Raw genomic sequence first — 72,089 nt, forward strand, 5'->3', positions numbered from 1 at the left:
GTGGACTCTTTCAGTCTCCTTTAGTCCACTCACAAACAAACATACACACCTATAAGACAGACGTAGAGCCTCAATACTCTTATAGGGTGTCTATCCAACAAAATCTTACAACCCTCTTACATCTTTTTCTTATACCTAAGCCTATAGATACTTCACCTATTTATAACCATACAAACTTACCAATTAAGAATCCTTCTCCTCTTAGAATTCTTCTCCTGTAAATCAAACTTACCTATTAAGAATCTCTTTCCTTTTAGAATTCTTCTCTTGCAAGTCAAACTTACCTATTAATAATTTTTTTTCTCTTAGAATTCTTCTTTTACAAGTCTTCTTGTCCATCAAGCAATATCTGATAAATTTCAAACAAATCTTTAACAAATCCTAAACAAATCTCTTATGAAATTTGAGTCATTATTTTCAACAGTACTTGCACATCCTGTTTATATTTTCTTGCTTGTTGAAAGTTTTCTTTCATGTTTTCTATTGCAATTTGAATCTTCATTGAGTTTTTTAAACAGAATTTTAAATTACAATACAAATTCAATTCAATTTGTTCATTTTAGCTCTTCAAATTGTGAGTCAAACTATATTTCTAGATTTGGTAGTTTGCAGTTTTCAACTTTTGTTTCCACATTCTTGTACGATTTTCTTTACTTTTGCTTTTGGATCTAGTTTTTCATGATGTTCTTTGTTAGTTCTCTTAAAAGTCAGTTGGTTTTCATTTGATTAATGTTCATTTTATAAGTCAAAATAGTAGCATACATTCATAAGTTTAATGTGCAAGTTAGTGATAGTTCAATTTTATCTTTTAGCTTTTGAATATTTTTGCTTTTCAAATATGTTTTTAAGCTAGTTTTCTAGGTGAATTTGCATTTTTAAGTTTTAGATCATTTACCTTGTCATTTGAAGTTCATTTTGGCATTGTAAGTATGTTTTAGCTAGATTAGCCTTGCATTTTCGATTTTTCATAGTTTACATGTTTAGTAATAGTTTGCATTTTCATCACTTTATTTTCTATTCATGATTGCTTTACTTTGATTTAACCACTATATTTTACATTTTTTAACATGCATTTTACCTATTGTTCTTGCTCATTCGTTCATTTACTTACTATTACATTTTTCATGTTTTATTTCCTTTTATTTTCATAGTTAGATTTTATATTCATTTGGTGATTTGAGCCAACTATAGAAACCTATATGGTGATAATAAATACTTAGCCTAGGAGTTTCTTTATCTAATCTTTGTAGAATGATATCTTGACCAAAAAATCATTATTATTACTTGTACGGCTTGTGCACTTATCATTTTACCTAAATCACCCCAAACTAGGCAACAAGACAATTTTGCCAAGTAACAAACCTTTTTCATAAGCTTTTTTGGGAGGCTTAACTGAAACCTTACCTTCGACCTTATATGGAGGGAAAAAATGAAGAGATTGTTTTAATTGAAGAGGTCCAAATGGAGAACGCTAATGCACACCATTTTGCCATAAAACTTTAGTGTCTACCTCAGCAAGATTAAATTGCTCAACTTGTTTTCCTTCATACGCCCTTGATGAAGTTGAAAGTCAAGGGAACTAGGCATTATCTTTAATCAATTTCTGAACATTTTCTTGAAATTTATCAAGAAAATCCAATGATCGATCCTGAAGAGAATACAAACCAATGGATGACAATGGATTTGATTCCATTAAAGCTTCAGGTGAGGGAAACCCATGAGAGGGAGAAGTCAAAATTCTTACAAATCTAGCCATGATGGGGAAATTTCCAAATCAAAAAAAAAAAAAAAGAAAATGGTGAAAGGAAATTGAAGAAATTAAAGGAAATATAAAAAAGCATTTGTTAGCTCGTAAATTGCATGTTTCTATTTTCCACATTCTTTTGAATGTGAATGTGAATGTGTTACATGAGAGAAAGAGAAGGCAGACAAACTGAAGAAAGAAGTTAGTGAGATGGAATAAAATGTAGAGGTTAATGGACATAGAGTAGCTTTGGTTTCAAATAAAGTTTAACAGGGCATTTGATTAGTGGAAAGATTTTTCTTTGAAATCTTGTTTTTTATAATTTGATTCTCACGTTTGGCTCACGGTATCTAATTCTTGAGAATATTCTAAAATTTCCAACAATGTTAAGATATCTCAAAATTAGAAATTTACATTTTCCCGTAAATTTTTAAAATTTTGAGAAAAAAATTAATTTTATCTCACATTTAACCTCAATAATAATTTTTTATGATCTATTTTACCATTGAAAATCAATGTAATTGCTTGATAAATGGAAACCCATTCTAACATCGAAATAAGCCTTCATAGCCACACAATTAGGCAAAGGTGTAATCTTAACCACAAGATTGGACACTTGACACACGATTGGACACGTAATATATTATATATAATAAAATAATATTTTTTAAAAATAAATGTAGTAGATAACTATGATTTTATGTTTTTGAATTTTTTATTTTAGAAAGCATTATATTATTTATATATGAAACGTAGTAGATCAATTAAAATAATAATAAAAAAATAAAATTTTTCATATCAATGATGTTTGTTATATTTGTAAACATATTAATTGATATAATATTATAAAATAATATTGTATCATACTTTTAACTATATTTTTAATGACAAAAATGTAATATTTACTAACAAAAATCACGTTTTTTATTTTGAAAACATGATTGATAATCTATTAAAAACAAAATTTTTTGTTTCAAAATGTAAACTTGATTAATAATAAATAAATAATAACATAATTGATTGAATATTTTAATTATATTTTTTATGTTAAAAATATAATATTTAATATTATTAACTACGATTTTTACATAAGAACCGTATTCTTTGAAAAATATAAACACCACGTTTCTTTGCTTTATAAACCAATGAAGATTGGAAAAATGTGCTTCGCTGGTCCATGTTCCTTTGAAGCCCAACATGCTATAATGCAATGATAATAAAGACTACATTTCTTCACCGGTATTCTAGTATAATGCAATCATAATAAACACCACGTTTATAAAAAGCAAGGACTGCATTTGAACTTTTATAAACGTAGTGCTTTTATAATTTTTTATCAATCAGGTCTCTGTATAATAATATTTTTAATTTAAAAAACGTAGCGTTTGTACAATATTTTTACTTTCAATTAAAAATCATGTTTTTATTTTTAAAAATATAATTATTATACAATAATTTTTTTAATTAAAGATTATGTTTTCACTTTAAAAAATGTAATCTTTATAAAAATAAATCAATTTATTTTTAACATTATAAAAAATTTTTTTTTTTTATTTTTAATAATTGTCACAAGTTTAATTCTAATAACATAATAGACAATTGAAATATCGATCATATATAATTCACATATAACGAAGGTTATTATAGTAAAAAAATTTTGTTACGTAAATTTAATTTTTTTCTAATCAAACATAAAAATTTAATATTTTTATAACATAAAAAATTATCTATTGTCAAAAATTTACATTTAGTCAAAAATTACTTTCCCTAACAAAATCTAAAATCTCATGAATCAAACGTCCTCAAAATATTTCTGATAAAGAAAATAAAATTAAAAGTACCATCCACTAAGAAAAAATCTTAACCACACTTGGGGTTCAAATTTTCTCACACAAATTCCCTCCCTTCACGCGCATGATCACACACTCCAACTTATTTCTCCTTTGGATTTTTTTTTTTTTTTTGTTTATAAATAAATTACTCCAACTAATAATAGTAATGGATTGATCCATGATAGTAGAAAGAGATACAGATGGGAGCCTCATTCTCTTGTTATATATAAAAGTAGTCCTTCAATTAGAATAATATTTTAAGCTAATTAAAGGCATCATTGAATGATATTTGCCATTCAATTAGGCTTTATCTCATTTTTTTCTTTGGTATTTGCTTTGGTTTTTTTTTTTTTTTTTATTTGTCTTGATTTTTTTAAATACAAAAAAAAAACTCAATGAAAAACAAAGAAAATTTGGATTTTTTTCAGAAATCTTTCTAAAATATATCAATTTAATATTTTTATTAAGTTAAATTAAATAATTAAAGATATTTATTTACAAAAAAAAAATACTAAAATGAATGTTGTAATTTACAATTTTTTATATTTTCATACACAAAGAAAAATATATACGCTTAAATTCACATAATTGACATTATTTTAAAATAAAAAGACTTATCCAACGCAGAATCAGGTAATTTTTCTAGTAAATATAAAATGTCTCTCCATTTATTGTTAATAGATTTTAATTTGAATATCATCTTAAAATTTGACATGATCATAGAGCATTAGTTGCACCTAGACTTGTCGATTGCGCGCGTTGAACTAATTTGGTTCCAATCATTTCGAGTCTTAAAAAAAATTGGATCAAATTTGGGTTGAATAATTTCGATTTTAGGTTATTTTGGGTTTGAATTACTTTGAGTTTGGGCCATTTCTAGTTCAGGTCATTTCCGATTTTGGTAATTTCATTCAAGCATTTCAGGTTTGATACTTAGATTATTTGGGTTCAGGTCATATCAAGTTTAATTTATTAATTTTTATAATCAAATTAACTTAAATTTAAACAGATTATTTGATCAAGTTTGAGTAAAATTTTATTATAATTTTATTAAAAGATAAAAAGCAAAAATATAATATTTTAAAAATAAATACAAATATTGTAATTTGTATATTTTAAATTAAAGTTAATTTTTATATTAATGAAAAAATATATGTTTTATTAGACTTAACAAATTTAAACAAAATATGATAACAATATCAAAACAATATATATAAAAAAAAACTATATGGGTTTAAATAAAACGTGTTCCGTGTTTAATCGTGTCGATATAAATTTTGATATATATATATATATAAGACATAAAAAAATCATTTAATTAAATTGTGTCATACTAGTACATGTATTTAACACAATAAATATATTTATCATATTTGATTGATGTTTAATAGTTTATTTATATTTATTTTAATTTAATATAAATATATAAAAACTATTTTAAACTTTTAATTATAATACATAATTAGATATTTAATATAATCATATAAAAATTATTTTAAATATTTATTTATGATGCACATTTAATATACAATTATTTTTTACAGTAATTATATAACTACAATATAAATAATCATTTTAGTGTAATTATAATTCATTATTTAATAGCTTATTATTTTGGATTTTAGTATAATTATAGCTCATTATATAATTTATTCTAAATTACATGATTAAAAATTAATAATATAATTATAACATAAACATAACATATATACACAAATTAATGTCTTGTTTTATATATTTTATTCTATATTACATAGTAGTTATACCATAATTGTTAATTTCGTTTTAGTACCGGTTGTATCGATCGATACACTCCAATTATATCAAAATATGATATATCTAAATATGATTTTTCATACTAAATTTGGTATCGAATAATACTGGTTGTTTTTATTAGTTTCGACCTATTTCAGTGAATTTTGGTGGAATAATATATTTCAGATTGTATATGAATGTAAAATATATTTTGTAATTTTTAATTTGTCTTTTGTTATTTAACTATTTTTAACTTAATAAAAATAAAATTAATTAATAAAATAACCCTTAAAAGTTGAGTTTCTTTATTTTTTTTTGCTTTAACATTTTTTAATTTTTTTTTAAACCAAAGTTTATAAATATTTCAATTTTTTTCAAGAAAATAATTATACTCTTTTTATAAAATTTAACAATCACTAAGCGTTAGTTAATTGTTTTCATCTCTTTATTTTTATCTTAATATTTATATGAAAAAAATACTTATTTAAATATCATATGATCAGATTAAGTATTTAAAAAAGATCATGAAAAATTTATGATATTATTTCTTATGCTTTTAAGTTTATTTATTTGATTTTTGAATGTATGACATTTATTTTGTAGATTATTAATAATATTATAATGTACAAGTTCATGCATGTTTATAAATATATTTATATTAAGTCAAAAAATCTGAAATAATATGCTGAAATAATTGACATCGATAAATATCATATTTTAAAAAAAAAAATCGAAACGTCATCCGATACGAACAATTTTGGTTGATACCCATTTATAATTATAAGATATTATATAATTTATTCTAAATGACACATTGATATATATATATATATGATAATTAAAAATATATAAGTTGTTTTAAATCATATTATAAATTATAAGAAATTTTATAAGTGACAAAACATGTATATAATTTATACTAATATAATATTAAAAATATATATTAATTTGATATTTTAAATCATTTTTAATAAGTTATCATTTGTGTTATATTCATTATTTTTATTTGTTTTATATTTATTATTTTTATTAAATCAATATTTTTAAATAAAATTATGCTTAATTTAATTTTAAATATTTTATATTAAATTTTCAAATTATTTTAAGTTGGAATTAACTTGAGTTCAGATTGTTTTCGATTCAGAATTGTGATCTTGCTCCTCTCCATTTGAGTATTGAAATGGAGAGAACCAGCTGATGGATGGATATAAATACAAAACATTATATTTGAAATCTACTGTTTAATACATGCCACGTCACCGATTCACGGTTTGACCATCGAAAAGGTACGAAAAGAAAAAAGGAAGAAAGGGTTTTAACGGCATGAAATTATAAGGGATTTATCTTACTTTTTATATTCATGACGTGGTAGATGTTAGATCCATTGATTTTAATTTCAATAATAAAGTGGCATTTCATGTAACCATGAAATGGACTGTCCATTTCAGAAGCCAAATGGAGAGGAGTGGACTCCGTTTTGGACTAGACAGCTTTGAGGTGTTGATTTTTTATAATCGGAATTAAATTTTGATTTAAATGAGTTAAATAAAATTTTCGAGTTGGAACTAAATTTGAAATTATCCCGACTCAACTGAAACATTATTTTTTCATCTTCATGGGTTTTATAACTCTGTTTTCTTCAGGAACATAACATTTAAACATTGCAAGTGAGGGAAAGTGCATGCAAGAGTCGATATAGAACAAGTTTAGCCCAAAGCAATCAGAACGTAGAGAGAAAGAGAAGATGACATAAAAATAGGATAACATCATTTATATATAAAAGTATGATTTTCAAAAATATTAATAGTGATTGACTTAAATATTTTTGTAAATTTTTAAATTAATAATACTGAGTATTTTTTTTAATTGTTGTAAAAACAATTTTATATGTAATTTATGTTGATAAATAAATTTATTAAAAACAATCATAATTCAAATTTTAATTCCAAAAGTATTACAAGTGTTTGACTAAAATATCCTTAATAAATGTTTTCATAAATTTTAATTTAAATGAATTTTTTAATTATTAAATTTTTTTAATGATTAGACTAAAAAGTGTTAAAAGTAATTAACTAAAATATTCTTAATAAAATTTTAATTTCAAAAATATTAAGAGTGATTGAATAAAATACCATTAATAATTTTTTTATAAATTTTAATTTAGATAATTTTTTTTTTTTGTTATTAGACTCTTTTTTATAAGTAAAATGAGTTTTCACATCAAATAAAAATACAAATAGAATGAGATCAAAGTTAGTTTGCATAAGAATAAAATAATTATATGGAATTTATTTCTTTAGTTGTTGTAAAAACAACTGTATATATAGTTTGCATTGATAAATAAATTCATTAAAAATAATCATAATTAAGTCAATAAAGCATATTTTTTTTTTTTTCTATTTTTTTGTTAATTTTTTTGTTTTAATATATTTACTATATGTGTATGTTAATGATTTTATTATTTATTTATGAGTTGATCATTTGATCATTGATAGTATAATTAAATCTCTTTTGTCCTTTTAAATGATTCTTTAATATATTATTTTTATAGTTTAATCAAATCTCTATAATTGATTTCTCTTTGTATTTTTTCCTAGAATTTTATAATTGTTATTCCCATGAATAAAAATTAATATCAAATCAAATGCAAAATAGTTGCACCTTCTCCACCAACAATTAGCATTGTGTGATTCATTGAACATTTTAATTAGACTTTTCGCCTTTATAATTAGATGATTCTAGAGGTGAAGAAACTATAAAGAGCTCAGGATTAGGTCCCATAAAATTATCATAAAAATTGTCTGCTTTGATTGAAATGATAATTGATTTAATTTTCTTTCAATTTTTATCTGAATGTGCATATATATGATTAATTTATATCTCAAGATTATTTAATAATTCTCAATTGTATTAAGTTGCTCACTTTTTTTGGTCATTCAAGTGGTTGAATGACTTAATGTGAATTATTCTAAATAAAAAAAAATGAAATGAACTAAAATTAATTGTTTTTAGTGAATTCTTTTAACGTATGACAAAATTCGTTGAAACTACTTTTGAATGTGTTTATGACAAAGTTATATTCATTCATAAAAATTTATATTATTAATGCTAAAAATAAAATCATTATAATTTTTATAAGTATTACACAACAAGTTTATTATTATTTGAATTGAAATTTTCCTAAAAACACATTAAAAGTACCAAGGTTAGAATTTTATTTAATTTAATTTTTTAAAAATAAGTATTTTAATATTTTATATAATAAAATTTGTATAATAAAAAATTTTACATAATAGAAAAATTAAGCTCTTAATTGATAGAACATACAATTATATTCAATTTATGGAAGCACCAATGAAAATTTATTTTAAGCAAAAAAATGAGATAAAAAGATTGATTGGTTATGTATAAATTTATTTTCTTCATATGACAAAGAAAGTTAATGCTATATGATGTTTCAATGAAAAATATACAAATATATTGATTTCAAATTTCTTTAGGATTAACATGAAACTCTTTTATTAGGAGAAATATTATATACTCCTTCCTTTTTTGCATTGTATTAGTTGAAGAATGTTTAATATTGTATCAAAATTTTTAAAGTTGTCATATTATATAATATTTGTTCAAAAGAATTGAAATTCATCAAATTAATTATCACTATTATATTTCATATTAAAATATTATTATAAACTATAATTTGACTAAACTTAAAAGTGATTTAAGAGCATTCATTAGCAAAATTTATTTGATAAATCTTTATTTAATTGTGTATTTAACATTTTCAATCATTTTGGATTTTAACTTTTTATAATTTCAAGTTAGATTTTAGACTTAGAATCAGTAACTAATTAGTTTGAGTTAAGTTTTATTATCTATTTCTATTCATAATGTACTCAATTATTCATTTTTGTATCTGAGCAAATTTGACTTAATAATTAGTGCATACTTTTTTTTATTTAGAAAGCTAAATTCAAATTGTCCTAAGTCCAAATAAAAAGAAGTACACTCAATTACTTGTAAATGCAATTTCATGTTAGAAATACTCTTAAAATTAACTAAGTCAACCACAAAGACAATAAAAATAAGACATTGAAGATGAAGCGAAAAAAGTTTAAATAAGAAAATTTTAAATTGTTACAAAAGATGAATAAGAAATGTTAGATTTTGATTGGGTTATTATTTCAAATTAGATTTTGATTATGTCAATCATTTCAGATTTTAAATAGCTATTAAGTTTTTTACTTTTTAAATTCAATTGAAATCGAGTCAAATTAGTTCATTTTTATAATTATGTGTAATATATTATTTTAGTTAAATTAAAATTTAGAATGAGTAAAAAATTTATTTCTACTCAATATGAGTTTTTAATTATTTCAAATTTGAGTTGATTAATCCATGTTATTTTCACTATACTTTTATGATATTGTAATAAATTTCAAAATAGAATGAGAACAAATCATAATGGAAACTTAAGTATAAAAGTAATAGAGATACTAATGATAATTTTAAAAGAAAATCTTTATTCTCAAGTTTTACAGAGATTAAATGATATATCTTTTTTTGAGGATTTAAAATTTATACTGCAAAAATATTAATCTATATCAATAAGTTTATAATTATTTATTTGTTGATCAAATTGCTATTATATAAGTTGAGAAAAACAATTCAAACATTTCATATGAAAAAGATATCATAGTTCATACTAATTAAGGAAGATAACATAGAATTAAATATTATTTTGGTTGTAATAATAATTTAAAAAGTTGTTTACTCTTTCTAAATGTAAAAGTTGATTGGTATCAAAATATATATATATATATTATATATAAATTATTTTGAATGATGGTAATGGGAATGAAGCAACAATTAAAAATATAACATTTTTTCATTTAGTAAAAATTTTTTTTATAGAGAATGTAAAGGTAATTATTGTGAATTTAATAGTTTTAAAATTATTATCTATTTAATTTTTATATTTTATTTAATAAGTTTGTTCTCATCACTATTATCACATATATAATAATATTTTTACAAAAAATTATATACTTAAAGCTAGACACATAAAGCAATAAGTTTGTTCTCATCACTATTATCATATATATAATAATATTTTTACAAAAAATTATATACTTAAAGCTAAACACATAAAGCAAAGTTTATTACTTACATTAATGACAGAACATTTTAAAGTTTTTAATTTTTGTATGCAATTGTACTTCATTAACAGGTATAAAATTACATACACTAATAATTTAATTAAATTATCAATAAAATTTATCTTAATTTGTACAAATTTACCATGAATTAAAAAATTTGAAGAATATCTTAGAAATACTAGCTTAATATATTGTATATATTATTTAATTTAGTTTTAATATTTGTTTTAATATAAAAAATTATAATTTTTACTTATTATTATGTGTTAAACTATGAATAGTAAATTAAAAATATTTACTTATTTTTTAAAGTTATTTACATTTGAATTTTTCTTCTTTCTTCTTTATCATACAAATCATATCATCTAGCATACATCACAGTTACTTTCATTTTAGATATACACAAATCAATGATAATATAATAGTGGATAATTAATAACTTAATAATTAAATAATGAAAACTTAAATGTAATCAATATAATTTAGTAGTAATAATCGATAACTTAATAATGAATTAGTGATAATTTAAAAGTAAATGAATGATAAGTTAGTAGCAACTAATTGATGATTTTTTAGTAAATTAATAATAATATAATAATAAAATACATAATACCTTAACGGTGAATCAATTATAATATAGTTGTAAATGCATTATAATATTACTAAATGTAGGATAACTTTTAAAAAGTGATAATTTAGTAATTAATTATTAATAATTTAGTAATAAATTAATGATAATTTAATAGTAAATCTGTTTCAATTTAATTGCAATTAATTGATTGTCGTAAATCATAAATAACTTAGTAGTAAATAAATCAATGATAAATTAATAGTAAATAATTGGTAATTTAGTAATTAATAATTAAAAATTTAAAAGTAAATAAATATAACTTAATAGTAAATTATCAATTATATAATAATTAGTCAGTAATAATTTTATAGTAAATCATGTATAATTTAATTAAATAACAATAACTTTGTAATAAATTATAGATAATTTAACGATAAATAAGTGATAATTTTATAGTAAATAATCGAAAATTAAATAGTAAAGCAATAATAATATAATAGTTAATATATAAAAATATAATGATAAATTATTGATAATTTAATAATAAATTGATAACTTAGTGATTAATGATAATTTTGTAGTAAATTAGTTAATTATTAATAAAATTTTTGTTAATTATCAATAAATTAGTAACAAATTAGTTATAACTTTATAATAAATCATCAATAACTTGATAGTAAATTACCAATAATGTAATATATATATATTTTATAACTTAATGGTAAATAATTCATAACTAATGACAAGTTATTCATAAATTAGTAAAAAAATATTGATAATTTAGTAGTAAAACATTGATAGTTTAATAGTAAATAATTGATAACTTAATTGTCAATCATTGATAATTTTTTATGCTTAAAGTTGTCCGGGATTGAACACTAATTACTAGCAGAAGCGAAATCGAAACTTTTATTTTTGGGGTTAGGATAATTCTAACATGAACATATTCAATAAAAAAAATTAATGAAAAATTCTAAACTTGAATAAAATAATAATGTTATTATATAAAATAAAAATTAAAACTTGAATAAAATAATATTATTATTATATAAAATAAAAATTATCTCATATATTATTAGTGGACTTTTTAAATTTCATGTTTTATAATTGTAAATGTATAATTTATTAGTAAATCAATAATAGGTTAACAAAAAATAAAAGATAATTTAGTAATTAATTATTAATAATTTAATAATAATCAATAATAATTTAATTGTATATCAGTTTTAGTTTAACAATAATTAACTGATGAACTTAATAGTAAATTATAAATAATTTAATAGTAAATTAATGATAATTTAGTAGTTAATTATTCAAAACTTAAAGGTAAATCAATATAACTTAATAGTAATTAATCATCAATAATTTAATAGTTAATTAATTATAACTTAATAATAAATCATGAATAATTTAATATAAATAAGTGATATCTTGACAAATGAATCACAATTAATTTAATAATAAATTTATGATTATTTTGTAATATATAATAAAAATTAAGTAATAAATCAATGATAACATATATAATAGTAAATGTATAACATAATTGTAAATCATTAATAATTTAAATATAGATTATTGATAATTTAATAACAAATTACTAATAAGTTAGTTGTAAAATAATGATAAATTAATAGTAAATTAATTAACCATTTATAATTTTATAATAAATTATTGATAAATTAATAGTAAATAATTAAATTTTATAACAAATTATCAATAACTTAATAACAAATCATCAACAATTTAATAATAAATTCTTCATAAATTAATAATAAATCAATATTAATTTAGTAGTAAATTATAATAATTTAACAATAATATATTATTAAAAATTTAATAATAAATTATTAATAATATAAAAATAAATTAATGATAACTTAATTATCAATCATTAATAAATTTTTTTAATACTTAAAATTATCACAAATTAAATTTTGATTACTAAAAAAAATTTAACAAAAAAATTTTAAATTTAAATAAAATAATATTATTTTATATAAAAAAATTATTTTGTAATAATAAATTATTAGACTAAAGTCAAAAGTAATCAAAATTTTATAAAATATTATCAAAATTTTAATCATATAAGTATTAAATTTTACTTATACCAAAATAAAAATTAACTATTAATATTTATCAATATTATCAAAACATAAAAAAATTATTTATTGGAATAAAGTTTTAAAGATTACAAATACACATGGGCGTGTCAAAAACTAATACTACTTAGATCCTGCAAAACTGCAAAACCATGGACCACAAATTATTTACTCACTCCATCACTCTTCCATGTACGCTATAAAACTCTTTCAAAAAAAAAAAAAAAAACACCATCTTCATCCATGGATTAATTCGGCCGTTCCTTAAGCATCCATGCGAATCATGCATCTCAGACCCTCGCCTGCGAGCATGTACTCAAATGCCTTGTTGATCTCGGAGAAAGGGACAGAGTGAGTGATGAACTTATCCAGTTCAAGCTCCTGCAACATCAAGGATGACAATGTTAGTTTTTATTGGTATTGGTAGAGGAGAAAAGAGGTAGACATGTCTCGACTAAGATATTCATTAAACAAGAAATGTAAACTCACCTTGTTCATGTATCTCTCAACAACAGCAGGAATATCAGACCGAGGCTTGTAGTTGCCAAAGAAAGTACCCTTGAGAGTCCTCTCATTCAGTAGATTAATTGGATGAGTTTTGAATGCGTCATCTTTGTTTGGGACACCAACAAGCACACAAACACCCCAACCCTGAAAACAAGCGATTTCAGCTAAAAATGACAATGTAAACAGATATAATCTCTCATCTCTGAAGAAGAGGTTGTGGAGCTAATTACATCATGGACACATTCAAATGCAGAAATCATGGCCTGGATGCTCCCTGTGCATTCAACACTGCGATCAACTCCTCCACCAGTCATCTCAGCAATCACCTACTTATTAGAAGCACAATGTTAAACCCCATAAAACAAATAGTCACTAGTACATTTCTAGTATTAATACATCCATAATCCACTAGCCAATAGCTAGCTACAAGGATGTGCTTCACAAATCAGGATCTCAAACAAGTAGATTATATAAATGCAGGTTTTATGTAGGGTGATCCCCGCAACTGTATGGTCATGTCAGAATCGTAAATGAATTTTCAAGTTGAAGGATCAGGAATGTTAACCATCTGTGATACAATTTGAAACTAAAAGAACCATATACTAAATTAAATTTTCAAGCAGGAACCAACCTCTTGAACAGGTTTGTTGTGATCTTTTGGATTCACAAACTCTGTAACACCAAATTTCTTGGCTGCAAGAAGTAATAAGGGAAACATGATCAATTTTGTAACTTTGCTTAACCATGAATATAACAATCTTCGAATGACTTAAGTAAATAACAATTAAATTAATGCTACCTTCTTCAAATCTGTTGGGGTTCAAATCAACACCAATAATCCTAGAAGCCCCAGAAACTCTTGCTCCTTCAGCAGCCTAAATTTCACAAAAGAGAATTAAGGATAAAACAGTCCAACACTTTCCTAGTTGCCAAGGGGGAAAAAACATAAAAGCAATAAGAATAACTCACAGCAAGACCAACAGCACCCAGTCCAAAAATTGCAACGGACTGACCCTTTTTGGGTTTAGCAACATTAACAGTGGCACCAAAACCTACAGGCACAAGCAAAATAAGTTGTGAGACAAGAAATTCCTCCTTGTCATTAGCATTATTTATATATACAGAAAAATGAGAAAAAACGAAGTTCTCCGCAAGTCCCAAACCTGTGGACATTCCGCAACTTAGAACACACACTTTATCAAGTGGAGCATCTGGATTGATCTTGGCAACCTGGCCAACATGGACAACGGTGTATTGGCTAAAAGTTGAGGTGCCAAGAAAGTGGTAAATAGGCTTCCCATTGATGGAAAATCTAGATTTCCCATCATGAAGCATTTCACCCCTATCAGTGTTGATTCTGAGGAGATCACACATGTTACTTTCTTCTGACAAGCAGTGGCGACACTCCTTGCATTCTCCAGTGAAGACAGGGAGGACATGATCACCTGGTTGGAGATCAGTCACGCCCTCGCCTACACTCTCCACAATCCTAAAGACCAGAAAGTTCAAAGAAACTGGTTATACATGAGAATTTGGTCAATTAGTTGCAGTCTTCAGAAACTAATAGGACATCCAATCCGGTTAATTTAAATTCACCAAAAAAAAAAAAAAAAACTGTTACACATCTCATTTAAACAGTTTTAATGCAATTTCAAGGTTATATCTGTCTAAAATCTGGAAACTCTCTCAAGCATTTTAGACATATACATACCCTCCAGCTTCATGACCAAGTATGCGAGGAAACAGAGGATTTTGTCCCTACAAAAAGAGAAAAAAGTTGTCAATGTCAATCCGAGAGATGGGAATCAGAGTCTTATATCTAAGACTATAACTTAAGCAAATGTATAGCTTTAGATGAAGGAATCGAAAGAAATTAATCACTGGCCAAAGCCAATGTAGAGGATAAGCAATTTGGCTTAAAACTAGACCAGACCCCAACATAAATGCAATGCCAATATTCTCCAAATAATCAGTAATTTAACAGATTGTTTCCAGATCACTCAATAACATTGTGCTTGGTCAAAACTTTTCTCATGGAAATTCTTTTTCCAAAACAAAAGCTAAATGGTTTTACTTCTTCAACAAATATATAGAACCAATCACCCAAAAAATAATTAAGTCTAAGGAGAAGTGTAACCTTAGCCTCCCAAAAGTAGACGTCGGTGTGACATAACGAAGTGAAGAGTATCTTAATACGGACTTCATTTTTCTGTGGTGGTGCCACTTCCACTTCTTCCATCGACAGTGGCTTCCCAGCCTCCCATGCCACCGCGGCTGCAAAACCACGACCACTGAATTAGCAAAACAATCGCGAAACAACCGATTATTAAGAACTACTTAGATGAATTGCCTAAGATTCAAAGAAGAATTTCCATCAAACTGGAAAAAGCTAAAGCTAAATCTAAGTATATAGTAGCTTTGTTTACACACAAAACGAATCCATTTTTTAGATTGTCTTTTCTGACAAAAAAAAAATCTCTAGAGGTCAAATAAAGAGAAACGGTTTAACAATAAATCCCGAGCATCGATCAAGACCTCAAAACCAACAGGCAAAACCACTCCCATACAGATAAGATGAAATCCAACAAAGGACAGTGATCATATAACCAGAAATAATTGAAACAAAAGTATAAAGCAGACAGCTGATCACCTTTGCATCGGATGACCTGACCAACAGTACTCATGGCTGTTTAATTTTGTCTGAGACAAAACTAGAGAATTTTTTTAATCTGATTACTTTACTCCTCTAATATTTTTGTTCTATTGTGAATTTGAGTATGAAAAAAAACCATTAACTGAGTTCTATTTATAGCAGAAATAGTAGAAAGAAATCAAATGTACCATGATACCCATTTGATTTTATTAGATTTGCAAGCTTTCCAATGATTTTGATTTGTCAATGTCGGTTTTCTAGCGATTCTGTGTCTGGTTTTTGTGTTACTAGTGTCGTGGTTTTGGTTTTGGTTTTGGTACAAGTTATAAGCGGCTGTGTTGAAACATTCGGGATAACCATGGGCGCCTACAGGAACGGACACGTAGCCTTGGTTGAGCAGTTTTGGATTTGGGTTGTTTTAGATTTCTGGTTTCGCTTTTCTGGGAATGATCAGGTCAACGTGGGGTTCAAGTTGAGCTTTTAAAAGGCCGATGAATTTGGACAGTAAAGCGCTACGTGCCACTCAAGCCATTGTTCACAACGATTTCCTTCATCCAATTTTTAAGCTCATTGTTTTGTTTCCTTTTTTTTTTTTTAAATCAAATAAACACCAAGATTTTAATTTGTTTTAGCTTAAAAATAATTTGTACGTATTCAAATATTTATCGGTTTATCATAAACTCACAAGGAGATTGACACGGTCTATTAAAAATTAATTTATGTGTAACTTGATTGTATCAATCTAATATTATTATTTAATGTATAATATCAATATGATCTACAAAAATTAAAAATATGATCTGATATGATAATATTTATAATTTTTATGGATCATGCTATGTCTAATAGAATATTATTTTGTGTCACATTAAATCAAATGCGTTTATTTAGAGTTTTTTTTTAAATTTTTATCACTTTTTATAAAAAATCTTTTCTTTATTTTTTTAATTTTTTTTAAAAATTATTCTATTAAATTAATATATAAAACACATAATTTACATGATCCAACAAAATACTATGAGGAAAGGTTAAAAAATTCACAAAAAAAATATGAAAATTAAAAAATATCAATATTCCAATTCTAAATTTTCAAAAAAAAAAAAAAACACAAATGTCACGTTATCATTTAATTTCTTATTCTCACTTTATGATAATTCACTCAAATTTTATGCTTTTTCTTGTTCTAGTCTTTTCCATAACTAATCTTTAAGTAATTATTTTATAGTTCCTTTTTTTTAAGAAAAATATACATCAAAATGAAAAAAAATTGTAATTTTATCACCTAACAGTTTCCCCATAAGCTTGATTAGCACATTTACTCTAAAAAAAAAAGACTTAAATAATATATATATATATATATATATGTTGGCTATATTCATATGAACTAGAAATAGCTACCCGATATGTTGGGTTTGAATTATTTTTTCTCAAAACTTTTTATTTCTATTTATTAATTTTTTATTATTTTAAATATATTTATAATTGTTTTAAAATAAAATAATAAAATAACTAAAGTCTTATAAAAGTTTTAAAATTCATATATATTATTTCATATATTACAATTATAGTTTTTTTTTAATTTTTACATTATATTTTAAATGTTGTATTTTTATTAATCATTTGATCAAATGTATGATTGTTAATATTTTGTAATTTATAATTTTTTTGTAAAAATATTTTAAAATAATAAAAAGTAATTTAATTTTTTGTTATGTCTTTTTATGTTTTATTTATAACATTATATTTTTAAACTTTTATTTTGTTATAGTAATTTAAAATGTAGTTAAGTTTTTTTTGTAATTAATTTAATATGTAATTTAATAGAGTTATTATAGTAATTTATATAAAATGTCACATGTCAAATTTCTATGAAGTAATGGTTAGGGTATTTTAATAATTTAATAAATAATTAATTATGTATTATATTAAAATTTAATATGTAATTTAATAGGAGTATTATATTAAATTTTAAATAAAATGTTGTATGTCAAATTTCTATAAAGCAATGATAGGATTATTTTAGTAATTTAATATGTATTTAATATTATGTTATGTTAAAATTTAATATGTAATTTTAATAACGTCACTTGTCAACTTTCTATGAAACAATTAGAAGGTTATTTTAGTAATTACGATAAAAATACATTGTAATAATTTTGATTAATTATAATATAAAAGGTGTTTTCATAATTATGATAAAAAAAGTATTTGAATAATTTTTATCGATTATGATAAGAAGAATACCTTCATAATTATAATAAAAGAGATATTATAATAATTTTACTCACATGTTAACTCTTTTTAATGTATTGATATAGATAACTATATATAGTATTTTTTTTAAATCTACTCATGGTTTTTTTAGAATAAAAAAATATTTTTTTCATAGGAGGGCAAAGCCCTTAAAGAAGGAAAGGGGTGGCGTAGTGAGAAAGAAAAAAATGTTTTGAACTGAATGAAAACAAGAAGTGGTGGGTAATTTTTTATATAAGTAATTTTTTTAAAAAAATAAATTTGTATGATTTTATATTTTTATGATAATTTTATTGGTTTTTTTTTTAATTATAAATCCCGTTAACTTTGACACCAACTTGGGTTTTAATAATAATGTTAATAGGCATTGCCCATTGGATTAAAATATAAAAGGTACTTATTATCCTGTTAATTTTATTTATGAAATAAAAAAAACCCTATACTATAAATATATATATATATATATCATAATAACTCTATTTATGTAATTAAAAAACTATATTATAAATGTATATGATAATTTCTCAAAATATCTCATTTTTATTCTTTTTAGGGGTAAAACCTAGTTGGTTTAACGGGCTTTAGTTCAGTTCCGTGAGATATTTGTGTAATAGGCTTTGCTGTCTGCAGATAGAAATTTAAGGCCCAATAACAGAGGTAAATGGAAGACCTTTTTCTTTGCTTATTATATTATTGATTTATAAGGTGTCGAAAATCAAATTTAAAGGATTAAAATAAAGGCTGATGCCGATTTAGGGAATAAATCCTTAAAATTGGAGAGGAGATAAATCCCGACAAAGATATCCATAACCATGTTATAAACAATAAAAAAATAAAAAATCAAATTCTTAAAAAATGGAGCAATTCATTACCATTTCATGATTAGACCTATTCATTAAATTGCATCGCATCAAATTTGGATCGGACTTAAATGAAATATTAATTAGCATCAAATTTATTTGGCTCAAAATATGAATTTCATTAACTTTTTAGATTCGACTTGTTTATAAAAGTAGCTATTTAAATTCATCCGTATTTTAAAATTTTTTCAAAATAAATAATAAATGAAATAAAACTTTAAAAAATAATTTTGTTAATTTAATTTAACATTTGAATGTGATTAGGTTCATTTAGGTATATGATATTAATGCATATAAATATATTATTTAATTATCCATTTATTTATATATAATATCATTATAAATATAAAATATATATAAATAACCATCAAGTATTTCTAAACATATCTTTAATTTAAGCCTAGGTTCACTTTAACGGATCTAATATTTATATCCAAATCCTTCTAAATTTAAGGCAAGTTTAGGCTCGAACATATAATTTAACCCTTAAACAAGTTTATTAATGACTCATGCATACATAATGTAATGATTTTTTTTAAAAAGAAAAAAATTTAGAATTTAATTTAATTGATTCATAAAATTACTTTTAAAAAATAATATATATTAAATATATGATTCAAATCTTAATACCTACAACCCTTTCACTTATCTTAGACCGGAACGAACTTTTGTTACAAAAAATTGAAATGTTGAAGTCCTAGAAGAAGTAAAATATAGAAGAAAATTATATACTAATTTGCCTTACATTGTATTCTTCAAAAGTTTAAAATTTAAAATCTGAGTACTCCAGCTGTCTTCTTGACTTAAACATCTATTCTTCAAAATTTTGCTAGTTCTTAAGTAGTTTTGGTGTTTCATGAATAGAAAATTTTTACTACAAAAGTAGGTGTTATAATGATAGAGAGACTAAAACGCTAGTACAAAAATGCCAACATAGGATAACAAATAATAAAATGAAGGAAAAAAAAACACAAAATTTAGGATCTTTGAATGACCTACATCTAGTCTATGGGCAAAGAAAGAGCAATAAATTTACTATAAAAATCACCAAAATTACAAAAATGAAAACAAATCTCAAAGAACCCAAAATCCAAATACATCCAACAACTCAAAATAAGCACTTCACTATGAGCACTTAAATAATTAAATAGAGGTTTTTTTGTTATACTTCTATCTCTACAAAAACAACAACATCTAGCTTCAAACTCTATCTTGTATATTTTTGTGTTTTACTTTAAACTGAAAAACCAAAAAGCTTTTGTTACCATTGGTTAAGTGGAGTAAAATTCTTTGCTGGCAATAAATTTTGGAAACGTGGCTTCTACAAAAATTGACTTGGTTGTAAATTTCACAATAGTAGGAGAAATTCATGGTCTTTGGCATCTATTATGCGGTCTTAATTATTTTGTTTTATAGGAATTGCAGTATCTTCCTCGGGCATAAAATGATTATCGCTTCATATTTTCCACAATGGAGAGATGGACACCCTACATTATTGCATATTGATATCTGTCAGATTTCTATGGTCTGATCACTCGTGCTATATTGATATAAATATGAGTCCAATTCAGGGCCTGATTGATACATCATATGGTCTCTTTTGAACTTTGAAGGCAAAGAAATTGAAACTTTTCAACAAAAGCAAACAGAATTATTATGGTTTAAGACTTTGGCCACAAGAATCCCTTGCTCTTTACTTTCAATGCTTTGATGATGGAGATTTTGGGTGCCCATCCAATCTAAATGCCTCCTTACTGTTGGGATATGGGCAAACAAAGGAACAAGCAATGCTTCCTCTCTTGTTTGCAAGCTTCAATTTTAAGCCAAATTAGGTCTGGTTTTCATACATGAAATCTCTCAAAGAAAAGAAGAAAAGCAAGAACTGTTTGTAGTAATGACTATAGTGATTATAGATCCAAATATTAAAAATGACAGCGAAAAAACAAAAGTAGGGAAACTGATATGATTTTGCCTTTTCTTTCTCTTTTTTTTTTTTTTTCTTCTTTTCTCGAGTCAAACACGCTTGGTTGCAGCATCTTTTTACCCACCCCCAACAAGAAAAACAAGTCTCCTACCTTAATCATAAGTCATGATAATCCTTTTTTCCTTTCGGCTACCACTAATCTATGTACTAGGGGGGAGGGGGCAACAATTCCAGAGTATGAAAAACCCTCAATAATCCTGTAACATCCTAAGATGACCCTATTCTTTTGCCTTTGGAGATTCCTCATTTTTTTCTCTAGAGCGTTTCATGAGGACATAGAAATATAGTAACTTTGATCTGGCTAATGACATGTTGCCTAGAACCAGCATATATACTGCACCCGACAGCTTATGCTTAGCGATAGGATTAAGCGAAATTACGGGTACATTCTACTCTCCATGAACTTCACAAGCTACTTAGGATATATAATGCTTTTGCTTCTCCATAATCTTTTATTGAGACGACTGATCTATTATTATTATTATTATTATTATTATTTTTTTTTTTTTTTTTGGGTTTCTTCCTTTCTTCATATGCCTAATAGTATGTAATACACAAGTGTTACAGGCAATGAAACCAACATCCCAAAGATGACCCTGCAAGAATATAAGTGCATCAATGTGTTATTCATGTAATGTCAACATCCTATGAAAAAAACAGAAATACAGCTAATCGAAAGGTCTTAAGAAAATGAGACATCAAAGAATACCAACAAAAACTGAACAGATGTTGAGTACTTTTGATTTTAACTTACCCTGTGCTCAATATGTCAGGATGCAAACCGTATTCCCTGGCAAAAACAAATGGTACTATCCCTTGGGGAAGTGCTGCCTGAGATTAAGTTTCAACCAATGTTTCAATCAAAGCCTAATCGATATTCATCTACCATGTAATAAAATGAATTCAATCTTGTTACATTTTGTAGACTTCAGTACCTGTACTATGGCAGCATGTAGTTTTGCTCCTCTTAATCCCATGACAATTGACGCCATGGACATTATTACAGGGCCACATAGGAAACGGATCACCATCCCCATTGTTGCTCTTTTTGCGCCACAGGCAATAATTCTTGGCTGAAGTGCCATGAATAACCCTGCAATATCAGTCTGATTATCATCTCTGACATTTTTGGATTTAAATTTCTAAAATTTGCAAAGATAGAAGTAAAATTGTCGTCCAAAATTCATGTGCCAGAGAAAGATTAAAGCTGCAATGTTTACCAAAAGCAGGTGAGTGAAAGAGGGAAACTCAAGTACCTAAACTGAACATTGCCATCCCAAGGCCTGCATCAGAAATTATTTTTATTGAGTATTTCACCAAACTTGGCATCCCAACATTCCACCTACACAATCCATGAGATTAAATCAAAGTTTTTAGCTGCGTTAAGACCCGGATCAACTAACTTAGCTTTGTCCCGCATGATTAGCAAAGGTGGATCCACACTCCATAGGTTGAAAAATAAAAAACCTTTTTCAATGATAAAATTAATAAATGATAGATTTTTTTTTTTTTTTATATATGTTATAAGTTAACACCTTCCAAAAAAAATCTTGTATCTTTCGATGATGGTTAGGGTCTTATAATCATTAATAAACTCACTTGAAGGAGATGAGAGACCAAAGAAGGCCTAATATACTTGAGTAAGTATTTGGATTGCGAGAGAGCTTCCTTCCGACCACAATTAGTATGAGTCTTAGCATGACTATTGCATTTGGCATTTCTTGTTTGCTCACTGCAGATTCCTTTCCATCTGCCACCTCTGCTACTGTTATTTTGGAGCTGTCCCTAAAGCTAATTTCCTTCTCTACAAAAACACGTCATTAATTCATCAGAAACAGAAACTTTCATCATTCAGAAAAAAAAAAAGACAAAGATAAGTTCATAACTTTTTAGGTCATTAGCAAAAGGTCAAGCTCTAAATTATGCAAGATAATTAAACAAAGAGAAATGGGATGAGCATGTTTCGGTGTTGATTATTATTGCATTATTCTATTAATTTATAATAATATCAACTATAAAATCATTTTGTCCTCCTTATCATTACACACGTGCTCTGAGCTAATGATGCTATCTATCAAGTGAGGATCCGACTTTAACAAAATGTAAGGATGAAAAAAAAAGATTAATTTCATTACCCTAATTGCTTCTTTTTGAAATAATGTATGATGAAAAAACGTGATAATTTTAGATGAGATATGTTATTAATATTATACACAAATAATATAAGAAAAAAACATAAAAAAATGATATAATTTAAAATTAATAAAAATCATATATATGATAAAAATTAAAAAATATATTTTTATTTGATATGGGAATTTGTATTATAATATAATAAATTTTTTTTATATATATTCAATAAAATAATTACGATAAAAATACACAAATTCTGGTGAGTGTGTGTGCTGGTGCTATAACTTCTGTTATCATATTTGATGACAGACAGACACGTTTCGTCGCTAAATTTTTAGTTTAATAATTAAAAATATTTGAAGAGACGTTGAGAGCCTGATTAAAATTTGATCTTTCCTCTTCTTTTTATTTATACTAAGATTTTACCTCGTATTTAAAAAAAAAACAGACACGTTTCACGAAATATTTTTTGGCAGTGTTTTAAGAGACAAATCGTACATGCATCCCTGTAAAATCTGCATGTGTCTTGGCTGTTTTACTTTTACTTTTCCTCATATATGAGGCCACAATTCTCTGCACTCAATTATAGTACTATTTTTGTAGGGATAAAAATAGTAAGACAATTTGCGAAACTTATTTTGGTTGCTGTTGGCGACAACAATTGTGTTTGATCTTTATTCTTTCTATGGCTGAATTTAGTTGAAATATAATATCAAACTAAGTAAAATGTACAGTAAAACAACTCAATTGAAATAAATTTCTTCCCAATAATAAAACCAAATTTTTACCTCACAATTTTTAATTACAATCGTATTTTTATTTAAATTTTGTTTGCTTTCGTAGTTTTGTTATTTTTCTTTCAAAGCATTTTTATTTTATTCTATTTATAAATTAAAGTAAATAATAAAAAAATAAAATCGTAGTAGTTTATTAAAAATGAATAAATAATTATTATTTGTCTAATTTTATAATTTTTTTATATTAAATATAAAAATCCTAATTCAATTTAGTGTCATGAATCACACAACATCAAATCAGTTATATAAAAATAAAAAATACATGTATTAATAAGTTATAATAATCATTTAATAGTAACGAGGAAATCTTAAAACATTGAAATTTTATATTCAAATTTTATTATGTGTAAATTTGATTGTTTAAATATGTTAGTTAGTTTGTTAATTGATTATTCAGTAATTATAATTTGATTGTGATGTAATAATTAATTAATTAATTATATATATGTAATATTTTATTATAATTATAACTTTTTAAAAAAATTAATTTAATATAAATTTCACTCTTTTTATAAAAATTTGTACAAATGCATTTATTAGTTATTCCTTAATTTTCTCTTTTAAGAGTTTAAGAGAACTATAAAATTTTTCTTTTTTATCTTTTAAAATTTTATTTAAATAATCAAAATTTGATATTTATGTCATAAAAAATAATCCGTGTGCATAAAGCTAGTGTTGTAAAAGTATGTCTCTATGATTACCTCATATTTTTATTTTTACATTTTAAAATTAATTTTAATGACTTTCTTATATTAAATTCATGAAACATGGCTTTTATAAAAAAATTATATTTTAATACAAAATATATCAAAATGGTAGCTTTTTTTTTTTTTTTTGAGTAAATAGTTTTAATTTTAAATTCCTTGAAATTCAAGGGAACAAAAAAAACAAAATTTACTCCATGTAAATGTGATTTTTATTCTAAAGAATTTAACTTTGTAACTCTTGAACTTAATTATTATTCAATAATATAATTTATTTTTACATCTAAAATTACTTTCTAAAAGAAAATTTATAATAACAACCAAAAATTATTTTAATAAAGATTTTGCATGGACTTACCACCAAGGTCTTTGAATCCCTGTCTATTATCACCACCACCTCCATCTTGACACTCCCAAACCATTTTCCTAGCAGGAACCACTGGAGATGGCTGCCGGAGAACTTTTGTGCCCGCCACGGGAGACCTCATCCATATTGGTGTATTCCCAGTCGCCGCCGCCGTCGTCGTAATCACATCCATTTCGTTAAAATTCGAAGCCCTTGGCGTCGGCTGCAAAGAGTAAGCATCCGACGAAGCGTATCCCGACAAACGGGGACTAACGGCACGGTAACCGAACCCCAAGTCGCCATTACAGAAAACAATCTCGTTATTATTTGGTCCTCCCGGGGTATTAACGGAAAAGATTTCAGCGTTGGACAGGTTGGATGCCCTAGGTGTGAGGCAGATGGAGGATGATAGAGCTGAGTCCGGGGCCGATGAAGTGGAACGCCTGATGCGGACGCGGATACGACCGTTGACGTCGGTTTCGGATTCTGTACGGAGAGGATCACGGCCGTCCAATGAGATTACGTCGTTATCAAGCTCGAATTTGGAAATGGTAGCGGCCGTGGGTCCTGGGAATTGGGTTTTGATTAAGAGAGTTGCTGCTCTGTATTCGAAGAGGAAGAGCATTAGCGTGTACCTGCAACACAAAACGCCGTCGTTAGATTGCTTTGTGTTTTGTTGATTTTTTTTTATCTTTTTTTTTTCTTAACTATGTTCGGCTGTGAGCTGTCCTTTATGATCAAAATTTGAAGAAATAAAGACAAAAATATATAATGTAATAGTAAAAAAAAAAGAATCATGCATCAATGAATTGACCACAATGCTTTGGATACAACTGAAATACAGTTGTTTTTGACCATTATATTTTTAGAATCTTTGTCATCTTGTTTTTTTCTAAAGATAAATCATTGCCAATGAACTATAGCAGACAGCTACTTCTGAATGGAGACTTGCTCCTTTTTTTTTTTTTTTGTTGAATTGAAAATCGAGGCTTTTAATGCATGTTTTTGTGTTTTACTTTTTTTCAAACTCTTCAGCTTTACTTCTAGTAAAGGTGAAGCTATAGAGACGAAAAAAGAAAAAAAAGGAGGTAATTGAGCTTTTACCAACGTGCAAACATGATAGGTAGTAAACCTTTTTGTTTGTTTGTTTGTTTGTTTTGAATGAGAAGAAATATAGTAAATGAAAGAGGAAAAAAAAACATGATGAAGATTTGCAATATATATATATATATGTATATACCAGATGATGCATTGAAGAACAACGAGTTGCACCATGAGACTTTGAGTGAAATCTCCATACATAGCATTAAGCAAAGGGATGCCCATGACAAGAGTGTTGGGCAAAGTAGCAACAGAGAAAAGGGTGATGAGCCAATCGAGTGATCCACCGGGGAAGAAGATAGCCCAAACCGAGAGCAAGACAAGGACCAGAAGCTTGGACAGGGTATCAGCCAAGATGAACTTGGTGTCCATTTGGTACGGGTTGTTTTGAGCTATGAAATGGAAAGACAACACCGGCACGGCAAAAACAGCCACGAACCTGTTGATCCCGGAACATTGCTCCGGGCTGAATATTCTCCACCATTTCACTGACCCGTACGCAACCAACATTGCGAAATACAGTGGAACCACTGCACACATCACCTTGTAAAAATCACCGGCTGTTATCATCTTTTAAAATATTTTTTTTGTTTAATCTTGGAGTTGAAAATTGATATGGCAAAAGGGTGTTTATATAGAGGACTTATGGACAATTTTGGCCCTGAAAATCTTGGTAATTTACTTTGGGAGTCACGGTATCAGCGGGAATTACGGCTGGCAAGCTAATGATTAACTTTTTAATAGTTCACATAGTATAAATTTGGTTTAATAATAAAATATATGTACATATTGGAGTAATGTCTTTCGTTTTTCACTTTCAACGTCACAATTCGGGAAATTCTGCTCTCCATGTTTGGACATTTGATTGGAATTATTATGGTATGGGAATTGGTATTTGCTATTTCCCATATCCACCGTCGACTGTTTGCCAATAGATAATAATAAGGGTACCCCTTCCTTCCCGTGATTTTGTCATCTTATTTCAACATTCTGCTGTTTAATTTATCTTTGAAACTTAGAAGGTTTCCTTCGGTAACTCACCCCCCCCCCCCCTTTTTTTTTAAGAATTAACGAAAAAAAATTAAAATCTATATAAAAACCAAAAAATAACAAAAAGAAAGTGTTTACTACACAAAGATTTTGTAATTTCATAATAATAATAAAAAAGGTTTGGCAATATATATGATGAAATATAGAAGTATCCTTTAAATTTAAAATTAATATCCTAAATATACGAAGGCAATAGAATTCGACAATCATCTATTATTAAAATTTAAAACCTTTGTAGATGACAACATATAAGACAATAATCCTTATAATTTATATTAAATTTAAGTGATAAATATTGATACCAATTTTTAATTAATTCTTTTTTTTTTAATAAAAGAGAAACGTTAATTGTTTGTTAATAAATTAAAAAAGAAACACTTAAGTGGTTTATAATTAGATTTGTTCAGAGCCATCACACGTGCTTGGTTTGACTCAAATTGTACTTTAAACAAGATTTTCAAACTAAAAAACTAATTAACTATATTATTTAATTAATAAAAAATATGTTTATTTAAATTTAATTCTAAAATATTTTTAAAATTATGAAAATATTAAACTAAAATAAATTTTTAAAATTCTAATTAATTATTTTTAGTAATGAAAGGTCTAAACTAATTTTAACAAAAGGTGAGACTAAATCTTAAACAAAGTTTTAGAGATATTTGATGGGAAATTTTAAGGTTCAAAAAGTAAAATAGATTTTTTCTACTAGAGTATAAGTTAATTGTTAAGAGGGGATAGTTTGGTTATTTTGGTCAAGTTAACGTACAAAGTTGACTTGAATTTTTGGGCTTCAAATTAGTTCGCTCACTTTAGCATACCATTTGATAGCACATGAGAGTATTAACTTGTCATCTTCTGATTGAGTTGTTGACTGTTAGCTCAGCTCAGGCCTACGACGTTAACCCTAATCCCCTACTCAAAGCTCGGGCCATTTAGACCAAATGCCTCCATTACATAGGTATAAATATCCACTTTCAAGTAATCCTAAACTAATTGGGACTTTAACTTCCATACTTACCTCTTGCCATTTTTTCCTTCCCATTCCTTGAAAGAGCACTGATTTGAATGTTAGAGCGCAAACGCTAAAAAATCTTTTAGCCTTTGTCATTGATTGATCTTCCAATCTAGTGTTTTCAGGTTTTTACCCCTCGTAAATAGCATGGTACTAATATTTTGGGCCACCGGTTGGGGGATTCTAATTTACCGAAACTAACATGGCACCAAGAAAAAAAGTAGTTGAGGAAGGAGAAAATGTTAGTATTGGGATTGATACCCAGCTTAGCCAATCAAACCCTGACCGATGTGTGCAAGCAGCCTTAACATGGAACAATTTGAAACACTTACCCAATAACTACAATTCTTGAAGGAAATGATACAAAACCTGACCCTATCACAAACCGTTAAAGCACAAAATCCAACAACTCTCGATAACTCACCAACACAAAAACTGTTGACCTACGACGATAGTGTCGCCTCATCAGTATTTGATTGGGATGAAACACTAATGACCCATTATCCTGTGAATACCATGACACATGCCACCACTCAAAAGTCTAAACAAACCATATTGGAACCACAGCCTAGCAAGGATTTGAAAGGTTGGATATAAGCAAATGAAAAAAGACTTGAAGAATAAAGCTTTTGCCTTTGATAATGAGCTAAAGTTTTTGGAAACCTCTTCGTTTATCGAGGATATAAATTGGTCTTTGCCATATAAGGGATTAAAGATGTCGACTTTGAAAGCTTATGATGGTAAATCTGATCCTTTTAACCATTATTAGCTTTATCGAGCTAATATTATGATATAAGGAGCCAACGAGCCTTTCATGTGCAAAGGGCTTGCCATGATACTTAAAGGCATAGCTTGGTCATGGTACAATAGCTTGGAATCAAGGTCAAATTCCTCATTCAAGTAGCTCAGCTACTTATTTTAGTCTTCTTTCATCAGCAGCCAATGAATAAAAAAAATGACACTAAGTTTGATGTCGATCTACGATGGGAGAAATGACTATTTGAAAGAGTATGTCACATGTTTTAATGTTGAGGCTTTTCAAGTGAAAAACCTATAATGAGTTGCTACAGTGGCGCCCTGATAAGCAGACTAAATGACAGAGTATCACTTTAAGCTCACATTTTCCTTAAAGTTGTAAAAAATTCTAGCTGACGTGCTACTAATTGTTGAAAAATACATTAATGTTGAAGCTAAAATAAAAAATAACCAAGGTGAAAAAGGCTCATCTTCTTTCGTCGGCTCCAGAAGAGGAAAAAAAATCAACAATCTCCCAAGAAAAAAAATCTAAGGGGTACCTTAGGGCAAAAAGCCCAAGCAAAAGACATCATGACTACACTACACTAAATACCTCTTAAAAAAGGATTCTGATGCAAATAGAAAAAGACTCCAAGCTCAGAAAACCTAAGCCACTAAGGTAAAATAGAAAAAAGATCTGACAAAAAAATGCTTTTCATAGAGATTACGACTACAATACTAAGGATTGTATTAACTTGATGAATAACATAGTGAATTTGATTAGAAGAGGTTTGCTAAACAAGTTTGTGGAATGAAAAAGGTAGGGATAAGAGAGAAAGAATTTCAAAGAAAGAAACAAGAAGAACAGTCTAGAAAGAACTAAAAAAAAGTGAAAAAGGTAACTGAGGTAATGATGACTGCATGCCTGATTAAAAGGAAGAAAAAAGATCCAATGTGGACAAACGACCTATTACGAAAATTATTAATGTGATATTTGGTGGGATCTAAACGTCAAACAAAAAGAAGTTTGATCAGAGGATGGACATGGTTATTTAGTCCATAACAAAGAAATATAAAAATTAGAAAAATAAGTTGATCTCTTTTAGCTTGAAATATTTGAAAGAGATCCAATTTTCACATGATGATGCCATTATCATTCATGCTGTGGTCTACAACCATGTGGTGAAGAGAATCTTATTTGATAATGAGAGCTCGACCGAGGTCATGTATTATTCAACTATGCTAAGGATAAAGATTACCGAAGAGATGTTAAAACCACTTATTACCATCTTGATCGACTTTAGGAATGAGCAGGTGCCAATAAAAGGTACAATTAGATTACTAATCAAATTAGGGATTGAGTTGAGAATTGTCACCATGGTCATTGAGTTTATTATGGCAGATATCTTATCAGCATATAGCATGATTTTAGGTCAATTGAATCAGTCTGTTATGATGATCATTTGCTCAGTTTCCTCATTTAAAGATAAAGTTTCCTACTTTTATCGAGGTTGGAAAGGATCGAGGATACCAGTCCATAACAAGGTAATGCTACATTACAACCATGAGGGATAGGATTGGTAGGCAGACTGCCAATTCAATTAAAATCAAAGAACCCAAGCTAAGGATGAGACAGAGGTCAATGTCAAGAATGTTAAAAAAATGAAAAAAAACAATCAAGGTAAAAAACTCAAGACCAACCAAGCTGAAGAGAAATAAGAAACACTTTCTTAAGAGCCAACACTGAGCTCTTAAGCTTTTAATTTGTAAATATCTTTTAAAGATTTTTTATACTACACTCTTAAGCCAACAATAATATTGTTTCTTTTGAATCAAGCTCTTAAGCTAGTTCTATAAATACAAATGATTACATTTACCAAATTGTTCAGCTTATATTAATGCATATCTACCCGAACTAATGAATTAAAAACATTGACACTCATGTTAAGATTTGTCCTCGCAATAAATAGTCTCGATCTAAGTGAATAAAAAAAGTTCATCGATCAATGACCTGAAAATGGTATCAATTTACCAAAATCGACAGAAAACCTCTTACTTGTGCCATTTTTCGAAAATAACATAGATAAATGTATGCAAATAAGGGCCAAGCTCAACCAAAAAGAAAAGCTGGTATAACTACTAAGGGATAATGGTAACTTGTTTATATGGACCCCATTAGATATGCCTGGGATTGATGTTGTGGTAATAGTGGTTACACACTAATCTAAACATGAAACCAGTTTGAAAAAAAATGAGAAGTTTTGCCCTAAAAGGCAAAAGGTTATTAAGCAAGAAGTTAGTAAGCTATTATAGGTTGACTTCATCAGGGAAGCATACTACCGTTAGTGGATAGCCAACATCGTCATGGTGAAAAAACACAACAGAAAATGGTGAATGTGTGTTGACTTCGCTAATCTCAATAAAACCTATTCAAAGGATAGTTTCTCTCTATCGAGTATAGATCGATTGGTAAATGACAGTACTGAGCATGGCCTACTTAGCTTCATAGCTACATATTCGGGCTAAAATTAGGTTAAGATATAGAAAGAAGAAGATGAGAAAACAACCTATACACTTCTTCACAAAGTTTTTATTTTTCAGTACATAAAAGATCATAATCTAAGAATATAAAAAAAGATTAGAGGTATTAAAATTCAAAATTTAAATTTATTAGATGGGAACTCTTAAAAGTGATTATAAGAATAAACTTATTTAAGCTACGATTTCAATAAAAAACTTTTTATAGTCCCGTAAAAGCAACAATATTCTACCTACATATGATTTTTCACAAACCGCAACAAGTTTTCTTACAAATTAGGTCAGCTTTCAAGCAAAGTTCTAACAAATGACAATTATGTATGAAAGTTTGGCTATTATTTTTCTTGTAAGAATGTATTTATGTTAGGTCATCACTCATTACCCAACTAATTGAGACTTTAACAGCATTTTCATTGTGAGTTTTTTGTAGTATACAAGTTTTAAAATTAATTAGACAAAACTAGCTGATTTATAGTAAATTTTGCATTTGAAGACATCATGTAGTTCTGTCTCCTGGATTGTTTTCTATCAATTCCCTAGCTAGCTACAAGAACCTAAAATTCAATACATGTATACAAATTAGTGTATATATATATATATATTTGTATATAGATCTCTTTCTGAAGGTTTGTTCCACTTGAATCTAGTTTATCATGTGAAGTTGTAATTGTTACAATTTACAAGTATATTACAACCAACAAGAAAAGAGGATCGATCTGTTTTCCTCTGAAAAGTAGAGAAACAAAGATTCCATAGTTTGATCGTTGAAAGGTAATTCTGATTGATGACTAAAAAAAGAAAGAAGACGATTCAACTTTCAAGTTTTCGAAAATAGCTGAATGGCCTCCATCACATTTATAAAGTTTTTCTCAATAAAAAAATGACAAGGTTTTATTACACTATTGCTAATTCTTGTTTTATAAGCTCTTTCTTAGGCTGTACTTGGCTTTGGATGGTGCATAAATCAAAAGGCCCATTGAATTTCCGAGTGGTTGTTAGCATTAAAAAACAAAACATTTTTACATTATGAGCCATGTCCATGTGAGATCACTGAGAATCTATAAAACAAGCTTTCACGTAGCAATGATATTTCCAAGGGTTTGAACAGTTTTAGGCTTCTGTATAAAGTTGAAGAAAAAGTTTACTTTGGATCTAACCTGCAGCAAATTGGCCTTTTACTATACATATAGGAGTAGGAAACAAAAGCTTTGCCATACCTTTTCAATTCCCATAAAGATAGATGTTTTATTACCATAAAGCATTCTTGCTTTTCAGTAATGTAAAACTTTTCTTTTCCTATGAATCTCATCAAGCCCTTCTCTTGTAAAAAGGTAATGCCGAAAGTAGATTTTCAAAGTTCAAATTATAATAATTATCTTTTTATTCTATCGAAATATGAAATTTAATCTCTTTCAATGACTTAACCAGAAATGTTATTCCCTCTCAATAGCCTAACCAAGATTGTTATTCAATGAGATTAAAAAAGTAATTACACTTCTTTTGTTATATATATTTTTTAAATTTTTTCTGTTTTGAACGCTTGATATTCTTTTATCTTTTTCAATAATTTATTACTTTTTATTTCTTAATCCATGAAAATAAAAAAATGTATAAACAAGGATTAAAAATTATTGTTTAAAATATAAAATTATGAATATAAATTTTTCATACGAAATCTTTAAATAATAATAACACCATTACAACAATTAAGTAAAATGGATAAAAGAAAAATATTATTATCTTGTATGACAAAGAAGTTTTAAGTTTTACAAGTGAGATTAAAGACTTAAAATGTATATATTAAGATATATTTAAAAAATAGTAATTTTTTATTTATTAAATGAACATATAGCGACTATCTAATCCAAAAGAAAATCTTCATTAATATAATTTTTTTTACAATTATTTTGAAGAGTTTTCACATTTTGAAAATCGTCTTTAATATACCAAATTCGTTTCTTCAGAATAAGGAATCAAACAATTATTTACCAAGCTATCTTTTGCTAGTTTAACTAACAAATTTTTTAATTTTTTATTGCTAAAATGAGATTTTGGTTTAGTAGCAATGAGAAGATCTTGAAACACTAAGTTCTCAAAGTCCAGTCTAGTCCAACTTTATGTTGGATTTATCCAATTATATATTGGTTAGTCGTTGTCTATTTGATGTAATTTATTGAATTTTTATATGTAATACTTGAATATGATTGTAATTTTTATTATATTGATAACTTCAAAAAATATATCTATATATATTTATAATTCAATCACAATTGGTAAATCAAAACTAGTTTGAAAACTAAAAAACCTAGTATATAAGTAACACTAATAATTTTTTTTAGTTTTAAATACTCTTCATGTGATATCTATTTTTCACTACTATATATTGATCTCAAATTATTTTGCTATATTAGAAATTGATTCTTAAATTTTTATTTTAATGGGTTAAATTTATCTCAAATTTTAATTTTAGTGAGATTAATTTATGATTTATCCTATATTAATGTATATATTAAAGAAGATTTTCAAATTTCAGTCCACACTATTGGTTCCTCTACTATAATTTATAGAAATGTAGTCCGTATATTATTTTGATTCTATAATTTAGTTCAATTACTAATTTTATCAAACTTTTCTTGTTAAAAATGTTGATGTGATCATTGACTTGATAACAAAAGCATCAACTTTGCTAATGTGGTATTGACTTTGCTTACATGGTAATATGGATAATAAAATTAGTTGTTAAATTATGCATACAATCCCTATATTCACTCAAAATTGGAATTTTAGTCCCTATAGTATAACTCATAAAAATACATCCTTGTACAAGTTGAATTTGATATGTTTGTCCAATTACTAATGCAATTAATTACTCTCTGTTAATTTTGTAGATATTACTGTTTTTTTTTTTTAGAAAAACATCTAAAATTCAAAAAATAATAAAAATTTAAAATCATTAAAAAAAAACTAAAAAAATTCAATTTTTAAAAATATTTTAAAAACATTAAACTTAGGACTTTTTAATTTTTCATATTTTTTCTGAAAAGATTACTGCCACATTAATAAAGTTAATAGAGAGTAACTGATCAAATTAGTAATTTAACCAACATGATCATAGGAGGACGAGAGTTTTATGAATTATACTAAAGGGACTAAAATTCAAATTTCGTATAAGTATGGTAGCATTTGCATAATTTAACATCTGATTTCGTTTATCCATGTTGCCACATCAACAAAGTCAACATTACATCAGTAAAGTCTGTCATAATGTATAGATCCGTGGATTTACCGCTAGACATAGATTAAAAGAAATCGTTACCAATCTTTTTGGTTAAGGTATGATTGATTATTTGATTGAATCTATCCTATTTAAAGATGAATCTCAAGATTGACTTAGGTATCTTTAAACAATAGATTCTGATTCATGAAACTAGATTTTAGGTTCGGGAGGACGATTATGTGTGAGGAAGGTTATAGCACCCCCACAACGCCAATTCAAATGATAGTACCAGTTTGATTTCAGATTATTCAAGCTTTGATCATGTTTTAATTTACCAAAAGACTTAATATTAAAAATTAGTTTTAAAATTACCCTAATAGTTTGGTAGTAATTTAAGATAATTCTCTCACCTCAAGAGTATTCATGAATGCTAGTGTCTTACTCTGAAGAGGCTCTATTATCGGATTCATTACTATATTTTATTCAAAAAAATTAGTAAAGTCTTCGATAGTTTAGTAAGATTTACTTTAAGGTAGATCTCTTAATAGTTTGGTGAGATTTATTGTAAAAGAATTTATAAAATTTTTTAAGAATTTCATTAAGTCTCCCAATAGTTTAGTAAGACATAATTTGAAAAGTAATCTTCCAATAGTTTGGTAGGATAAAAATTATTTTTTTTTCATTTTTTGAAATTTATTTATGAAATTTTTCAATAATTTGGAGGATTCCATAAAATTTAAATCCATGAAAATTCTTTAATGGTTTTATAGGATTCATGAATTTATTTAAAAATATTTTTTTATTATTTATTATTATTTTTTTCAAAAATAAAAAAAAACTTGTAAAATGTTTAATAAAAAATAAGTTCCTTAATAAATAATAAAAATTGAAAATAAAATAAAATTTAAATTACATTAAAATAAAAAATAACTTGCGATCGGGTTGGGTTAGAACGCGGGTTAGCACGTGAGTTAACGAGTCACATGCGAGTCTGGGACTTTCAGAACGACATCATTTTGGAATGCTATAAAAGCCACACTCAGTTTTTTCTCAAAAGTTTCTTGCCCTTTCTTTCTTTAGCATCGAAATTCTCTTACCTCTCTCTAAAAGAAACCCAAGTGGAAAAGTTATCGAAATCCTACCAAAAAATTCAAATCTCACAAAGAAATTTATCAAAAAAATTCAAACCTTCAAACCCAGTTTTTCAGAAAAATCACAAAAATTTCTAGATTTTTTTAGATCCCTTCTAGAGCCTTCAAAATTTCAATCATAACCCAAGAAATCTAAATCCAAACACATAATTCTCAAAAATTTTAAAATCAAAATCCCAGAAACCCTATTGCCCAAAACCCTTTTCCAGAGTTGCAACAACCAGATTTTTCACCAATACCTCACTGTATCTTGTTCTGTCAAATTGTGTCTAATTTATAGGCATTCTTAGTAGAAATTTTAGGATAAGATAGAATCAATATAGGCTTGAATCCCAGGATTGAATTCTATTCAAGCATGATTCTAGGCTAAGTTTTTGTTGATTTGTCTGGATTGAATATGAAAATCCTTTGATTATAAATTAAAACTTTTGACTATGTAGATGGAATTCCTTTGATCTAGATTTTAGTTTCCTTAATCGATCAGCAGTTAAAAAGAAAGGAAAGAAAACAAAAAAAAAATAATGATAATAATATAACTATAATAATAATAATAATAATAATAATAATATAATATAATACAATATACTACAATAATATACTATACTAATATACTATACTATATAATATGCTACACTATAATAATAATGTAATATACTATAATATAATAACAATATAATATAATATAATAATGATATACTAAAATAAAATAAAATATAATATAATATAACAAATAAAAATAATACTAATAACGAAAATAATAACAGTAATAAAAATTGATTCGATTGACCTTGGATAGATGGATGTCTACAACTACTCTTCTTTGTACATTTCTGTTAGATAGGGATGATAGAAAGACCTAAACATCCACTATGTTCTACAAGTCAAGAAAATGATCTAGACTGAGCTAAGATCGGATGATTGGGATTGAACCACAAGTTTGAAAAATGATCTAGACTGAATTAAGATCAAACGATTAGACTAAACCATAAGTCAGGAAAATGATTTGGATTGAGCCAAGATGGAGTGACTGGGATTAAACCATAAGTTTGGAAAATGATTTGGATTGAGCCAAGATCGAGTGACCGAAATTGAACCACAAATCTAAAAAATGATCTGGACTAAGCCAAAATTGAGTGATCAAGATTAAACCATAAGTCTAGACAAACAATTGGATCGAGCCGAGATCGAGCAACTGAGATTGAACGTCAGGTTTGGAAGACGATTTGGACCAAGCTAAGATTCGATGATCAGGATTAAACCACAAGTCAGAAAGAAATAAAATAATATAGGCCCAACCAAAATCGAAGATGAGTAACTAGGATTGAACCGTAGGTTAGAAAAATAAAGTTTAAAATTTTAACTTGAAATCCAAAGATTCACAATTTAGACAATCAAAATTCTATAAGGTTTCATAACAGAGATTGAAAGATCCCAATATTCTAAGTTTTATAACAAATTCACAAAGATTCAAGATTTGCAAAGGTTTTTAGATTCGTAAGATTCCAAATTTCATAGAGGTTATAGATTTGCAAAAATTTCAAGTTCACAAGGACTTTCAAGTTCGCAAAAATGGAAGATTCATAAGATTTCAAGTTTTACAAAATTTTAATGTTCGTAAAGACTTTCAGATTCGCAAGAATGAAAGATTCATAAGATTTCAAATTTTGCAAAGGTTTCATAACAAAATTGAAAGAGTAAAAAAGATAAAGTGACCAAGATTGAGTTGAGGTCAAAGATGAATAAATGAAATTGAATCACGAGTAAAAAAGATGATCTAAATTGAATCGAGATAAAAAATGAATGATTAGGACCGAATAGTGAGTCAAAAAAGATGAAATGATATGGACTTAATTGAGATCGAAGATGAGTGATTAGGATTGAACTGCGAGTCAAAAGAAAAAAGTAACTAGGATCGAGTCGAGATTGAAGATGAATGACTAGGATCGAATCATGAGTTAGAAAGATGATCTAGACTAAATTGAGATCAAAACAAGTGATTGGGATTGAACCATGAGTCAAAAAAGATGATCTAGACTGAATTGAGATCAAAACAAGTGACTGAGATTGAATTATGTCCTATCTAGGGTGTAAATGTAAACATAATATGTGTAATGCAAACGTTACTAAACTAATGTCATGAAATTCTAATCGTTTTAACAAGGTTTTCAAGACTCTACCATTCCTCCTTAGCTTCTCAATATTAATAATTTCAGAACAAATTCTATCAACCGATTCATATCATTCTCCTAATTTGGTCATAACTCACAAGTTATGTCAATCAATCTATCATTATATTCATCGTTGGATCACCTTGTTTGCCCTCTTTAAAACATTTGCTCAAGATTTTTTTCATCATCTCATCTTGGATTTATTTTAAAAAATGGAACACTTTGTACAAACATTGTCATTCATGTATTTGCCATTATTCAAATTAGTGACAAATATGATATATTTCCTTGACTCATTCAGAAGATGTACATTTGGTAAAGGATAAGAAAAATGAGTCTTTTATTACAGAGAAGAAATATGGTCAATAACAAATCAAAGTTGAATAAAGGTAAAATATTTTCACTGTTCAAATAGGATATCAACATTCAAAATAATGATTGTTCAAACAATTTTGAACTCTAACTTATAATTCTCTTTCAAAAACACATTTCATCAATATCCTCAGTCTTTAAGCCAATCATCATCCTCATTCTTAAGACCCTTTCATGAAGTTGTTTCTTCGAATTTCCCTCTTTATTTAAACTACCTTTTTGAGTTTTCAATTTAAGTCTTCCTTTTTTTCTCTTTTTTTTCTTTTTTTTTCTTTGTTATTTTTTTTGTTTTTTTAACCTTTTTTTGCACACCTCTTTCTCATTTTTTTTTTTCATTTCTCTTTCCTCTTTATCCATTAATGACACTTTGATCAAAATCCTAAACAATCCTATGGTAAATTTACCTTAATTCAATTCATGATTCTCTAATTCGAGTACTCATATACGATCAAAATAAACTTTTAAATGACGTAACGTAGGCTAAGGTGGGGGGTTATGAAAGAAATGGATAAAATAGGCCCAAATTATATTTGAAGGGTTATCAAACCAAAAATCATTTTTTTCATGTAAAGCATATTGGCATTTTGCCCCATCAATTTCTTTTTCATTTTTTTTCATCATTTTTCAAGAAAAACTTGAGCACAAAAGGGCTTTACCTTTGAAATATACAAGCTTTTTAAACTTTGCCTCTAATATGAGGGTGATTCTTGATTAGAGTTCCTCAAAAATTTTTTTCAACAAGCTTAAATAGAGTAGCAAATGATAGTTTTATTTTTTTTAAGGATAAAAAAAAGGTGGTCATTTCTCATATTATACGTGAATACTCCTAATGAAGAACATTTATTGACTAAGAGTAAATTTGTGAATGAACAATTGTAAAGATCATATGTTGCATTCGTTTCGAAACTTTTCACCAAATTTATCTTTTTTTTATTCAGTAGTCCTAATGAATCAACAATCTCCATCTATCAATCAAGTCATCATGAATGTATCTTCAAAATCAAATATTAAATTATCATTTTGACTATCTGAACATTCATTATTTGGAATTAAAAAATGGATATAGGAAAAAGGTATAGGAAGGTAAGAGTAAATAATAGTGATTCATAGAAAAGAAAAATGTCATAAAAATCTATTGAATCTATCACTTTTATTAAAATGATGAAAATTAAATTAAATTCAAGTACATAAAAGAGATCCATAGTTTCAAGAAGTCCTAAAATGACAATCAATTTCAATCAGCCTTTCTAAAATTGTGCCCCTGGATGATTGGACAATGGGTTACCATTGACATTAGGTGTCATGTTTCCATTGGTGTCAAAGCCTATCAACCCTTCTTTAATCAGACTTTGCACCCTATATTTCAAAGAAAAATAATTTTGATAGAATGGCCAGCCACCCCATAATGATAGTCATAGTGAACAGTAAAATCATACCATTTGGAATAGGAAAGTTTAATTTATTTTACGAAAATGAAAACAATCAAGTGATTTTTGTAAAGCTCTTAGTACAGTTCTGTGTATCTCATAGGAATTGAATCAAATGTAGGCTTTTTTTTATTTTGAAATTCTCGCACACCACTTGTTAGGATAGTAATAAAGGGCCTAGTTGTAGATGAATAAGAAGGTCATATAGTTGATTGGTAGGGTGAAGCAAAAGCATGACTTATAGCAGGATGATATATGGGATAGATCGGCTAAGGATAGTTTTTGAATTATTGCTTTTCAAAACTCATAGCTTGAGTCTCATTTTTTTTTTAGGCATATTCTTAGTAGCAGAGGATTCTCCCTTTTCTAGTTTATCATTTTTTATTGCATTCTCAATGATTTCACTCGAAATCACCATATTAGCAAAATTTTTAATCGCATTCCTATCATCTTCTCATAGTATGATGACTTTAAAGTGCTTATAAAAAGCACCATTTTTTTTGTCCGTTAATGATGGTTGTACTTGAATGGTGACATCTCGCCATCTTTAGGCATACTCATTGAAAGACTCAAAAGTTTTTTTCTTTATACCTTGTAATGAAAGGCGATCAAAAACCATATCTATGATATGACGATATTGATTGAAGAATGATCAAGTCAAATCTTTTCATGATTTTATGTGAGTCTTGTCCAACTGAACATATCACCTTGCAATAGACCCAATTAAGCAATCTTGGAACACATGTATGAGTAATTTTTTATTGCTGACGTGTGCTACCATCTTACGATAATACATTGTGATGATATAATGGGACACTTAGTATCGTCATACTTTTCAAATTCTGGCATTTTAAAATTTGGAAGAATCATAACATCTAGGATCAAACAAAGGTTGGTAGCATCCATGGACCTATAAAATTTATTTTTCCAATAGCTTGTAATCTTTCTTCAATCATGCTCTTATTTGGTCAGTCTTAGAGTCTTCTAAGGAAGCAACTATTTGTAACTTTATTTTTTTTTGTCTAATCCCATTTAGAGATTTGGATTGGTTCAATTACCTTTTCAGTGAAATAAGGGTTAGTATAACTCTAAATATTCCCTTAACTATAATTTAAGAACATGGTTTATTGTGGCTGAAAGCTTGGAGTGGTTTGAATCCAATGTGAGTTGAACCCTAGAGGATATAATGACTTAATAACTTCATGAAAAAAATCTTTTCCCATTTTTTTTCCTTTGCTTATCTTTTCTAAAGCATTAAGGATTTTGCTTAGTTTTATTTCACTTACTTTCTAAGCCTTTTCTAACCTTTCGAAATGGTTTGCATTATCTTACTCCATCTTTTTATCTCTAGCCCAAGTGTAATATTGGTGTTGAGCTATCCTTGAACCTTGATTTCTCATAATGTGTAAATTTAAAATGATGTTTATGGAACCCTCAAATTATGCATGAGAATGAATGCAATGAGGAGAATTTACTATATAATAATTGTTATTAAAAAAAATCTTTATTGAATTAAAAGTCACATTTAACCAAATCCAACATTGCATTTATAAAAAGTCTAGAACTACTAGGAAAAGAAACCTGTAACTTATTGATATTGGCTTTGCATTTCATTAAGGAAATCTATCAATTTTTAATCATGTGCTCCCACTAGTGGCACCTTTGCCTTACATTTTTCAATCCTTTCTACTATGTCCTTGGCTTTGTAAACAGCCACAATGATTCAATCAAGCAAACACTTCAACTGATTATGTTTATTCACATATGCTTCATTCATTTGCTTGTATTCTTCAGTCACAACTCTCATTTATGCTCTGATTTCCACTATCACTCCATTTAACATCTGAATGTGCCTTTGCGCTTCAAAGAGTATTGCATCCCTTTCTTGTAGTTTTGCTTACAATTATTTGTTTTATTGCAAAAGTTGGGCCAATTTTGATTAGTGGATGATCGTGTTGTATTTAAGGTTAATGCCAAACTCTTTCATTCATCATTTTCTTGTTCTAATGTTTGGACTTTCTTTTTTAGCCTTTTATTTGCAAGTTTCAATTTTTTAGACTTTCTTTTTAGGCTAGTAGAAGACTTTGCTAGGCTTTTCATTGATGTAACCGAGATTTTCTTTATTAAAATTATTTTGTGGTAAATATTTTTTATGATAAATCTAATGATGTGAATGCATGATAAAAGGGAAAAAATTAATAGGCATTAAAAAATATATATAAATACAAAGACCAACATACATGGTTAGTATAAAAATATATACAAAAAAAAATAATACATAATCTTACAAGTAAAACAAACATTCGAAAATGTGTCATATTTAGGATTTTTTAACACAAGGGAAGGCATGGTTTTACCTATAGTTGGGCTCAATTAACTATATGTGGTTTGGATTACTTCTTAAAGGTTTCCAAATTGTTTCTTACATCATTGTCCATTACAGACTAGTAAAGACCCTGATCTTAGCCTACTATAGGCTACAAGTGTAAAGGTTCAATTTGAGTGGGAGTGTTTTGCAAGCTCATGTAGAGACATGAAATCTCACGAGGGCAGAGGTATTTTACTTCCTCTTAAGGGTCAGAGCTTGGGTAGAGAGCTTATATTATGCACATACAAATGAATGATAGATATATAAAAATGAATAACTAAACAGAATATAAGCAATGAAAAGAAAAAGATAAGAGAGAAAAAAAAATCTCAAATTTATTAAAGCTTGGATAATAAGAAATCATTTATTGGCCTAACTCTCAAAGGTCTCAAGTAAAGTTATCAAACTGTCATAACATATAGATTCGTGGACCTAACGCTAGACATGGATTAAAGAGAGTCACCACTAATCTTTTTTATTAAGGTGTGATTGGCCACTTGATTGAATCTATCTTATTTAAAGAGGAATCTCAAGATTGACTTAGGTATATTTAAATAGTATATTCTAATCCACTAAATTAGATTTTAGATTCAGGAGCATGGTTACATGTGAGAAAGGTTATAGCATTCTCATAACGCCCATCCAAATGATGATACTAGTTTGATTTTAGGTTATCCAAGCCTTGATCATGTTTTAATTTACCAAAATATTTAATATTAAAAATTAGTCTTAAAATTGTCCTAATAGTTTGTTAGTAATTTAAGATAATTATTTCACTTTAGGAGTATTCATGGAGACTAGTGTCCACCCTAAAGAAGTTTCATTGTCAGATTCATTACTATATTTTATTCAAGAAAATTAGTAAAATCCTCTAATAGTTTGGTAGGATTTACTTTAAGGTAGATATTTCAATAGTTTGGTGAGATTTTATTGTAAAAAGATTTATAAAAATTTTTGAGAATTTAATTAAATATCCCAATAGTTTGGTAGGACTTAATTTGAAAAGCAATCATCTAATAATTTGGTAGGATAAAAATTATTTTTTTCATTTTTTTGAAATTTATTTATGAAATTTTCCAATAGTTTGATGGATTTCATAAAATTTAAATCAATGAAAATTCTCCAATAATTTGGTAGGATTCATGAATTTAATTGAAAATATTTTTTTATTATTTTTTTCAAAAATAAAAAAAAATGCAAAATGTTTAGTAAATAATAAGTTACTCAATAAACAATAAAAGTCAATAAAATAAAATACATAAAATAAAAAATCAATAAAATAAAATGATAAAATAATAAAAAAATTGAAAATAAAATAAAAACCAAAATAAAATCAAAAAATAAAATTAAAAATAAAAAATGAAAAACCTGCAATCGGGTTAGGTTTGAGCAAGGGTTGGCACGTAGGTCAACGGGTTATGTGTGAGTCTGGGACCTTCAGAACGATGTCGTTTTGGGATGTTATAAAAGCCACACTCCTCATTTTTTTCTCAAAAGTTCCCTCATCTCTCTTTTTTTAGCACTAAAATCTTCTAACCTCTCTCTAATAGAAACCTAAAAACATCGTCAAAAATTGAAAAAATTTCATTGATTTCTAAAAAAGTTGCCAGAATCCCGCATGAAAATTCAAACATTGTAAAAAAATTCACCTTAAAAGTCAAACCTTCGAACCCAGTTTTCCATAAAAATCCCATAAATTTTTAGATTTTTTTTAGATTTTTTCATATCCCTTCAAAAGCCTCTCAGAATTTGAATCCTGACCCCAGAAATCCAAATCCAAACCCAGAATTCCTAAAAATTTTAAAATCAAAATCCTAGAAACCCTATTGCCAGAACCTTTTTCTAGAGTTGCAACAATCAGATTTTGCACCAATTCGTCTCTGTGTCTTGTTCTGTAAAATTATATCCAATTTATAAGCCTCATTAGTAGAAATCTTAGGGATAGAACAGAACTAATCCAGGCTTGAATCTTGGATTGAATTTTGTTGAGCATGTTTTTAGGCTAAGTTTTGGCTGATTTATTTAGATTGAATCCGAATATCCTCTAATTATGAATTAAAACCTTTGGCTGTGTAGATGGAATTCCTTTTATCCAGATTTTAGTTTCCTTAATCAATCGATAGTTAAAAAGAAAAGAAAGAAAATAATAATAATAATAATAATATAATATAATATAATATAATATAATATAAGATAATGTAATATAATACAATATACTACAATAATATACTATACTAATATATTATACTATACTAATATGCTACACTATAATAATAATAATAATAATAATAATAATAATAATGTAATATAATATAATATAATACAATATAATAATATGCTATAATAAAATATAATATAATATAACAAATAAAAATAATACTAATAACGAAAATAATAGCAGTAATAAAAATCAATTTAATTAAACTCAAACACAGATAGGTGTCTACAAAGTTAATGCCACATTAGCTAGTCAATGGTCACATTAGCATTTTTAACAGTAAAAGTTTGATAGAGTTAGTGGTCAAATTAAGATTATAAAATGAAAATAGTACAAAGACTATATATCTATAAATTATAGTAGATGGACTAAATTTCAAATTTCGATAGAGCATAAGGACTATTACCATAATTTGACCATTTTCAAACATCATTAAATAGAAATAGTTTTTTTGTTGAAGTGTGATAATACTTCAAGTAATAATTAACGAAAACTATTAAACACATAAGTTTGCTGGAGCTTTTAAATTTCACCAAGAAGTTAGAAGATTATTGTTAACACTATAATAAAACATGTAATTAACAACAAAATTATTAGCAACGAAAAATTTTCATTGCTAATAAATCTCTTTTGCGATGAAATACAAACGAAACAATAATGGATATTTTTTGGATGCGTTTAATTTTAGTGATAGATTTAGCGAAAATAAAGACAAAACTCTGTCGAAATGTATCACTATTAGTGATAGATTGCGACTCCATCACTAAATTAGTTGGTAAATTTGCGTGCTAAATAAAGGCAAGTGGCACCAAAATTATCGACGATTTTAAAGATGGAATTCAATCACTAATTCCATCAATACTAATGGAGTTAGTGACGAAAAGTTTTAGTCACTAAAAATGACCAAATTTGAAAAAAATAACAATTTTTACAATAAATTAAAAAAATAATTTTCAATTTTCTTAAAATTAAAATAAATTTTTAATAGCCTTTAGCAACATAATTTTTAGTGATGGAAGTAAACAATAGGTTTTAAAGACAAATTTTCATCACCAAAGTCTAATTGGTTTAAAATTTTCAAATTCCCTATTTGCTTTATCCTTTTTTTTCTTCTTCTTTCTTCTCTCTCATCCCTTTTCTCCCTCTTTTCTTATTCAACACCCCATTATTCACCCTATTTTTCACCCATCGACCACTGTTTGCTCTGACCAACAGTTGAGACACTACCAACCGCCTCTGCACCTAAGCCTAGCTTGAATCGTCCCATTTCAACCCAAATCACTCATACCTTCCTCTTCTAATTTTCTTCCAATTTTGATCGATTTTTGACTACTAATTGGTGGTGCTTCGATTCTCTTGACCCTAAAATCCTCCTTTATCTTATCTCTACACTTGTATTTTAAAAAATTGTTAGTAAATAATTTTTTTCTTAAGAATTTAGAGTTTTTTTTTTGTTTTAAATGTTTTTATAATTTAAGAAATTATTTTAAGTGTTATTACATAGTTTAATTATTTTCTAGATTTTATTTATTTTTTTCTATTTTATAATTAACAATTTAATTCAATTTTTTGTAAGATTTAGGAGCTTGGCTATTGAACAACATTTTGATAATTTCTTTTACTACTAGCTTTTAATTTTGTCAATTATTAATTAATTATGATTTTACTATTAGTAATTTGTGACCTTTTGTTGGATTTGTGGAATTTAGGCATTTTATGGAAATTGTGTTTTGTGAAATTTATATAATTATTGTGGAAATTTGGAATTTTTTTTTTAATTTTTGGAATTGACAAAATTATGAAATTTATGGAATTGTGAAAATTGTGAATTTATGAAATTATTGTGGTACTTATAAAAGTGTGAACTTTTGTGGAATTTATGGAGATTGTGTAATTGTGAATATTTGAAATTATTGTGGAAATTGGAAATTTGTTGAATTTAGTAGAATTTATGGAATTTTAAGAATTAATGTTTAATTTAATTAGGTTATATATATAATTATGTGCTTATGAGAATTTTCAAATTCAATTAGGTTTAAAAATAGATAGGGATAGAAGTTGCATGTATAATTGGTTAGACGCGAATAGGTTTATTATCAATAACTTCTTGGAAGGAGTTGAAAAGTTTATCAATTTTGCATTTTCTCAAACAAAGTTTGTTAGTGGTGATATAATTAGGCACCTTGAAACAAATGTCAAAATAAACGATTTTATCGAGTGGATGAGATGCATAAGCACCTTTATTATAAAGGTTTTTCCATTGGTTACATGAGTTGGCATCTTTATGGAAAAGTTAGGCAAGGTCAATCTCAAGAAGTAAAGATCAAGAATTTGATCCAATGTGTCAAGTAAAAGTAGATAATTCATATGCCAAAATGGTTATGGATGCTCTAAATTTGAATTTTGACCTAAATGAAAATTCTAGTGGTGAGTTAAGGTATGAGAAGGTACAACAAATTGTAAGGCTCAAAACTTTTTTCTTTGATGAATGATATAGATGAACTGTTATGGTTAGGTTGCACAAAACACGCAACATTATTTGCTACGTCTCACTTTTAAATTATAAATAAGAGCTTAACATAAGTGAAAGATGTTTTGATTGTCACATTATGATGATAAAGGTATGTTTTCAAAAGATGATAATTTGCTCCAAAACTTTTATCAAATGAAGAAGAAGATGATGAAAGCTAACCTAGTTAAAATACATGTATGTGAGAATAATTGCATGTTATTTTATAATGAGAATACTGATTTAATCTATTGTTTGATATGTGGTCATCTTTAATATAAATCAAGCAAATCAAGTGAGGGTAGGCCAAAGCAAATTCCTTACAAGATTTTTTGTTACTTGCCACTTATACCAAGATTTCAAAGGCTTTATATGTAAAAAAATAACCACAATGTCTATGATATGGCATGCTCATAATCGAAGTCCTAAAAGAATGCTTACTCACCCAGTTGATGATGAAGCTTGGTAGCATTTCAATTGTATGCATGAATTTTTTATAGTTGAACTTCAAAATGTGAGACTTGGTTTATGTGCAAATGATTTTTATCCATTTGGTCAGGGCACAAAATCTTTTTCTTGTTTGCCACTTATGTTTACTATGTACAATTTACCTTCATAGATATGCATGAAACAACCATATTTGTTCTTTAATATTGTCATCCTAAGAAAGTGTTGTCCTTCATTAGATATATATGTTTTCTTAATACCTTTGATAGAGAAGCTATAAATATTATGGAATAATAATATTGAAAGTTATAATGCTCATACAAAACAACATTTTTAATTAAAGGTAACATTGTTATGGATAATTAATAATTTTCTTATGCATGTTATGTTATCTAGATGGAGTACATATGTAAATTTTTTATGTCCTTAGTGCATGGAACATACAAAGGTATTCGAATTGAATCATGAAAAAAAGCTTTTTTTTTTTTTATTGTTATCGATGGTTTTTACCTTCTAATCATCCTTTTAAGAGACAAATAGATAAATTTTGTAAAAGAGTTAGAGCACAATCTTCCAATTCAGAGATTGTTAAGTAAATAAATTTTGAGACACATAGATGACATCACATTTACCATAAAATTCTCTAAATAAAAGCCTAAAGGTTACAATATAACTCATCATTTGGTGAAAAAATATATTTTGGGAATTACGTGATTGGCACACCAATCTAATTCACATAATTTAGATGTTATGCGTATGAAAAAAATGTTTTTGATAATTTATTTTGCATAATTTTGGATGCTAAAGGCAAAATAAAAAACATAATTGACCTTAATAAAGATGTTTATTCTACACTACTCAATGGCTGCTATGGGTTATGCCTAAGAGGATATAGAGGGTCAACAACATCCTGTAACATATGGTCTTTAGGGCTAGCATCTTTTTCTACATCCTTTCTTATGTTCAACTTACTTAATGCTTTAAGGATTTTGCTCAGCTCTTCTTTGAGCTCTTCTTAGGCCCTTTCTAACTTCTCAACACTGCTTGCATTTTTTTACTTCATTTATCTAACTTGAACTCAAGTATTATACTGGTGGTGAGTTGGTCAAACTATCATTAAATTTTGATTTACCACAATTATGGTGCATATTTAGAGTGATGTTTATGAACTATCCAATTATGCATGAGAATGAATGTAAGAATGCATAAATGTAATAATGAGGATTTAATGACGTAAATACATGCATATACAGTAAAAGAAAAGGGTTAGTATACACATAATAAATACAAAAAATAACATAAAATGTTATTATGCAAATAATATCTATAAATAACAATATATAAATTTACAAGCACAATAAATGTCCTATCATGTGTCCTATTTAGGATTTTTTAACATAAAAAAAAACATGGCTCTGACTTAGGTTCAGACACTTAGGATTTATTTACATGCTAGATTCAAATGTTTGACAATCTAAGGGTTCTCAAATTATTCTTTATATCATTGCCCATTATAGAATAGTAAGGCACTCAAATCTTGGCCTATCATAGGCTATAAAGGAAAATTGTTCAATTTGAGTGAGAGTATTTTACTAGCCCATATAGAGACATGAAATCTCACAAAGGCATAAGTACTTTACTCTTCTTTAAGGGACGAGCTTAGTTATAAAGCTCATGTTATGCATATGCAAGTGAATGATATAAAAAAATAAATCAAGTAAATAAAACACAAACAAGAAACAAAATTCTTAAATTTATTAAGTTAGGCTTAGATTATATGAAATCATTTATTAACTTGACTCTCGAAATCCCTAGTGGAGTCGTCAAACTGTTATAATGTATAAATCCGTAGACCTATCACTAGATATAAACTTAACGAGTTACCACCAATCTTTTTTGTTTAGATATGATTAGTTACTTAACTAAATTTATCTCATTTTAAAGAGAAATCCAAAGCTTAACTTAGGTATCTTTAAATAATAGATTTTAATCTACTAAACTAGATTTAGGTCTGGAAGTGTAGTTACGTATAAGGAAGGTTATAGCACTATCACAGCGCTTACCCCAAGGATGGTACTAGTTTGATTTCAAGTTATCCAAGCCTTAAAATATTTTTATAATTTTACCAAATAATTTAATTATTGAAAATTGATCATAAAATTACTCTAATAGTTTGATAGCAATTTAAGATAATTTTATCATCTCATAAGTATTCATGAAGACTAATATCTCACTTTGAAGAGGCTCCATCGTCGGATTTGTTAAAGCATTTTTTAAGAAATTATTCATTTTTAAAAACAATTAATAAAATCTTCAAATAGTTTGGTATGATTTTATTTCGATTCATATCCCTCAATAGTTTGATAGGATTTTATTTGAAAACCTATTTATAAAATTTAATTTAAGAAAACTTATTAAATCTTCCAAAATTTGGTAAAATTTAATTCAATATTTAAATCCTTCAATAATTAGGTGGAATTGAAAATTTTATTATTATTTTTTTACAAAAAAATTCATTAAGTTCTCCAGTAGTTTTGTAATACTTAATTTGAGATTTAAATCTTTCAATCGTTTATATGATTGAAAATTTATTTTTTAAAAAAATTTTATTAAGTCCTCTAACAGTTCTGTAAGACTTAATTTAAATTTTAAATATTTTAATAATTTGATATAATTGAAAAATAATTTTTTAATAAAAATTTATTATGAATTTTATCAGTAGTTTAGTAGAAATCATAATTTGAGATTTAAATCCTCAATAGTTTAATAGGATTGATAATCAAAGCTTATTTATGAATTTGTTTAAAACATCATTAAATCTTCTAATAATCAAAATCATATACTAGCAACAAACTAAAAACAAAAATTAAATAACAAATGAGTGAAATAAAACAATGATAAAGAAAAAAAAAAAAAACTTAGACGATAGAAGTCACGGGTTGGATTAAAATGTGGAGTTTTCACGTTGGTCCACTATTTTATTTTGCTTCTCTTGTGTCTTTCAATTCTGAAACAATGTTATTTGCTAAAAACTCCCCATTCATTTATCTTCTTTAGCTAATCAATCTAGCTTTTTTTTACCAAGAAACGTTGACTTCTAGTGTTGCTATTGTTTCCTTCTCCTACCAACACTTCACTGATTCTCACCATGTTTCTCTAATTGTTTATGTGCTACTCTGATTTCTGTGCCCTTTCTCCTTTTTATTTATTTATTTATTTTGTATATTGGAATGGCTTTATATAGGAATTCAATCCCTTGTAATTTGGAAAAATTAATTCAAACAAATGATGTGATTTGATTTTTAATGAATTGATTTCTTGTAACTTTCCTTTTTCATGCGTATTAGGATCCCCAAAATTATTCAATCCTGTGATTTAAATTCCATTAATGTTTGGAATTAATGTCAAGATATCCCATGATTTTCCAGCAAACACGCTTTTTTTTTTTCTCTTTTTTTTTTTTTTTGACTTTTGACTCATAATAAAAACTAGAATAAAAAAACCAAAATCAAAATTAAAATTAAAATCAAATTAAAAGCAAAATTAAAACTAAAACCAAAATTAAAATTTTTGAGCTTTTAATTTTTATGCTCAAAATTCATTTTTCATATTAAGATCCAATTTACGATCAAAACTCATTTTAATTTCAGAAAAATTCTCAGACAAAATGAGATATCTACAGTATATATAGGCACTATTGATAGATTTTATGAAAATGAACTAAATGATGAATTATGATATGATATAGATGTATTTTGATCTATATAGATGATTTCAATAGGTTTGGAGTTGTTAAAATAGGCGTAAAACCTTGAAGGATAGATCCTTTCTAAAGAATCGATCCTTTATGATAGGTTTTGTCCTCCGGGACAAAGATCCACCTAAAAATTATTAATATTTTTTGTCTTTTAACAATAGAATGTTTATCGCTAAAAACTTTAGTGATGGAAATTTATCTAAATTTTTTACTACAATTTATAAAAAAAATTAGAGATAGAAAAATCCGTCGTTAAAATTCTTTTGCGACAGAATTTACAAATACAAAATTAAAAGAAAAGCATTAGCGACAAAAAATGCATCGCTACTACCTTTTACCCATGAAATGTACAAAACTATTAGTGACGGATTTTCTGTTTCTAATACCCATTGCCAACGGGTCTTTTTTTTTGTTTTTTCCAAAATAAATAGAAAATAATTTTGTTGAAATTATTTTTTGTGACAGCTTGTTTGTTATTTAGGATTAGTGACAAGACATTCTATCGCTAAAAATAATAGTATTAGCAAAGGCATTGGGCTTCAATAATGGAATACGGTCACAGACTATGAACTCTTCGTTGGAATATTAGCGACGGATTTTTCATCACTAAAAAAAATTCCATCTCTAATGCACTATTAACAATGCAAAAATTTGCTGCTAATTGTGTTATTTCTTGTAGCGTAAATGTATTTATGGGTTGGATTAAGTGGGACAATTTGATCAGCTTTTGAAATTTCTTGTCAAGGTCTAGCTTAGCCATCGAGTCTAATTAGATAAAAAAATTTTAAATTATATTAAAATAGTAATAACTTTTTTAGTATTTATTTAAATTAAAATTAAATAATATCTCAAACCGAACTCAAACTTCAAAAATCTTGTCCCAAGTCCCCCCTCGAGTTGTACTAGATCAAGAGGGTAGCCCGTGAAAGGATCTAATTACCACATATCTCACTAGAGTATATATATATATATATATATATATATATATATATATATATATAAATAATATTAAATTAATTAATATAATAAAAAAGGCATGTGAAAAAAATTTAACCTCATTTATAGAATAGCTCTATCCACAGGAATTCCAGTAAATACCCTATAAACAAGTCTTCGATATTATTCAATCCGGTTAAGTAAGACTAAAATATTCTATAATCGATAACAAAATTACTACCCGTTACATTTAACATTCAAGTAGTACTCTTGTGGTACCTACTACCTGTTATATACCAAATTACACACATATATATAGTTTGGTTGATTAACCCATTTGCCATTGGACTCTCCCTTATTTGTACAAAATTCCGTTGCCATGTGTTTGCATTTTACTGGTCCAAGTAATCTTGCCATGTCATTGGCTTTTTATCAAAGTTTTAGCGACTAAAGGACTACTCTGTGACGTGTGAACCCTCGATTGGCTGATAAGTTCCACATCATTTTCTTTGCCAAAATTGATCTCCTTTTGCCCTTTGCCTTCTTCACCTCTTGTCATATTTCAACAAGCCATTGGATTGGGTGTAAACAAGTTCTTTTGTAGTATCTATACTATAATTAAAGTTTTGGACTGAGAAAATTACGTACCAAAATATATTAAAATAAATATAAAATAAAGAACATTTATGTCTTAAAAGTTATAAAGACTACCCCTTCTACGTTTAAAAAAACCTACTTTAGATAACTTTTATTTTCAAAAGTTATTTTAAAAAAAACCACCCATGTTGTGGAACCATGCAAATTCTAATTTCAACAAACACTTTTTTTTTTTAATAAAGTGATCAAAGTATCCTCTAACTTTGCTTGTGTCAACACCGGATACCTCAAAGATTAGACCATGAAAATCTAAACTTAAAGGTTGTAAGTTTAATTTTTTGAAAATAATTGTTTTGATTAAAAATTATGCAAAGGAATTTGAACTTTGAGGTTTTTGAAACGAAAATTATTATTTTTCGCTATAAATCTCAATAATTGATGTCTCTTTACTTGGTAAGAAAATAAAAATAAAAAATAAAAAAAATCCAAAGCTTTTGAAATTATAAAGATCATATTTTCCCCCTAAAAAATGGTTGTGTTAATGCAGCCTCCCTAAATTTATTTCTAAATGCATTAATATGTATATTGCAATCATTGTCGTATAAAAAGAAAGATAATTAGTAATAAAATTTTGTGTTTTATAATTCCATATAGATAGCTACTTATCGATCCATGCTTCAACTATAAGTTTTTTAGTGGATATTATTTGAGACACAAATATTTGGGCAATAAATAATTACCTGAATTAGGAATTAATTGAGCATGACATAAAAGGTACCCAGATGACTAGATGCATTTCATAGACCACAAATTTTAACTAACACAAGGTTGGGGTACATATTGTTTTTAGGGTCATCAGTTCATAGTTGTTCAAATTTATTACTATTTATTAGGTTTGGCCATCTTTGCATCTATTGCTAATAGGAGAACTTTTTATTTTTTATTTTATTTGATGGAATGGTTGTAGGAGACTTAAGTTTCAAGTTAGACAGTAATGGCTCTAGCATGCAACCAAACTTCGATTAAATTAAGAAAAACTTTTTTTTGTTAGTGGGGTATGTGTTGATTAGCTACAAAACTAATCAAGTAGAAATAAAAGATTCAGTTCAAATAATTTATCCATTTTTTTTTTTTATAAAAGATAATTTATGTAAGTTATTTGATTGATTATAGTAATAATGTATAGATATAAAACAAATGCTATGAACTGCGAAACTTGACTATGTTTTATAGACACAACTCACAGGATGCAAACATATAACCTTCTGAAGCAAATATAAAATATATATAACCTTGAAGTTTAAATTTATTACACTTCCTACAATTGTATACCAACTTCTCATTCAACATATATATAATTTTCAGACCATTCAAGTTTCTTATACTATATATTATATAGTTACTTTCACCATTCAAGTTTAAATGAACAAGGGAACAATAGTGCGGCATAATTGAACAGATCTGGAATACATGCATAAGAAACTCATCCTAAGAGTTGCAAGGAATTACAAATTATGAACATGTGAATGTTACACATGTGAGCGGTGATGATGAATGTACTGAAAAATAATGAATAAGATTTCAATCTAATTTTGACTTATTCAAATTTCTATGTATATATTTTATTTATTTATTTATTTTATTTGAAAAAAAAAAGATTGGAATCCAATTCTTATATATTATACATGCATAATTATGGAGTTCTTTACTAAGGAATAAGATGTAAATTTATTAATATTTTTAAGTGAATGTTCTAAATTCATCACTAATCTTTCAATTGATGTAATTTCAACACCGTACTTATAATTTTAGAGCAAATTTATTATATTATTTTTAATTATGAAACAGTTAGAGAATATTCAACAAAATATTCTGTTGAAAGCTATTTCACAATTCAAAAAACAATTATAAAACGAGATGACACGAAAAGTATAGTCATGAAAATAAAATCTAAAGTTTTCTTTTTATTTTTTTTCATCTTTTATCGTGGTAATTTTTATTATATTGCTACATAATTTGAGTTTTTATTTTATTTTCTTTTCTTTTTTGATCACGATACTTTTTACTAATTAATATAATATAACATCATATTTTTTTAGTTGGCCTAGGTTTTTTTACTTGTCATATCGTTTTTAAATTTTTTTAAATAGTAAAACAATTTTTAATGAAATATTTCATAACTATAAAATCTTAACCAAATTTATTAAAAAATTAAAGGTATGAAAGTAAATTTATTTTAAAGTTCAAAATATAATAATATAATTGTATTGATTAAAAAATTAAGAATAACTGAGTATACATATTTTTCGTATTTTAATAAATAAAATAATAAGTTTATACTTAGTTTTTTAATAAAGAAAAAGAATTAATTTTACAATTAATTAATATATGAACAAATAATAATGCCAATTTCGAGTGTAAAAGATGTAAAGCAGGCAGCTGTCGCGAAAGAGAGAGAAAGGGTGAAATATGTTGGGGGGGGGGGGGAATGATAAGCAAGAAAGTCCAAGAGAAGGTGGAAGAGAGAGAGGATGGGATGGGGACGGTACAGTGTCTGCAAATATGAAGCAAAGGCAAAGCTCTGTTAGTATGGCTGTGGGGGCTGTCAGCTATGGCTGTGGGGACTCTGAGATATGAAAGTGAAGTGATATAAGGCGTGCGGTGGGGCCCTGCCACCGCATGCCCAAACCCCTGCACCGCTACCAGTCCATCAATCCGTCTCGTCTTCTTTTCGTGTTTTTTGTTTTTTCTGAACTTTTAAAAACTTCTACTTTCATGAAATAGAAAAAAAAAAAAAAAAAAAACAATTGACGCTTTCACAACAAGTACACTCAAAGCAAGGGGACGACGATTTTTTTTTTTTTGTACTTTGCTTTGATGGGCCCGAAATTGAGAGCAATTTGGGTTAGAAAAACCCCAAAACCAACCCAACCCGACTTGTATGGAGCGATTCGAGTCGTGTAGAATGCCAACACAGATCGGGTCAAGTTGCAATGCGTAGGTCAATTATGGGTTCAGTCGCGTCACGAATCTTATAATAATAGGTTATCAATTTGCTTTTTGTTGTTTAAAGCAAACAGTAGCAATAACATTATTCCACCACCACCAATGGTCGAAACTTGAGCCATAATAACTTGCTTTCATAATGAACCACATATTATGATGGAGAAAAACGTCTCAACTTGCTCTGAGGAGGAAGAAGACTTGAAAATTCGCAGTGTGAAAAGAACCAAAAATGGAGAGTTCAAATCGTTGGATCTTGAAATGTCTGACAGCCAGCAACCTTCTACTTCTTACAGGGACTTTTTGATGGGTTCTCAGGATAATTAGTCTTTTCTTTTTCTATCAATCAGTCAAGTTTCGTTGATGAAGAATCAGATCAGAAAGCTGAGGAAAGGGATGAAGTCCCAACAATACTCTTATTTAAAGAGGAAAAGAAAAGCATCAGAGCCCCTTGGAAGAACGTTATCATCGTCAAAACGTTTGAGAAGAATGTTGGCTACAACTTTCTTTATCCTAAGGTTAGAGGACAATGGAGGCCGAGAGGAGGCATGGAATACATTGACTTAGGACACGATTTCCTTGTCCTAAGTTCCACAATATTGATGACTTCCAACGAGTCATATACGGAGGCCCTTGGTTTGTGGGTCCTTACTACCTGACTATGAGATTATAGAAGCCTGGCTTTCTTCCAGCATCATCTACTGCCCATTCTACCATCACGGTCTGGGTTCGATTAGCAAGGTTACCTATCGAATATTTTGACAGGGTTATACTTCAAAGCATAGGTCAACAACTGGCACCTATTAAAAATTGACGCTCATATTGAATTGAATGCTCGCGGCAGATATGCACGAACTTGCATTCAAGTCGATTTAGACAGACCTCTGGTGCCAAAAATCAGAATTGGAAAATTAATACAAATGGTACTTTATGAAGGGGTCAATTTATGTTTTTTCTGCGGGCTCATTGGGCACGGGAAAGAAGTCTGCAACTTAAGCAAAATGAAAGTTTCTGAAGCTACCTCAACTCAGCAACCACTAGAACAACATAACGTTCCTGGTAAGGATAGCCCTAAAACGAACTAATTTGGACCATAGATGCTGGTCACATGGAGGAAACACAAACAGGGGAAGGATCACAAGCCGGGTGGAGACGACCCAACACCAAACCCGAAAGGGAAAAAACAAAACCAAGGTGGATTGAGAAGATCCGGTGCAAAACCCGAAAGACAAAGGGAAAGCCAAGTTAAAGAACAACACGTGGCGCATCCTTTCAAAGGGCAAGAAAATCAGTCAGCTGGGAACAGGGGGCAGAACTCTAAAACATTGCATGAGAATAACGTCTCTCATGCATTTACAGGGGGGATTTTGTCACCCAGCACTCTAATTTCTCTAACCCAGGCCAAGCTAGTTCGGTTTCCACTGTACTAACCCTCAGGGTGTTTTCCAATTTTTAAGGCAACAAAGTAATTTTCACAGAAGGTCAGATGCTATCCCAAAAAATAATACTCTAAACTGCCCAACACTAATCAAACCAACTTCCCTCCCTCTTGGAAAATCTTCAGGGAGTATACGCAAACCTGAAAACATTGTTCATTCACTTGGGGGAAAGAACAATCAAGATCTCAAGAGCAATTGAGATCCTATTTGACTTTAACCCTCTGGAGGAGGATTGGAGCGAAAAGGAGATCATACAAACATAGAATAACCAGTTAATAGCCTTAGACATCCCCAACCCCCAACCATACCCTCAACTGGTTCAAAGCCAACGACAACAGTTCATATCACAACAAATGGAGCCACTGTCACCACTCAGGGGAATACTACTAACCCAGATAGCGCTATATACAGTCAGGAGGTTATCCTTAACAAAAGATAACAGGGTTGTGATGTTGTGCACGATCCTGCCATCGATAAATCTGGTTAGACTTGTGACACACTTTTGTGTATGCCACACCACCACCATGCGTCAAGCTTAATATGCAAGATGTCGACAGAGGAAGTGGAAGTCATTTCGGAGCTGGCCAACTGACTACTGAACCAAACGATACTTGATATCTTTCCCATAAGGTGTCTACTTTAGAATGCCAAGGGCGCGGGGAGCCCTAACTTTCGTCGAACATTCATGGACCTTATACGTATCAACAACCCTTTTGTGGTGATTATTACTGAAACCATAATTTTTGGTGATAAGGTTGAGAGAATCAGTAGCTTCTTAGGCTTCGACAGTACCTTTGTGTGGATGTTGAGGGTTTCTCTAGAGGTATTTGGCTCCTTTGGCAGTCTACTGAAGTCACAGTCAGGATTTTGTAGCATTTTGCTCAAGTTATCCACACAACTGTTCAGGTTTTATCTAACCCTAATACTTCTAATTCTCATGCATTAAATTCTCTTTCACGTGCATTATGGATGCTCTCGGCTATCTACGCTCGACCTCAATTTGCCATAAGACAGCTCCTTTGGGAGGAGCTCTCAGCTTTTGCTCATTCTCATAACCTTCATTGGCTGATGATAGGGGACTTACAATGAAGTTTTAAGTGACTCCAAAAAGCTTGGTGGAAGACCTCTTATTCGATCTAGATGACGGTTTTTCCAAGACTGTATGAATGATTGTGGTATGATCGATCTTGGATTGGTTGGCCGTCAATTTACCTAGACAAATACCAACAATTTTGGCCAAATTATCAAGGAAAGACTGGAAAGAGCTTGGGCTAATTGTGATTGGAAAACATTGTACCCCAACTCCATAGTTTTTCATCTGACCAAAGTTCGATCTGACCACAACCCTATCTTCTTTAACACTACCGAAGGATGCCTCGATTTGGGCCTCACCCTTTCAAGTTTGAATCCATTTGGTTATCCTATGTGGAGTTTAACTAACCTGTTCAAGACACCTGGAATCAAGCTCAAAACTCTCTCATTGAAGCGATCTCGTCTTTTAAGGAAACTATAACCCCGTAGAACAAAACTTCTATCGAAAATATCTTTCAGAAGAAGAAAATGATACGGGCTCGCCTTAATGGTATCCAACAAGCTCTATCTTCCTCCCTTTGTCTTTGGCTTCAACATCTGGAGGAATACCTGATGGAAGACTATCAATGGGTTCTCAAACTCGAAGATGAACTATGGGCCCTGAAGGTTAGAGTTAATTGGATCAGTGATGGAGATCGCAACACTAGTTTCTATCATATGACCACTATTTAACACAGAAAACATAACAAGATTCTTGCTCTTAAGGACACTATTGGAATTGGTTTCATGACAAAGAGGGATCAAAACTTTAATCGTTCGTCATTTTAACAATTTGTTCATTACGTCTTTCGATATGAGTGAGCGTAATTGTTATCACACTGAATCCGTTAATCAGTTTCAGCCAATTGGGTTTTGCAATACCATCTACAAGGTCATCACAAAAGTCCTGGTTAACAGAGTTAGACCTTTCCTCTCCCGCATCATCCACCCCTCCAAACTAGTTTTGTTTCTGGGAGGAGAGTTAATGTGATCATTGCCCAAGAGGTCATTCATTTTTTCAGAAAGAAAAGAGAAAACCAAGGGCTCATGATGGTAAAATTGACCTAGAAAAAACGTATGATAAGATGGAATGGTGCTTCATCCGGGAAATGCTTTTCTTTTCTCAGTTTTCGTCTCCCTAGATTAACTTGATTATGTCATGTATCTCTTCAACCTCCATGACTATCCTTATCAATGGGGAGCAAAGCTCTAAAGTCACCCCCACTAGAGGAATTTGCCAAGGTGACCCTCTATCACCTTACAATTTCATTCTCTGTATGAAATACATGTCCCTTAAGATCTTAGAGGAATGTGATGAGTGAAATTGAGAGCCTATCCAGTTGTCTAAGAGATGTCCTAAGATCTCTCATCTGTTCTTTGCCACTGATCTTATCCTCGTGAGGAAAGCCACGAATCGTACTTATCCATCAATGCAAAAAGTTTTGACTTATTTCTGTCAAATCTCTGGTCAGACTATTAACTTTGCGAAATCAAACATGTTCTTCACCCAAATTATGGATTCGAACAGAAAGGATTTCCTCAGCAATCTTATGGGAATGGCGCATTTGAATAGCATTGGAAATTATCTAGGCTTCCCTATCTTTGGAAAACGAAGTGCTGCCAAATATAGATTCATCATTGACAAAGTCAAGAAGAAGTTATTGGGATGGAAAGCTTACCTTATCTCTCTTGTTGGTAGAACTACTCTCTTTAAGTCAGTGGTGAATACGATTCTTATGTACTACATGCAAGGTGTGGATCTTCTTGCCAGTGTCTATAAGGAAATTAATAGAGTTAGCAGGAATTTTCTGTGGGGCTTTACAGAAAACCATAAAAAAGTGCACATGGTCAACTGGGGTACCGTTACCTTATCGAGAGAAGAAAGAGGCCTTGGCCTTAAAGATATGAGGAAGCTTAATGATGCCAATATGGCCAAGCCTGGATGGCATTTCCTCACTAAATTTAAGAATATTTGGGCTGAAGTTCTCAAAGCTAAATATTCCAGAAATGGTGAGTTCGCAAGAAAGGCTTGCTCACCCATTTGAGCAGGTATGCGCAAAGGCGCCCTTATTCTTGAGCATGGTATCTGATGGATTATTAAATTACCAGCCCAAGCCTAGTTCTGGTCAGATGTTTGGACTGGACTAGGCCCCCTTAATACATAGATTTTTGGTCGCTGGTGCATTTATGACAAAACCATAGTGGTCAAAGACTTTGTCTTCTCTGAAGGGTTATGGGATTTCCATGTTCTGGTGCTCCTATCCCTGATGAGATTCAAGAGAAGATTATTGCCATCCCCATGCAAATGGAGAATACTAAAGAGGATACTATTGGCCAGAAATTCTCCCAGACAAGCCTCTTCTCTATCAAGTCGGCTTATAACATGCTTAAAGGATGCACTGATGGGAGGAAGAATGAATGGAAAGATATTTGGAGAATTCCGCCTCTTCCCAAGATCCAACACTTCCTTTGGCTTTGCAAATACTATAAAATAGCCACCCGTGAAACGTTATGTAAGAGGGGGCTGCAAGTCAGCCCTTTATGCCCGAGATACAATAGGGAGAGGGAAACTACAGCTCACTGCCTTAGAGATTGCATTGTCACTAGAGATCTTTAGAATGCTCTAGCCATTCCCCTGTACATACTCTCATCCTTCAGTATGGACTTTGAGTGCTGGCTTTCCACTAACTGTAATTCCATTGCTGATTCGAGCATCTCCCATATTCCATGGAAAGTTGTGTTCTCCTTTGCTGTGCGGATGATTTGGCTTGGAAGGAACAAATTGGTGTTACACGAGACCTTTGAAACTATCAGTGGGTGGAAAAGAAACCTGATCAATCGTGTTATAGAGTTTTGGGCTATTTGTGGCTCTGTCAACTGGACTAACATTTCTTGTGAAATTAACATTGGTTGGCAGCCCCCTTTTCAGAAAGCCATCAAGCTCAATACCGATGGATCTACTAAGGGCAATCCTGGTAAAGTGGGGGTGGATGGTGTGTTTAGAGATCATTTTTGGCAATTGGATCCTAGGCTTTGCCCGTAACTTGGGATCCATTACCCGTGTGTGTGCTGATGGGGTCTCAAGGATGTGTTGCGCATTGCTTCCAATCGGGGCTACAACAACCTTATTGTGGAGATTTACTCTCAAACCATCTTAAGGTATGTTTTGCAGGGTGTTCTTTCCCATCATTCTTGTTGCTCTATTGTGGATGATTGCAGGTCATTGCCGGGATGCATGCAGAATGTGACGGCGGAACACAACTCTAGGGAGGCCAACTTTTGTGCTGACCAGTTGGCTAAATATGGATCCTTTACGAACTCTTCCTTTCTATTTTTTGAGGAACCTCCTGAACTGTTAGCTCCTTTGTTATTGACTGATGCCATGGGAATTATGTTTCTCATAACTATTTTTGTGTAACCCTGTTGGGGACTTTTGTTTTTGTTTTATGCACCCTTTATTGACAAAAAAAAAAAAAAAATCTTGAGCGATTATAACAATGAGATTCTTGTGACAACATCAATAAACCAAAGCCTGGGTTTCATTTGTTTTTTTAATTGTTTGGGTTGTAAACATGTGTGCATGGGTTTGATAGTAAAAAAACAGTAGTTAGTGAGTATTTGACTCAACTAATAAAAGTGTTTATCTATTATAAAAACAGATGTTAGGTATTTGACACTTTCAATTTTAAGATCTTAAGCTTATGTGGGAAATATATTTGAGTTTTTGGATAAAACTATAAATCAATTTTTTTTTTAAATGTACTAATTTTAATAATAATTCTTTAATAATTTTTTTTTTACATTCTCACCTTACTCTCCAATTATTCACAAAATTATGAAGAGATTGTATTATTTCACATTTATATCTTTATTTTGTCTAAATTTTCTATTGATTTCATTTGTTTTTTTATTCCAATTAACAAAAATATATCTTTATTTTATTTATATTTTTTCACATAAAAACTTGTAATTTAATTTAGCAAAATAAATTATTTTATTTTTTATTTATTAAAAAGATATAAAAACACTATCAAATAATTTTTAATATTTTACAACACTTCTGCATTATTGTCAAATGCTATAATAACTTCTCTTCACAGTAAATCAACGGTAAAACTCCGTTTATTTCACATAAATCAAATTTTAAAAAATAATTTTTGTAAAATATTGATATTTTTCGAAAAAATAAATATTATTTATTATTTGAATGAATCAATAAAAATTTTTTTTGTTGTTTAATTTTTACGAAAATTTGAACTTTTCAAAATAGTAATATTGACATAATTATTAAAATATTAAAATAGTAATATTTTAATAATAGTTATTAAAATATTAAACATATTTAATAATATCAAAATATGTAAAATAATAATATTTCTTACTAAAACATTATCTATATTAATATTTTAAAATATTTACAATACTAGTATTTATAATTAAAATATTAATTCTATTACTATAAAGTAATAAAATAGTAAAATTTATTATTAAAATATTAAAACATTTATATTATTAAATTGTAACTTTTTTTTTACAATATCTTTTATTAAATCATTAAAAAGTACTATTTATTTATATTTATTATTAAAATATTAATATAAAAATATGTGTTATTAAAATAGTAAAAATATTATATATTTTTATTCAAAAATATCAAGAATAATTAAAATATTAAAACATGAAAATATTTACATTATTAAAAATTTCTTACTAAAATAGTAATATTATTATATTAAATTATATTTATTATTAAAATAATACAAATAAGATTTATTATAAAAATTGTAATTTTATACTAATTATTATTAAAATAATAAATATTTAATAATAATAATAATAATCAAAATAATGATATTTATAATTGAATATTGAAGACATTTATAATAATTTTTAAATATTTTTTAATTAAAATAAAATAAAATAAAATTTTTATTAATATAAAATATTTAGGATTGAGTGAAGTTAAAACTTAAATAATCAAGTCCAAGCCGGACTCCGATCAAACTGACGAGCTGTAATGAGAAACCTTGCACATGGATAGATTTTTTTGAAAATTATCTCTCCTTTTGGAAATGTAGATGACAAATTTTAAATTTTTCGCTTTATTTTTTATAGATCAAGAAATTATTTTTCATTAGTCATATAATTTTCTGTCAAATAAAAATTTTAAAATATAAAAAATATAAAAAAGTCAATTTTCGTAAAAGAAAGAGAGTCTAAGTGCATGTTTTTTTTGAAAAAAAAAAGTTCAAATCTGTGCCCTCTCAAAATATTATATATAAATTAAAAGAAACCGTTGAAGGAAAAATACAGGACAAACACCACGCATGAGAATGAGCTAACAGCTTAGCCTAACAGGCTGTGACACCACAATAAGTAGCCAATTTTTATAAATTATTAACAAAACGAGGAAGAAGATGGATTGGAATCTGGATGCAATGAGTTTTACAAATAAAAAATTAACAAGTTAGTTAATAAAGCCTAGTTGACATGATAATTTTAAAACTATTAGTAAGTTTCAAACCAGTTATCACCTTGATGGTTTTTTATTGATTGGTTGATCTTGAGAGTTTTGAACAATTTTACACGGTTCATCATCACACGTGATGTATCACATTTTGACTTGATTTGATTGGATGATTAATGCGTTAATTATTTTGTAGCCAATACAAATCAACAGAGAAGGTTTTCACTATATTATCACAAATATATAGTCGTCATCCACTTGATATTCTTTTATATGAAAAACTATATTTACTTAAAAAATCTGTATCTATCAAAACTCAAGACAGTTTGAAACAATACAAGACTGAAGATAAAACCAACAGTGAAAAACCAGGAACTAACCCACCTGGGAATTGACTTACAGTCTGGGAAATGGTTTTGGCATCTGCCTGTTGGATTGTACTTTTATGCATAAAGGCTATAAATACTTCCACAAAATGCTATCACATTCCACCAAAACCCAATTCCAGTTTAAAAAAAAAAAAATTTCTTTTAAACAAGCTTTAAATTGTCATATTTTGTGTTTCTGATTATAAAAAGAAGAAGATCAAAGATGTCGTGCACTGCTGGTCAGGTGATACGCTGCAAAGGTAAAACTAATGCAAAGAATTGTGTCTGGTCTTTTAGTTTTATTATTATTTTTCAAGTTATTTATTTTGGAACTTAATTTCTAACTTTTCTATTGTTTGGCGTGTTAAAATTTAAGCTGCTGTTTCATGGGAGCCCGGGAGGCCATTGGTGATAGAGGAAGTAGAGGTGGCACCACCACAGGCAAATGAAGTTCGTTTGAAAATCCTTTTCACTTCTTTGTGCCATACTGATGTCTACTTCTGGGAAGCCAAGGTAACAGCCTAATTTCAAATCAATCAACAAACATAAACCACAGAATTTCCTTTTCTTTTCAGTTTTCACCAATTCAATTTTATCATAGTACCAACGAATAGACTTGCGATCTATCCTGCAGGGGCAGAAACCATTATTTCCTAGAATTTATGGTCATGAAGCAGGAGGGTATGTAGCTTATGCACCAATTTGATCTCAGTGGCCCGTTCTTCTGTATATTGTAGTAGTTTCATCATTCGTACTCTTTGATTTATATGATTTCATGGATAATCCAGGATTGTATAGAGTGTTGGTGAAGGTGTGACAGACCTCAAACCAGGTGACCATGTCCTGCCTGTATTCACAGGGGAATGCAAGGATTGTGCTCACTGCAAATCAGAAGAAAGCAACATGTGTGACTTACTTAGGATTAACACTGACAGGGGTGTTATGCTTAATGACGGAAAAACAAGATTTTCAATCAATGGCAAACCTATCTACCATTTTGTTGGGACTTCCACCTTCAGTGAGTACACTGTGGTTCATGTCGGTTGTCTTGCCAAGATCAACCCCTTGGCTCCTCTCGACAAAGTTTGTATTCTCAGCTGTGGAATTTCCACAGGTAAAGAGACTTCTAAGGCTTTTCTACACATTCTGTTAATTATTTGGCGGACGATTGATACCAACTCAGAAAATTTTGGTTTTTTCTTCTGTAGGAATTGGTGCTACTCTTAATGTTGCAAAACCTCCAAAGGGTTCAACTGTGGCTGTTTTCGGACTGGGAGCTGTGGGACTTGCTGTGAGCATCTCTCTTTCTTTCTGCCATAAACAAATTTTGCCTTTCATTACCCCGATAATTTAAGACGAGGCATCAAATTGTGGTGTTTCAATGTGATTAGGCTGCTGAAGGGGCAAGGATTGCTGGCGCTTCAAGGATTATTGGCGTTGATATTAACTCAAACAGATTTGAAGAAGGTAAAAGCCATACTGCAATATTTCTTTAGCCAGTTAATTACTGGCTCTAGTTCAACAATTTTTTTTTCTCTTGAATGATTTGAGCAATAATCAAATTGATTTAAGAGAAGATTTTAACACATCAATATATCAGTTTGTAGATGAACTTCAATTGTCATATATTGCTGAGATTTTCATTTTCTTTTCAGCTAAGAAATTTGGTGTTACTGAATTTGTGAACCCAAAAGACTATAAAAAGCCGGTTCAGGAGGTTTGTGTACGAGCCTTTCGGGTTTCTAATGGTATTTCTTTAGCTACATCTGAAGATGTTGTGCTAACGAATAAACTTATCCTTTGCGTGTCAGATGATTGCCAAGATTACTGATGGCGGAGTGGACAGGAGCGTTGAATGTACTGGAAATACTGATGCTATGATTTCTGCATTTGAATGTGTCCATGATGTACGTTCATAGACTTCATTTCTTCTCATCTAAACATGTATTTGATCCCTACATTGTTTTCAACCGAACAAGTGAAAAAAAGGGTTATCACTTATTAATATCATGCCTGATCTTAGTTTGAAAAGGCTTGTCGTTTTCACCCTTTTTTCTCTCAAACACTAATCAATCCCAAGCAATGATTTCAGGGCTGGGGTGTTGCCGTTCTTGTGGGGGTGCCACACAAAGATGCTGTGTTCAAGACCCACCCTATAAACTTGTTGAATGAAAAGACTCTCAAAGGTACCTTCTTCGGAAACTACAAACCCCGTTCCGATCTTCCCTCAGTGGTGGAAAAATACATGAACAAGGTAAAACTAGCTGTGATGAAGTCAATCATCGATTCCAATCTTTAGTAAACTTGACCATAACCAGAGGTTTTTGTTTTTTTTTTTGGTTTTGTCCAATGCTGCAGGAACTTGAACTAGAGAAATTCATCACGCACTCAGTACCATTCTATGAGATCAACAAGGCTTTCGACTACATGCTTAAAGGAGAAAGCCTTCGGTGCATCATCCGCATGGAGTAGAACCGCGATAGTGTGTAAATAGAATCAATAAACCATGTCTTTATGACATTTTTGTGAGCTTGAATGTCTTCAACTACATATTTTTCTGTGTGCTAAGCTAATTTACAGATTTCAAAAGTTTGATATAGTCTGTGAATAGTGTTTATTAATCGGCTTTTATGTAGATATATATAAATGAATGCTGATGGTAATAATAAACAAATTTCACCTGCAAATATCTGGACCTGCTTCTCCTTTGGTTTTGTTTATTCTATTTATTTCTAATTATAATTGACCGAAATTAAATTTTTTTTTTTTTTTAAAGTTGCAGGAGTTTTGAGGTTTGACACCCAGTGAATCTTTCGAGAAGGAAGCAAATAATGGGTTGATAGGTTTCTCCACACATTCTAGTACACCGTATATTTTCAATCCTTGCTATATCATATAAAGATCCTGAAACATTGTTCATAACAGATCTTCCATACACTCAAATTCAAGCTTTCTTAAGGTTAAAAAAATGACAGCGGAAAAAAAATTACAATCTCGCTATGCTAAACATGACCGCATGACAATGTGGCTATGATAAATAAATGCAAACCTTACTTAACAGGTTTAATGATACCTGCATTCTCACTCAACCTTAGAACACGTTAAAAAACCCATAATTGAACTCTTTTACAAGATCTTAATCTCAGGTATGTTGATAGAATGAACTATTAGTTCCAATTGTCATAGTTCAAATCTTGGGATTAATAAACACTTAATTTTAATTATTATGATTCAAATTTTGATATATATATATATATAAGTAAACATTCGTACCGCCACATAAGTTTGCCATTGTGCAGAAAGAAAGGAAAGAGCCGCTATTCCATGGCATAAACTCGCAAAAATTTCTCAAAATAAAAATAAAAATAATAATATACATTGTTAATTTTAATTTATTTCCAAGTTGATCGGGTAATTTTGGTAGTACAACCAAGTCCAATATCTTGACATCAAGACTATCATCAATGCTTGGAGTGCCATCTGTGCCATCCACACCAATTAAGTTGCCCGTAACACCACGTAGTGAGCCACCCATGATTTTGATCTTGTCTGATTTCCTAGGTGGTACCACCTCCGTCTCACTAGGTAGGACGATTACTGTATCGCTACTGCCATTTGACCCGAGAGCCCCCTTACAAGACCCATCCTGTATCATCATGTACTATCAATTATCAAATTAACTCTTCTTTATAATAATTTTTTGAGACACTCCAATTAGAATCAACATCTGCTACACATGTTATAATATGCTTCACCCATAGTAGAGGTTTCGACAAGAACTTGGTCCAATCATGAGGTCTACAAATAACAGTTCATTTTTGTTGTATGGAACACGTTAGCAAACACTTGAGACTGGACTGAAATGCAATTATTTCATGAGGAAATACGTGGACGGCCTGTGCAACTTTACTCCACAGATCTATTCGAAATATATAATCATTAAGACAATTATCAATTATGTAACTGTAATCAAAAGTAAACCAAAATTATTTCAATTCTCAGTGCTGAAGTGATACTTGATATCACGTGGGAGATATACAAAATTGAAACAAAGAAAAATTACATTAACAAATGTGTAAATACCACTTATAATCCTTACAATTTAAGCTAAATTTTATTTTGATTCTTAATCTTCAATAGGGATGTTATTCTTACTCATTTCCAATGAAAAACTTGATTTTTCATTCAAATGGAAATAAATATGAATATTATATTATAAGTATGAGAATGAAAATGAAAATGAATATAATTTTAATTTTTATTAAATACAAAAATAGAAATAGATAATATAGCATCCGTTTCGTATCTGTACCCTATATATATTTTTATATATTTAGTGTATAAAATTTTTATTAAATAATATAAATTATTATTTTAAATTAATTAAAATTAATATATTTTTATTAAAAAGTATATGTTAATATATTTATAAAAAATTATCTAAATATAAAAGACAAAAATAAAAAAGTTTTAAAAAATTTTAGTTTTTAGTATTTTTTTAAGCTATGAGTATGAAAATTATCTATATCTATTAAATATATAAAGGAATGAGAATAAAAATAAATTTAAAATATCTTTTGGGTATGGATACGAGAATGGAGAATGCTCTACCTTATCCATACCTTACTCATTGATAGCTCTAATCTTCAAAAAGTTATGATTAAGTAAAATTATCATATTTTGGTTTTTAGTTTTTAGAACCATCTAAATTAATGATAAATGTCACTTATCACCAATAGATGACTGGTATTTCATATAACAAATGATAAAACCAAAATGAAATTCCATTCAAAGTTTAAGGATCAAATATATTATTATTTCAAAACTTCATATTTTTTAAAAATATTAAGTAAAATTTTCAAATCATTTTAAAAAATTATTTATTAATCTGTTCATAATATTTTTTATTGGAAAATTATTTTGTATCTATTTTTTACTCAAATTTTATATCCATACAAAATTAAAACAAATAGATAATTAAATTCGCCCTTAACACCTCCAACTTAATAAAGAGAAAGAAATCGAGTTATTGAAAATAATATTTTTTATTTTAGATAAAATATAAAATTTTTAATAAAAAAATATATTCAAAAAAATTTTTTTGATAGAAAATATATTTTTTAATAAGATTAACAAATCTATTTTTTAAAATGATATAAAATTTTTTACTTAATATTTTAAAATAATGTGGAGTTTTTTTTATTTAATTCTTTAAACCAATACAAAATTTTTTAGTTAATTTTTTAAAATAATATGGAATTTTCTTGAAAAGGATTTTCAAAATTTTAACTAAATCTATTTTCTATTAAAATAGTATTTTACTGATAAATAATATCATAATAAAATGAGTTTCTAAAAAAAGATTTTGGATTAGTTTAAAAAATTGTCTGAATATTTTGGGATGTTCAAATTCCATTCAAACATTTATCCTATCAATATGTTTTGACATTGTCCATTTGTCTATTACCCTTTATAGACTTATTCTTGCATTTAATATGCATTGAATATCCATTTTCTTTAAACTACTTTGTTTCTCACCATTGTTACTTTCCCATTATAAGAAAATATATGATGAATCGTATTTTTCATGAAAATGGAATGATGATAAATAATTGGAAAAATACATAAAAGATCCCCACATTACTTCAAAAAGAAAATCGATAATGTCAAAATGAAGATAGTGTGATGAAAGAAATTTATGAAAATATTGATCCACAGAACTTTCAAAAGAATAAGAATCTTGAGCAAAGTTCAGATTTGGTGAAATGATTTTTTGGAAGGTTAATAATAGTTATGAAGATACCATTTTTAAGGATGAAAAATGATAATCTTGAGAATCTTTTTACCGCAATAATGGATGCATTCATTGCATTTCATTCATGACATTCACCGATCATTACCAATAAGAAGTTTGAATTAGCAAATTGATGAGAATTTTTCAAGTAAATGAATTTTGAAATAGTAAGTCCTTGGTTAAAAAATTTTTTTAGAAGATAATCTTTGATTGAGAAAAGGATAAGACTTTAACTCTTGATTGAAAAGTTTCACGAAATGTTCCTATCTCAAGGAGTGTATTTTTAAAGAATTAATAGGATTTGTAACCCTCCGAGCATGATCATTAAAACCTGCAGTTGTTATTTTCAAGATCTTTTGATATCATATTTCAACTTAGGCTCAGACTTAGTTATTTTTTACCTCAATTCAGTCCAAGTCATTTAATTTTCTAACTTGTGGTTCAGTTCTGGTCACTTATTTTAGACCTTGGTTCAGTCCAAGTCATTTAATTTTCTTACTTGCGGTTTAGTCTTTGTCACTTATTTTCAACCTCGATTCAGTCTAGGTTATTTAATTTTCTAACTTACGATTCAGTTCTGCTCACTTATTTTCAACTTTGGTTCAGTCTAGGTCATTTAATTTTTTAACTTACGGTTCAATACCGATCACCTTCATTTTCAACTTTGGTTTAGTTTGGTCACTTATTTTCGACTTCGATTTAGTCTAGGTCATTTAATTTTTTAACTTACGGTTCAGTCTCAGTCATTTATTTTTAATCTCAATTCAGTTCGAGTCAATTAATTTTTTGATTTACGATTCAGTCTCGATCACTTATTTTTTACCTCAGTTCAATCCAAGTCATTTAATTTTTTGACTTGCGATTTAATCCTAGTCATATATTTTTTACCTCAATTCAATCCAAGTCATTTAATTTTCTAAGTTATAGTTCAATTTTGATCACTTATTTTCGACTTCGGTTCAATCCAAATCATTTAATTTTTTGAATTGTAGTTTAGTCTTAATCACCTTCATTTGTGACCTTAACTCAATCAATCACTTATTTTTTTTTATCTCATTTCAGTTTAGGTCATTTAATTTTTTGACTTATGGTTCAGTCTTGGTCACCCTCATTTTTGACATTGACTTAGTTTGATCACTTTTATCTTTGACCTTAGTTTAGTCCAATCACCTTCATCATTCAATTTTTAGCTCAGTCCAAATATATATATATATATATTCTCTTTTCAACTTTAGCTAAGACTAAGTCATTTCATTTTTTTACTTCGACTAAGTCCAAGTCATACTATTTTCTAACTTTGGCTAGAATCAAGTTATTTTATTTTCGACTTTAGTTTAGACCACGTTATCTCATTCTCTGACCATGGCTAAATCTGAGTCATCATGTTTCAACTTTTTGGTCCACCCAAATTATCATTTTTTACTTTTGACCATATCTAAGTCATTTCATTTTGACCTTCGGTTAGATCCAAATTCGGACCAAAATGTAATAGGTTATCTATGTCATTGCATAATTCTTATTGCATAGAAAATGTGCAAAGAAGGATAATTGTAGACACCCTATTTTGTTTGGGGCTCAAATCAATTGGGCCTAAATCAATTGAACCCAAACCAATTGGACCCAAATCAATTGGGCCCGGACTTAACCAAGCCCAATTATCCAATTTTCTAAATTTATATTTATTTTATTTTATGTTTTATTATTTTATGATTTTATCTTTATTTTATCCATATTTATCCATATTTTAATTAATTAATTAATTAATTATTCTTTTCTTTATCTTATTTTTAAATTTTTATGGCTTATTGTAAATTTTAATATTATTTATCTTTAAATATTTTATATTATTTTATTTTATCTCATTAGCTTTTCTTTATCAAAATTTAAAAAATTAAAAAATTAAAAAATTAAAAAGAAAAGAAAAGAGATAATGGATGAATG

The 72,089-nt window shown here is 28.1% G+C and overlaps 3 protein-coding genes across 4 annotated transcripts; 1 reads left to right on the forward strand and 2 right to left on the reverse strand.

Annotated features, from left to right (window-relative positions):
• Nucleotides 1-13,206: 13,206 nt before the first annotated feature.
• Nucleotides 13,207-16,449, reverse strand: LOC111312220 (alcohol dehydrogenase class-P-like). Its single transcript, XM_022912287.2, has 10 exons — nt 16,321-16,449; nt 15,808-15,944; nt 15,382-15,428; nt 14,834-15,159; nt 14,640-14,722; nt 14,470-14,545; nt 14,302-14,363; nt 13,901-13,996; nt 13,653-13,814; nt 13,207-13,544 (listed from the first exon to the last, which is right to left on the reverse strand). Exons 1-10 carry the CDS (start codon nt 16,352-16,354, stop codon nt 13,428-13,430), a joined length of 1,140 nt encoding a protein of 379 aa, XP_022768022.1. The 5' UTR covers nt 16,355-16,449; the 3' UTR covers nt 13,207-13,427.
• Nucleotides 16,450-20,938: 4,489 nt separating this feature from the next.
• On the reverse strand, nt 20,939-27,106 carry LOC111311203 (auxin efflux carrier component 6-like). Of its 2 annotated transcripts, none has more exons than XM_022910578.2 (7): nt 26,641-27,091; nt 25,413-26,035; nt 23,020-23,224; nt 22,677-22,762; nt 22,356-22,513; nt 22,175-22,251; nt 20,939-21,246 (listed from the first exon to the last, which is right to left on the reverse strand). In XM_022910578.2, exons 1-7 carry the CDS (start codon nt 27,069-27,071, stop codon nt 21,069-21,071), a joined length of 1,758 nt encoding a protein of 585 aa, XP_022766313.2. In that variant the 5' UTR covers nt 27,072-27,091; the 3' UTR covers nt 20,939-21,068. The 2 variants fall into 2 exon arrangements, with proteins under 2 accessions (XP_022766313.2, XP_022766315.2); XM_022910580.2 differs by lacking the exon at nt 20,939-21,246 and adding an exon at nt 21,410-22,016 and having other exon boundaries at nt 26,641-27,106.
• A 37,667-nt stretch (nt 27,107-64,773) lies between these two features.
• LOC111312221 (alcohol dehydrogenase 1) lies at nt 64,774-66,826 on the forward strand. Its single transcript, XM_089764044.1, has 7 exons — nt 64,774-65,468; nt 65,563-65,645; nt 65,746-65,821; nt 66,010-66,071; nt 66,166-66,261; nt 66,447-66,608; nt 66,713-66,826. Exons 1-7 carry the CDS (start codon nt 65,258-65,260, stop codon nt 66,824-66,826), a joined length of 804 nt encoding a protein of 267 aa, XP_089620170.1. The 5' UTR covers nt 64,774-65,257.
• The last annotated feature ends 5,263 nt before the right edge of the window (nt 66,827-72,089 follow it).

This window comes from Durio zibethinus, chromosome 1 (assembly GCF_047325235.1).
Source record: "Durio zibethinus cultivar Kanyao isolate XHJ-2024 chromosome 1, ASM4732523v1, whole genome shotgun sequence".
NCBI lineage: Eukaryota > Viridiplantae > Streptophyta > Magnoliopsida > Malvales > Malvaceae > Durio > Durio zibethinus.

What these genes read in the sequence shown, in the direction of transcription:
- LOC111312220 (XM_022912287.2), bottom strand. Translation starts at nt 16,354, where the DNA reads ATGAGTACTGTTGGTCAGGTCATCCGATGCAAAG. An exon ending in CTTGGTCATGAAGCTGGAGG is followed by an intron (nt 15,160 to 15,381) that starts GTATGTATATGT and finishes TCTGGTCTTTAG; the next exon opens with GATTGTGGAGAGTGTAGGCG. An exon ending in CATTTGAATGTGTCCATGAT is followed by an intron (nt 13,815 to 13,900) that starts GTAATTAGCTCC and finishes GCTTGTTTTCAG; the next exon opens with GGTTGGGGTGTTTGTGTGCT.
- LOC111311203 (XM_022910578.2), bottom strand. Translation starts at nt 27,071, where the DNA reads ATGATAACAGCCGGTGATTTTTACAAGGTGATGTGTGCAGTGGTTCCA. An exon ending in TGGTCTCTCATCTCCTTCAA is followed by an intron (nt 22,763 to 23,019) that starts GTGAGTTTATTA and finishes TGGATTGTGTAG; the next exon opens with GTGGAATGTTGGGATGCCAA. An exon ending in CCTGACATATTGAGCACAGG is followed by an intron (nt 21,247 to 22,174) that starts GTAAGTTAAAAT and finishes TTAAAATTGAAG; the next exon opens with CTTGCAAACAAGAGAGGAAG.
- LOC111312221 (XM_089764044.1), top strand. Translation starts at nt 65,258, where the DNA reads ATGTGTGACTTACTTAGGATTAACACTGACAGGGGTGTTATGCTTAAT. An exon ending in CAGCTGTGGAATTTCCACAG is followed by an intron (nt 65,469 to 65,562) that starts GTAAAGAGACTT and finishes TTTCTTCTGTAG; the next exon opens with GAATTGGTGCTACTCTTAAT. An exon ending in TGGAAAAATACATGAACAAG is followed by an intron (nt 66,609 to 66,712) that starts GTAAAACTAGCT and finishes CCAATGCTGCAG; the next exon opens with GAACTTGAACTAGAGAAATT.